Here is a 72,089-nt window from a genome sequence, read left to right as displayed (position 1 = left end):
ATTAGTTTAGTTTCATATTTTTATTTTTAGGAATATAATTTTTATTTTTTGAATTTTAAAAAATTAGATATAGTTGCTATCACTGTTAAAATTCTTCAATTAAATTCTTTGGTGGGAAATGTTTTTAAAAAATATTCACTTGATAGTTATATAACAATAAAAATATTGTTAAAATACTTATTATTTTTCTTAAAAAAACTTATTCAAAATCATTACGATAAAAATATTTTTTTTCTATTAGAATAGTGTTCTTGAGAAAAATTGACGTTGGCATTTTGATTGAAATAGTCAACAATATTAACTATTCAAACTAACTAATGATATTACAAAAATAGATAAACTAAATTATGTAAAAAAATTAAAGTCTATAGATTAAATCTCAAGTTTCAACATAATCTAGAGGCCAAAATTAAAAATTGACCATTGTCTAATAATGTAAAAAAAAAGTGATGCAAACCTAACCGAAATTGGAAGCCACGTGTCAATCTCTGAAACTATTAGAATATTCAAATTATATATAATCACGTAATGTTTTAACCAAAAAGTTAACGATATTAACTATTTGGACTAATTAAAAATATTATAAAAATATAGAGACCAAATTATGTTAAAAATTAAATTTCAAAATTAAATATATTAAAGGGACTAAAATTGATATTTAACTATTTCTATAAAAATGTAAAAAAAAGAAAAAGCATTTACAATTTTTTATTTTATTTTCGAACTTCGAAGAAAAAAAGAAGAAAATAACCTTTTGGTTCACCCACAATTTTTGAGCCAGTATCAAAGGCATTTGATAAGCCTCCCATGATTTCATCGTGTCAAAAAAAGAAAGCAGAGGTCGGCGGATTAAATCTCAAGCAATTAAACCATTATGTTCAATGTTGTATTTAAATGTGTTGGAACCTAAAGTTGATAATTGCCTGAATTGTCTAAGTTGAATGGAAGTACCTGACTGAGGTGGTCACTATCGTTGGCACTACGATAATTGTGTAAACAAAATAAACAAAGAACATCAAGGTTTGTTTATGTAATTTAGTTTCTCTACGTCTGCAAAGCCTAACTCATTGAGTAATTCTATTATCTTTATTCACCAATACAACAAGAGAATCATGCTCTATCATTCCCCAAGTATAGGGAACTCGCATTTGTGCCTAAACACTGAAACACTCACCTCTAAATTCTCCCCCTGAAAATCTAAATTGTAAACAGTAAATGTTTACACTTCAATTGCACTCACACAGTCAATTCCTTACTGAACAAATAAAGTGCTCTCAATATGCTCTCATACATAACCTATACAACCCTCGCAATATATACCATTTTCGGCTTGCTAACATACTAGTGATTGAATACAATGCAATCCTTAAATTTAGCAACTACAAAATAGCAAAAGTTAATAAAGTCCAATAAACATGATCCAATGGAGATTCGAACTTCAATGTAATTATTAACTCAATCCTAAATGGTTCTCTATAATTCAAGGGTTGTAATTAGTCAATCTACTCTAATCCAATCTTTATAAGGCAACAGATTGGTTTCCATAGATAGTCTCCCATATTTTAAAAGTATCAACTCATTTAATAGCCTAAAGATTTTATTTCAATAAATTGTAAACACCGAATATAGCAAATTTTATTGCACTATCGTAAGGCTGGATGGTAGCGGCCATAATTGAATGCCACTCAAAATGTTCCATTACAACTTGACTCAAAAGTCTCCCTCTTTGGCAATTTTTTTAACAAAATTAAACAACATAGGAAACTAATCATCAAAATCAATTGTAGCTCCCCCTAGCACAATCTTACTCTATCATACTTAAATTAGAACGTAACCAAGAAAATCAACAATCAATGCTTTGTCTAGAATTTGCATTAACAATCAGCTTAGCTTTTCCAAACGCCAGAGCTTCCATTCCCCTAGCAGCTAAGCATTACAACCAAAGTCATAAGTTAAGCTCAATATTCCAGTTGAAAAACTCTATTTCCAGAATATGCAGAACCCCCTCAAAGGTTCTGAAAATTCTTAACTCTATTTTCTCAAATTTACGAACACTGAAAGACTTAAAAGCTTTACCAGTCCCCTTGCTTATCTATTATCTTGACTCGATCTTCATGAATATTTCCCCATACAAAACTCTCTTATCTTCTTATTCTTCAGATTAACTGAAGAAGATGACGGAGAGAACAAAATAGGGTTGAGAAAAATTCATCTCATGAATTCATTTCCTTACTATTTATAGCCCTTCACGTCCGGTTATCAACCCTATAAAAATGATCCATTGGTAATCATTTTGTCTCCCACTAAGGAACCAATTGCCCTTAATCCAATCGAACCAGAACTGGAACTCAAAGATGTCCAAATCAACCACTAAATTTTTCCTAATTTTTCAATAAAAGCCTCCAACTTACAGCTTTTTTCAATTTAACCCCCAATTATTCCTAAATTCTAAACTTACAGAAAACTGGGTGTGACAACTCTCCCATCCTAAAAGAAAATTTCCATCCTCAAAATTTTCTTTCACACTCAACCTCAGAGGTAGACTTAAAGAAACTCTTCCCCATCTCTACCATTATATGGTTCACAGAAGTAATCACATTTCATTCTTATCGGAACCTTCAACATGGTTTATCATTTCATACATTTGCTTTATACCCACTCTGTTTGCTTTGTGGATCCATCATAACTTAACGAAATATAGGTATTGGCTCATTTGCAGGTATCAGACCACTCCATTGTTGGATACACTCCAATCCATAGAGTTTCTAGGTGAACATCACTTGAGTGGCATCTTCTTTATTCTAATTCTGGTGGATATTCCCGCAAATCCTAGACTTGTTCATGTATTAACTCTGCCCATCTAGTGGGTCAATTCTTTCTTGTCATAGGGCGACTAAGCTCACCGATGAAATATTTTACTACTACCTAGACGAAGTATTAAAGCTACCACTCTAATTCTGGAGTTCCACTCCAATGGTAACAATGGCTTAATAACCATGCTAGAAAAGGGTTGTTGTTGGACGGGCTAAGAACTTGCTCTACTTACTTTAGGGATGTACGCTAATGGGTAACAGATGGCAGATACGTCCACCTCAAGAATATTAAAAGGATTTTTTCCATCCAAGGTCAATAGGTGTCCTTCATGAATTGGTGGACCTAAACGATTCCTTACCATACTTTAAATTTCCACAACTTCCCATGCACGCTTTTGGTTATAAATAAACCAGAACGCTAAAAGGGAAGTTCATAATTCCACAGACCTTTTGCTTGACCAGCTCACCTATTATCCTTCACTTTTTTCTCCTATCATTTTGTTCATCCTATCTTTCCTCTTTCTTTTTTTCCAATTATGCTACTGGAGTGCAGTTCCCTCAATACTCCCGATTTCGAGGAATCAATAAACCTTTCCACTAGGTTTACCTCGAAACACCTATAAACATGTTTCCACGGTGTTGCCTCGAAAGGCCTATATATTATCGTAACGATGCCGCTCCATACAGTCGATAGACCGTCCTCACGGTATCGCTCTAGCAAGCTAGTCAATAATATTCCACGATTCAACCCAAACTCCCTTATATTCCCAATTTATCCGCCCTCTATTGAAAAACTCAACAGTTTCCTCTCAATCTTTAATGGGGGTGGTGTGGAAATCCTTGGATGGGACCTTCAAAATGGAAGTGAAGCTAAGCAGGTTGAATTTGAGAGGATCAATTATTCTAGTGGACAATGGTGTGTCCGACTTCTAAGACTTCCGGAAAATCTGTTCGCCAGAGTTAAGGGTTTACATTTTCCCTCATCGCATGAAAGTCTAAATTCAAACCTTTAAAGGTTTACGAAAAAAAAAAGGTTAGAATATGGTATTGGCTTTCAGAAGGTTGCCCTAATGAAAAGGCACAGTTGCAATGGGGAGTCTCTAAACCCTTGAAAAATATACGATACATACCCAATATTGATATTTATATTAAAATTGAATTATTAATGACGCCAAAAAATTTTATATTAAAATTTTATATTGGTATCAATTTCACATTTTATCTTTAAAATAATTTTTATTAAAAAATCACATTTTTATATTTAACATATTTTTTTAATTCCAAAATACATAGTGACAAGAATCTGAAGATAATTAAAACAACTAAACAATCAAAGAAGCTAACCCGTATATAAAAGATTAATAAATAAATTATGAGGTGATGAAAGTTAATAAAAAAATAAATTAGTGGACAAATTTTATTACGGTGGGTAATAGTGGTTACAAGGACCCAAATTATTTTTTAAAATTTAACTCGAACAATTATATTCGATTCAATTTGATTCAAATTTCATTTCACTCGACTCGATTCGAGAAAGTTTCAAATCAAATTAGAATGATAAAATATGATTCGTCAACTCGATTAACTCGAAATTTTTTCATTCGATTTGATCGAATGCTCACCCCTAATTGAGGTGGCAAGTCACTTGGCGGATAACAATATTTAACTTTTTTGTATCTTTTCTTTAATGAATTTTTTTCTTTTCATTACTTGTCCTTTTAATCACTTTACTTATCTTTTATTTGTAGGTTTTCCTGAATCGTTTGTTTTTACTTTCGTCTCTGTCCGCCAATTTAGGTGAATATATTTACACACATTACATAATAAGTTAATAAAAATAACGACTCAAGGGACCCAGTCAGATAGAACATCATGCATATAATGGGTATTCTTTCCAATTCTGACATCCAGAGGACCAACTAAATTGTGTTCTGATACCACTAAAATTGTAATGCCATTACTCGCCTCGATCATCAAGTTCGGGTATAGAGTGTCACAATTGAACCAGTTTGGTCTAACATCAAACTTTAATCAGAATATTCACCAAAATACTTTATTACGAATATTTCTTACAACAGGATCTTTAAACCAAACATAATTTGACTACCATGATAATTCAAGTTATAAGTAAACTACTTAGATACAATAAATCTAACCCCGAGGTGAAGCCTTTGAAGGTACCCCTTTTATGTGCATGACATCTTACTCACAATGTTCATTGGTTCTACAAGGTCTGGCTTGGCCTCTCCTCAAGTTCCTTATTCACCCAACGAGTCTTGCAAACATAGGCCAAAATCCCATAAGTTCAAAAGAAATTTGTGAGTTTCTTTGCTAATATATATAACTAAGCCATCATCTTGTTGAGGTATTAACTAAATAAAAAATAAACACGCTAACTCCCTAATTTAAGTAGATATTCGCACTCTATTTAGAGTGGCAAAATCTGATACGACTTCTATATGTCTTTATTGGTGAATAGATAGCTAAACGATCGTTACCTGGTCAAGCTTAAAACCAGTCAGTTGGTTTAACAATTTCTAGATAATTCGTCATATTAACGGATTCTTACGTCTACCTTGCACAATTTTACATTCTTTCCCTTTTCCCATACATTTCTAGTCTTGAAACCATTTACCCTTACCTTGACTCATAAACCCATAATTTCAAAACTTGACGAGTTGTTGCCCACTTCATCATCCTTGAATGTAAGTTTGATGGTACGCTCTATCCTTAATAGAACTCCCATACATGGTAACTTTTAGCTGATTCTCTTATCTCATACTAATTCTATCGTATTTACTGGCATTCCACTCATAAGGCCACTCATAAAAACCCACGCCACATGGGCAAGCTTAACTATATTTCATCTTTTCTACTTCTACCGTACACTCAGGTTGAAATGTTGTTTGGATTACTCTCTTGTAATCCGCCTTATTTGCGATACCTTGCTTTTAAGTTGTAACATGTCCATCTGTAGTAGATCGTTTTGGCCTATAATATTCAACAAACTGTTATCTAAGCGACCATTCGATTTTACGATCTCCCTTTTATGATGGTTTCCTATGGAACTAACTCTATGGAGGGTATACTCGTAATAGATTCTCCTCAAAGAGGAATAGTCTTGACAGACTTAATTGTCAATTGGATAATCCTTATTAGTACCTCTTTCTAGCTAACCCCTCTTAAAAATTACCCTATACGGAGTACATACGATTGAACCTCGCCGTATGAACTACTACTTCAACGAAGCCTTATATTGTGAGTGAATCTCTCGTTACTCTTCCAAGACCTCCCTAACATACAGAGTTTATTTAAGCACTTTCTGATGGTTCTTAACGGTGGATCCTTATCTGCGATCCTCGGATAAATCCTCTTTCGTTTGCCTATATACAAGGTATTACAGTCCCGCCATTCCCATATTTGATACTTTTTAGGTTACCACAATATGCCTTACCCGCTTTCATATTTACCGTTTTGACAGACTTTTCCCATTTCTATTACTGTTTCCTTTTTCAGCAGATTCCTAAAGCCTGATGGCTAGATATTGCCTACCAACACTTGCATTTTTCTTCTAACCATTTTTCTTCATTTGTGTGATTTTTCATGATTATTGTCCTAGAAAACTACCCCATTTTTATTATCTCGGCGGGCTACCCCGCATTTAATGTCCCAACAAAATACCTAGCATTTAATGTCTCGACGAACTACCCAGCGTTTAATGTCATGACAAACTCTCTATGTTGTCATAGCCGAGCCAAGGTCTTACACACATACCCCATGTTTAATTTCCTAGCAGACTCTTCAGGTTGCCATAGCCGAGCTATAGTCTTACACGTTATACCCCATGTTTAATGTCCTGACGGACTCTTTATGTTGCCATAGTTGCACTATGGTCTTACACATTATACCCCATGTTTAATGTCCTGGTGTACTCTCTATGTTTTCATAGTTGAGCTATGGTCTTACACATTATACCACATGCTTAATGTCCTGACGAACTCTCTATGTTGCCATAGTCAAGTTATGGTCTTAAACATTATACCCATGCTTAATGTTTTGGCGGACTCTCTATGTTTCCATAGCCGAGCTATGGTTTTACAAATTATACCCCATTATAGTCCATCCAATAAGCCTTACTTCTAACCTTAATGCTTGAACACCATAGTGTTCCCTCCGTAAGGCCTAGAGCTTCGCATATCACAGTTTGCACCGAGCAAATTTTGGATTATAGTAAATAGAAACTTCATTTCCCAAACCATTCGCCCAATCATCCACATCATCAAACCTTAACTTTATCTAACCCGTCAATAATTTTCCCTCTGTACTCCACCGTTATAAACATGCAATACATGTGTTTCTTAAACATATTATAATGGAGTACGCTTATTTTTAGGCATAGAATCATAACCATTTCATGCATATCGAAATACATTTGCGAATACTCATATACCTACAAAACTGTATACATGTATAACATTCTCAATCAGCAAAAATATACATCACAAAACTCTCTCTGAAATCAACAAAGATACATGCCAACCATACAACATTCCAAGAATGGAGTATAGAAACTCACATGATGCTTCTTTACCTCTTCAGCTAATCTTTTTCGAACGCCAGAGCTTCTATTCTCCTGGCAACTAAGCATTACAACCAAGGTCATAAGTTAAACTCAATATTCCATTTGAAAAACCCTCTCAAAATTTATACAAATTCTTAACTCCATTTTCTCAAATTTATGAACACCAAAAGACTTAGAATTTTGCTAGTACCCTTGCTTATCTATCCTCTTAACTCGATCTATCAATATTGCCCCATGCAGAGCTCTCTTATCTTTTTCTTAATCAGAGTAACTGAAGATGACAAAGAGATCAAAATAAGGTTCAGAAGAATTCATCTCGAGAATTTATTTCTCTGTTATTTATAACCCTTCACGCCCGATTATCAACCATATAAAAACTGTCAATTGGTAATCATCTTGTCTCCCATTAAAAAACTAGATGGTCTTAATCCAATAGAGACGAAATTAGAAGTCAACGATGTCCAAATCAACTACTAATTTATTCATTATTTTTCAATAGAAGTCACCAACTTATGAATTCTTTCAATTTAGCCCTTAATTATTCCTAAATTCTTGACTTAAATAAAACTGGGTGTGACAAAGCATATCTTCTAAATTTTGAATTACTAGCTTAGATTGTCCATCGGATTGGGGATGGAATGCAGTGTTGAAATTTAGTTTCATGCAATTGTTTCCAAAATCTCAAGGTTAAATGGGGATCTCTATCAGGGATGATAGATAAAGGTATGCCGTGAAGCCTGAATATCTCATTAATATAAACTTTAGATAGAATCTGAAGCGACCAATCCATCTTTACTGCCAGAAAATGGACCGACTAGTCAACCAATCAATTATCACCCAAATAATATTCTTTTTACTTAGAGATAACGAAAGACCAAACACAAAATCCATCGTAATCCACTCCCATTTTCATTCGCAAATCAAGATAGGCTATACCAACCCAGTAGGAACCCGATGTCCCACTTTAACTAACTAACAGGTCAAATATCTAACGACATATTCAACAATCTCTCTCTTCATACTAGGCCACCAGAATGTTTCTCATAGATCATGGTACATTTTTGTACCACCAGGAAATGGGTTATCATGATACTCGCGAAGTATCAACTATTTTAAATCAGAATTATTGGAAACACAGATTCGGTTATAAAATCTCAAACATCCGTGATCATCTCAGCTAAAATTCTCAATCGAGCCCCATCGTATCATTCCCTTTTTTCTTAGATAACTTGGTATCAACAAGTTGTGCTTAACTATTTGATCAAATAACACCGATTTGATTCTCAAATCAGCTAAAAAAATTCTGCCTTTACTAATACTGAGCTGAGCAAACATTGCTCGTAGATCAACTGTAACTTTCCTGCTCAACACGTCATCTACTAAGTTAGCTTTTCCAAAGTGATAGTCAATAACACAGTCGTAGTCCTTCAACAACTCGGCCTAGCGACGTTGTCTCAAATTCAAATCCCTTTGGGTCAGGAGGTGTTTGAGACTTTTATGACCGGTATAGATATGACACCTCTCACCATATAAGTAGTGCCCCCAGATTTTTAAACCAAAAATTACAACAGCAAGCTCTAGGTCATGCATAGGATAGTTGCGTTCGTGTGTGTTCAACTGTTGTGACGCATACATAATCACTTTTCAATATTGCATCAAAACACAACCCAAACCATACAACAAGACGTCACTGAAAACCAAAAATTTCTTTCTAGATTCTGGCAATATTGAAATTAGTGCTTCGATCAACATCCTTTTCAGCTTTTTGAAACTCTTCTAACATTATGCATTCAAGATATATTGTATGCCCTTTTTAGTAGTTTCGTCATCGGTACAACTATCCTTGAAAAGTCATTCACAAACCTCTAGTAATATCCATCCAAACCAAGGAAGCTACGAATCTCTAAGACATTTGCTGATAATATCCGGTAATATCAAACCATCTTTCTTTTTAACAAATAAAATCAGAGCTATCCAAGGTGATATACTAGGATGTATAAAGTTGCGGTCCAGCAAATCTTGCAACTACACTTTTAATTCTTTCAGCTTAGATAGCACCATTCAATACGGGGCAGTCGATACCGAAGTCATACCCAAAAAGACTTCAATTGTGAACTCAACTTTCTGATCAGGTGGCAATCCCGACAATTCATTAGGAAATTCACACACAATTCAGATTTTATTTATCTGACCTTCACTTGAGCTCGAGTTAATAACGTAGGCCAGAAAAGTTTCACGACCTTGATGCGGGAGCTTATTAGCCCTGACTAAAACAATAATCTGAGTTGTACTATTTGTTCCGACACCCTTCACGTCCATAATATCGCCATTTTATTTCTGAACAGAAAATTGCTTCTTTCGGTAGTCCAAAATCACTCCATGCTCAGCCAGCCAATCTATACCCAGAATCAAATTGGAGTTACCGAATGATATAATCAAAAAATCCATTGGGAAAAGTACGTTCTGAATTTATAAAGGACACCACTTGCACACTTGATCAACTAATATTGTCTATCCTAATGGACTTGATATTGACATAGCTACTTTTGACATTTCAGGTCACAAACTCTCAGATTTAACCATTTCAGGATTTGTATAGGAATGAGAAGAACCAAGGTCTATTAAAGCATGAACTAATGCAGAGAATAAAATAAGTATACATGCTACAACATCGGTAGCATCGCTCTCCTCATGGGTGAGAACAACACAAGCCCGTGTCGCTGGCCTCTCGTTGATGAACAGATGATTCATGTCTTCTTCTCAATTAAAACCACCACGATTAATCCCTCAACCCCTAACAAATGGAGTAAATCTCTGGGTAGAAGCAGGTGGATGAATATCATTTCTCGGACTATCTCTTGCAAAATAGTTCAGTGACCCACATATAAAGTAAGCCCCGTTTTCTTCCAACGTTCACCTTTTGTCTTTTTCACATAATATGCAAATCGGAACATAATCATCTCTGCTAGGGCCTTTCGCACTACCCATAGAGACTGTCAAATGTCTATCTTGGCTCTTTTCTAGTCTTACATATCTTAAAGCTAGCCTCCAATATTCTCGAGATTCTCTAACCTGTTTAGATAGTGGAAGCGAGCCAGAGTTTCTGACCCTTTTTCTAGAAGTCCAGGGAGTTTTAAATTTCTTATCAAGTCTCATCGCTTGCTTAGTCATCTTTGTTTGATCCGTCAAATCTAAGAATTCTTTTATCATAAATGGAACCAACGAAATCTTGAGCTCGTCACATAGTCCTCGAAGAAACCGTTTACAACTTTCTTCTTCTATCGAAATTAATTTCAAGGCATATTTACTAAGCCTTAAAAACTCTCTTTCGTAATCAACTACATTTAGCTTTTCTTACTTTAATAACATTATTTCTTGTTTCTGATCTTCCAAGTATAGTTCACCTACATACTTTTTCTTAAATTCAAACGCAAAAAAAAAACTCAATCCATAAATAAGTGCATTCAAGTTGTCGTAAGATTCAATTCGTTGCTTCCAACCACATCTCGATTGTTGACGGATCAACTCATTTTACTTCTTTGAACTCAGTGGCACCATATTTCCATAGTTTTTTTATTGGAGCTCATCGAACTACTGTTGTTTGTGTATTTGAGGGAGTAGCCCTAACCAATCGTTGAAAAGCATGTGTAATATTACGCAATAAAATTTCATCTCTTTAATCTTCAAGTCTATTTTTAACAATACTAGGCTGTCAAGTACTAGATGAACCCACATTTCAAGACTCTATTTTGATTCGATTATCATTTTTAGCAGAGTGACTGCTACTATTAGCATCATGCGCAGCATCATTTCTCGATTCACTAAACATGTTTAGCTACAAGCAAAAACGTTAAGTAATTAGCATCCAATTTTCTGACCAAGACTTGACTCAACCTTGGCATGTACCTTCTAGACCCATTTGTGAGCTTAATTTAATCCAAGAATCAACTAAACCTATAGCTCTAAAACCACTAAATGTAACACCCTTCACCCAATCCGATCGCTAGACTTGAGTTAAATGATGCTACAATGGTTAACAGAACAAATCACATGCATTTCTAACTTTAATAATCAATAAATTAATAAAAACCATTCATAATCCATGTTCATCATGATTTACAAACAATCCCAAGTTTTAATCGAGCTTACGAAAGCTCTTATATTGACTCGATTACAAATAAGGACTAAATTGCAAACTTTTAAACAACTAGGTAAAAATCACTAAACAGGGTCCCATGGCCATGTGAAAAAATCAAACCGTGTAAAGCTGGAGTCACATGGTTGTGTATTAAGGCCGTGTATCTCACTGAAGCCGTGTGGACATAAATGCAAAAACTTATAAACATTCTCACGGCCGTGTGGCTGGGCCATGTCAGAGACTAAGATCATTTGGAAAATCCAATGACCAAATCTGTAGTACCACATGGGCATGTGGCCGACCCGTGTGACAAGTTGTAGCCATGTTGACCAAAATTTTCTCAAATAATAGTGATCACATGGCCGTGCCACTTGCCCCTGTGTGTGTGTAAGAAAATGCCTTATTATGCAAGTTGCCAAACCTAGTCTTAAAAAAGAACAATAAAGAAGATAGATGGAAAAGATATAGCATAGAGTGTAAAAGTCCTAAAAAGCCTTGGAAATAAGAAGAATCCACAACTCCCTTCAAGTGGCTCTAATTTCCCCTCCAAGAAAGAAAACTTGGCAAAAAAAAATTTGAAGATGATCCCCACAGTCTAAAAAGATTGTTAAAACTCTTCTAAAAGAAAACTCAAGAACAATTCTTGAAAAAAAAAACTCAAAGAGAATTTAAATAATAATCAGTTGAATGAATTGTGTACAATGCAAAGGCCTATATATAGGCTAGCTAAATAAATCTAAATAAAACTCTTAAGTATACTAGAACCCTAATTAATCTAAACAATAAGTAGTTTTAAACTAAACTTTCTTGTTGACATAAAACTCTTGAATAGCTTAAACTACTTAATAATTATTAAAAAGTCGAAATAATAAAATAATAAGAACTTATAGATACAATATTGGAATCATAAATAATAAAAATTAAGCCCAAAACCCGAACCCAATATGATTTAAACTCAAATTAAAAGCCTGAAACTCGTAATTCCCGTCATAATCCCGTTCAAAAATTCCGCTCACGTAGTCTTCACTAAAACGGTCATAACTTGAGCTCCTGAACTCAAAATCAAGTGATTCAAAGTGAGTTTTGAAGCTAAGAGATAGATCTTCGAACACCATGCAGATATCTCAACCAATGTTAGGATCCTATCCAAAAACTCATCGCAAGACTGCTGATTTCTCAAGCTCGAGTCAAATTGCATGAGTCAAATTGTAATATAGTTTAGTACAACAAAACACTTAAAAGTATTCTGAGAGTCATACCCAAGAGAGGATGGAATAAATCTACAAAAACCTTTTTACAATAATAAGTCTAAATAGTACTAAATAATTCCTATATTATGAAATATCAAAAAATATATAATTGAGAAAAATTAAATAATTAAAATAAATAAATAAATAGGAAAATAAAAAAAGACTAAAATCACAAAACCAATCAGGAAGATTAACTGGCTGCAAGGTTTGTAATTAACTTCAGGTTAGGGTTTTAAGGTGGATTAGGTACCTATTAACCAATTATTACCTCCCAACCTCTAATTAACTAATTGACTGGTTGATACTTGCATATTTTTAGACCTCATTTTCTCAACCAAGATAAATTACGATTTACTCGGTTTGACTTATCTCCTGACCTCGTTTAGCATATGATTACTTCCTTCGGTTGTCAATCCTAGTGATTTAATAACACGTAATCATACCAACTAACCCTTTCGAGAAATCTTAAATCTTCCATTAATCACATCCGCATCCACTCACTAATCTTCCCCAAGGTATTTATCCACTTATGTTATTCATAATCTCGATCTCAATTGAATAAATCATGTGAAGAACACAATTGAATCGAAAAAGAAAAGAAATTTGAATAATCGTGGATTTGATATAGAATGGAGAATAGAGTAGCAAATCAATTGATTGGAATAAAAAAATATATCAAATCAAAAGAGAAATTAAACTAAAATACTTGGCTAATATAAATAAACTCTTGGATTGAAACTGATTCCAAAAGGAAAAAATAAATAGTTATGAAAATCCCAAAGAAAATTAATCTAATCTTACTCCTAAACTATTACGGTTTTTGAGTGCATCTAGGACAACTTAGTTACATCAAACCTCTAATTTCTTATTTATAGAAGTGTTGGCAACTCAAATTAGGTCTTCGGCACATTCAACGTCTTTGTATAAAGTTGATTACGTGGACAAAAATATCCTTGATATTTTGGGCATCACATCGACCTATGTCACGCCATGCAATGTCTATGGCACGACATGACACGTAAAATTTTCCTTTTATCCTTCATTTCATACTTTGACATTACGGGAAGCTTGTGCATCACTCGTCCCTTGCTTCCACGTCAATTGAGCCTATAAATCTTCATCCTACACACCCAATTATATAAATTAGTACTACCTAAGGTTCGTGTCGGTCTATTGGGTCACAACACTTACAAAATGTGCTAAAAACACTTATTTTATTAATATTTAATCCTAAGTCCTAAATATCGAAAACGTAATACTAAATACTAAATTGCATAGAAAACAAGCTCTTTAAGTGCGGAAATAACATGAATTGACTACTACATTTGACGACAGGTCAAATACCCCACACTTAAGTCTTTGTTTTTCCTCAAGCAAACTAAAATAAAATAAAATAAAAACTATAGTCAAACAATGTACTTAAGCCGACTTGATACACAAGATTAGATCGAAGCATCGACACTAGGAAAATTTGCCTAATTATGTAACTCTAGCTAGAAATTTAAACAATTCACAGTTATTTACACCTAAATAGATTAGTTCAATAAATTACAGAGTAAACAAGCTAAAGAAAATTAAATATGTCTCCATCAAAATATATATACGAATATAGTATTTATTTTTGTAGCGTATATACAATTCATATATCTTTTTCCTACTCAATTTATTTTTGTTCATGCTTTAAACTCTAATGCAGTAATATTTCCTTGTATAATCCTTTTATGATTTTTTTTTATTTGTGCCAAATTGAGATTTTTCTCAGGCACTTTTTTTTGTAAAGGTTATATTAGTCATATTGCATTGTTTCAATAATCATGGATTTGACTGAGTTTTGTCTTTTTAATTCGAACATCCTATACTTCTACAAATATAATTACCTATTCTTATCTACATTTATCACTTGGTATATTTCATTTATTTATCCTATTTAAAGTTTAATAAACTGAATTAATTAGTCAATATAAACAATCTAAATTATTTGATTTCAGGTTAAATTTACAATTTAAACAAACAACCTAGGTATATGCTCCTAGTCAATCACTTGTATTTCTACAAGCTCAAGCACAAACAAAACACACAATAAAAAAATTGACAACTAAAAATCTATAAGAAATAAATAAAAATTTTAAAATTTTCCTATGTAACCCCCTATTGTCCCTATTGTGCAATAAAAATATAAAGAAAAGAGGTTACCCGGTTGGCGTGATATGTGTAACTCAATTGTTGGGACTACTACTCCTTTTGGTCTTGGGGTTCCTACTAAGAAAAATGCAATATATATAAAATACCAAAGTTTTTTTAAAAAAAATCAAAATAAACCAATAACCATCATACCCAAAAAAATAAAAACTTAAGTACAATGCCAAATTAAAAATAAATTAAAAATTGTTCAAAATTAGTCAAAATCACGCTTCGACTCATCCTCATTGTCTTCTTCTTCCGGCGGTGGAAATCACACAAACATGTCTGATAGTGGCATTGCCGTCGGCCATCAATTTTTTTGCGCAATGCGAATCAGGATATTTCTCATGTTTTGCATCCAACGCGTTTTCCATTCAAAGATTGGCATGTCTGTTAATTCCATCATTCGTGTTGACTGTGCTTCGGTCTTCCTCTTACTTAGCCTTTGGGGATCCCTCTTGTGTACTGTTTGTTGTTCAGCTTCTTATTTTTGATTCTTTTGGAGTTCAACGAACTGTCCGTACATGTTATCCCCAATTACACTCCTTGTCGATCGCGTGAATGGTTCGACAAGAGACATGGGAACTTTAGCTCTTCTGCATAATGCTATGTTCAAGTGCGAGAAATACATACTTTGTTTGCGACTCCATAAACATTTCATCATCTCTTCGTAGCTCTAATGGCCAATACAAATTTGTACTTTATTTACAATCGCATAAGGCCTAACCGTTTTGTATGCAGTGACGTCAAACGCATTGTGTGTAGGTGTCAGGCAAGTGGAAATAAATTGCATACATATTTTTACCATTGATGGTTGTGTTGAATTTTAAAGGCACCCCGGTGTTGGCATTGCGAGTCCACTTCTCATGATCCTCCATCAAATAATTAATTATTCCCTCCATATATGGGTTCTCAAATGTGCAGAAATTTATATTTTCTAGATAATCATGGGAATAATATGGGGCATCATAAAATTAGCATATTTCTCGTGGCGCAATCAACATTTCTTTTCTCTGAATGGTGACTCGGGTAATCGTCACACCCTATTTTATATGATTTTTTCAATCCTTCAAAGCGGTATAAAACTCATAAACTATTGTGTCGAACGTTGGTTTGGTTGATGTGGCGCAAAAGTTATTCTAGCGGTGACATTGCACCAAATCCTAGATCTCGTCACAGGCAGACATGGTAGGGTTGAATCCACGTTCTTAAATGAACTAACGACCACTCATTTGGAGATAGAATCTCTCCACTCCTGAATTGGTGAATGGATTATCATCAAAGTTGATCGGTGCCTGGATAGTGCGTTGTTGTTTTCTTGATGCCATTGAAAAAATTGTGACAATCCAAGCAGTTAAAATTAATTAAAAATAGAGTTAGAGTACAAAACCTTGGGTTATTGCTAACGAAGATCGATCTTCCACTGGTGTAGATTATATGTTCAGAAAAAATGAAGACAAGTAAAGGACAACTCGAGGAAGAGGAGAATGGAGGATGAATCACTTATAGTGTTTGAGGATTGGGAATACGAAAGAACAAAGCTGCTATGCAAGATGAATGAATGGCTGAAGGATGTCTCGTTTAGGGCATCTGAATGGTGTGTCTTTAGGGTTTAAGGAGGTGGGTATAAATAGAGCTTCGAACAGGCTTTTAGCCAAACGATGGGTCTAACCCTACTGAAAATCGTCAGTGTGTCGTGCCCTAGCATGTGCACGACGCGACACGATGACTAAAATTTTCCATATTAGCTATGAGGATGTCGTGTCACACCATAGAGGTCCTATTTGTGCCACGACGACTGATTTCTAGGGATTTGACTTTGAAAAAATCGTGTTGTGCCATGGCTTCGGTGTGTTGCGACACGAACTTGCCTCCCCCCTTTTCTTGGTGCATTGATGTCCTTCGATCGTTCGTTCTTACCCTCGATTGGCTTTAATTTCTTTCATTCCACTCAGGAACATGTTCACTCCTAATTTTGGCATGTAATATTAATAATAAACTTCTAAAGTCTAACTACTGAATAATAATATAAAATATGTGTAACTTAATCTATATGATGTTTTCAGACTTGTCCAGCGTCAATTTCCAATGCTCTTCAAGTTCCCATATCTCACCCTTCCTCCCTGATATAACGCTACATTCTAAGGCTTTCTTCTTAACCTCAAATTTGAAGGTACCTCCCAAATATCGTTTCAATCTTTGTCCATTCACTAGGAAGTTTCTGCCATCTTTGGTTGTGAATTCCACAGCGCCATAGGGGAAGATGAGACCTACCGTAAATGGGCCTGTTCACCTTGACCATAGTTTTCTTGGTTAAGTTTTAATCTAGATTTGAAAAGTAATATTTGTTGTCTCAGTGAGAAGGATTTCGGTTTGATCATTGCGTCATGTCTCTTTTTATCCTTTTTTTTTGTAAAGTTTGGTGTTTTTATATGCCAAATATCTAAACTCTTCTAATTCATTTAGCTAGAATATCATTGGCTAAGGTTGGATCCAAAATCATTTCTTTGATTGCCCAATATGCCTTCTTTTCTAACTTTATTGGCAAATGATAGTTTTTCCCATAAACAAGCTTGTATGATGACATACCCAATGGTGTTTTGTATACAGATTAGTAAGCCCATAGAGCATCATCTAATTGCATGCTCCAATCCTTACGACTTGGATTTATTGTCTTTTCTAAAATATGTTGAATTCTGTATTCGATGCCTAACACTGGTAATTCTATGCCTTCATCACTAATTAAGGCCCTAGAGGTTCCAAATCGTGCGAATATGTTCTTCCCCAAGAATTTCACTATTGCTTTCATATCATTAGTTGGTAGAGAAATTTTTTCTTCCCACTTTTAGACATAATCCTTTGCGATGAGTATATTGGTTTTCAAAGGAATTGGGAAACAATCCCATAAAATATATGTAACAACTCGTTTTTTAGTGGTGTTAGAAGCAGTGGTTTCAAGGCCACCAAATCTGACAAGTAAGTTTGTAAATATTATATTTAATATTTACAAGTTAATTGTGATTTTAAAAAGGTTTTTGATATTGTGATTTTTGTTTTATTAATGATTTATTAAGTTTAAGTGGTTTTAGAAAATGAGGTATCGAGACCTCATTTCTATAAACCGAGCTGTAAATACTTTTATAAATATTTACGGAGTGTAATTAAGGTGGTATTAAAGTTTTGTTGGAAAATTTTATCGTTTCGATAGTTAATTAAGCAAAAAGGACTAAATCGCGTAAAGTGCAAAAGTTGTGTTCTATAAGCTAAAGGTATTAAATAGCTATAGAAATTTAATGTGAAAGTCCTTATATGGTAAATAGACCATTAAAGGTGATAGTGGATGTGCATGGTTTGAAAATTGTGTTATTTTTAATGAAAGGTAAGGGTAAAATTGTAATTAAGTAATAAAAGATAAAATAAATAAAACAAAAATCCCATTACCTTGTCCATCTTCACCTAGCTAATTGTATAAGGAAGAAAAACACCAGTTTTTAGCTTCAAAATTTGGCCATCTCTCTCTTGTGCATGTAGGTGCGTTTTTTTCCCGTTTTTAATTATTTTATATTTTTGAGATCGTTGCAACTAGGTCCAACTAGCCCATACCTTCGATTTTGAAACTGTTAAATATTTTGAAAGTTTCCATTGATGAATATTGTGATTTTTTATGTTAGATGATAAATTTCGAATGTTGATTTATATTTAAAAGCATTTTGTTATGTGATTTTGATGACTTTTTCGATTAGGGACTAATTTGTTAAATTAATAAAAGTACAAGAATTTAATGTGAAATTGATGCATAAATGGGCTGTTTTGGATACCATGAACATTCGGCTAAGCTCAATTCTGGGTAAAAATGGTTAATTTGCAAGTTTTGGGCTCAGTGACTAAATTGAATAAAAGTAAAACTTTATGGGCAATTTTGTAAAAATGTCAAAAAAGACTAAATTAAATGAAATTAATTATTTTATTTTCTAAATTAATATATTGGATAAAATTATTAATTTAGATCAAGATCGGGTGGAAAATCAAGAAAAATAAAAAATTACCAAAATGCCCCTAAACTTTGGTATTTCTGCAATTTAGCTAGGTAAGTTCGTATGAACTGTATTCTGTATAATTTTGATTAAATTGAATATTAATATGTGATTATATTGTGATTAAAGAAACATATATATGTTAGTATGTAATTTACCGTGTTATGAAACAACGTAAATCCAACGACGTACGACAATTACTGAGTCCCGTTTGAACCTTAGGAATTCGTAGGATGCAAATGACATGTCATTAGGGTTACCGATTTGTTTGAGGTCCTTCATGTGTTGCGGATACACCACATCTCTTATGAGCTTACCAATTCTCAGCTCGTATGAGCTTACCAATTCATAGCTCACGAGAGCATACTGATTCATAGCTTGTATGAGCATACATGTATAGGAATTGACAGATTACAATTTAGCACACTATGTGTGAGCTATCTCGAATATCCAACGATATTCTAAATGATTCAATGGGAAATGTTTAGTTACGAGACAATATGAGTTCGATACGAACTAATACAGGTATATATATATATGAAATACACGAAAATAATGGTACAAAATATATTGATATATTGAAATGGATGATATATATATAAAGAAACGGTAAGAGAATGATATGTATCATCACATGTACATATATGAATATCTTTGATATGTTGATACATGAAAATTATGTAAGTGGAGATGAGTAATAAACTCAGGTGTGGCATGAGAAAATAAGGTTATCAAATGTTGAATTTATATGAAATATGTTCAAGTAAGCTAACATGTGTTGTTGTTTGATGCTTAGGCAAGTGCCAAGCTGTTGGTTGAATGGTATTCTGTTTACTTATAAGTTGCATTGAAATGGTAAGTGCTCAAATGAAAATATGTTTGTGCTCATGAAAAAATGGTAAGGTCTAAATTATGCAATTTCTTATGAAATGGCTTATCATGTGATTAATTCGAAAAGGGATATGTTTAAATGCATTAGCTTGTGGCTATGGTTAAATGATATGCTTATGACTTGTGTGTTATGCATATGGAACGAGTGTGGACAGTAATGAAATGCAAATGAAAATAAAGAAATTTGGAAGAGTTTAAAGTTGTCTAAAATCCTACTATGCTAGGGATAATAAGTATAAGTGATGTTGTGGATTTACTCATTTTGTGAATTGTTGAATTTGGTTTCATGAATCGTGTGGTATCGGTATATGATTATTCTTGATATGTATAAATTTCATATTGGAAATAGATTGATATGATTAAAGTTTATACGAGATTACTAAGCACTCATTGCTTACGTAGTTGTTTTTCTTTATTTTTTAGATTATCGGAAGCTCGATCAAGTTGGAAGCTCGTCGGAGATTTATCACACTATCCAGCGATTATATCGGTAGATGTTGACGTCTTGGTTAAGGTTATAATGGCATGTATAGGTATTTTGGCTAATGTTAGCCTATGTGCTTTTGTTGTGGAATTGACCATTTGGTTAGTTTGCATTTTGGCCTTGTGTTGGTAAAATGATATATATTATAAGGTATATATAAGTAGCCTTGTAATGGTTGATATATGACTTGTTATGGTTGAATGATGGTAGATAGAAAAGTAGTTGAATGTGCATATTAGATATGACATATAACTTGTTATGAATTGGTGTTTTGTCATAGTAAGCATATATGTATTTTGATGCTAATGATTATGTGGTACAATTGGTACCAAATGGTATGTTTTGGTAAGTGATTTACATGTTGTTGAATGATGTAAACTTAGTTAGAAGTTAATCAATTATTTTGGCCAAATTGAGTACATGGTTATACATGTTTTAATGTTGTCATTTGAGGTGCATTTGGGCATATTGGTTGGATGTTATTATACCATATGTGTTTGGCTTGATTATGCAGGATTTTGGTGCCTTTTGAGGGCTTATGTATATGTGCAAAAGAGATTATAGGTACATGTTGAAAAAGGTGAGAAAAACGGCTTGTAAAATAGTCTGTTTTAGTCCACACAAGCAGAGACACAAGCGTGTGTCTCAGTCGTGTGTGACACACGGTCAGGTAGCACGGTTGTGTGTTCCCTATAGTTTTCAAAGGGTTACAAGTCAGGTTTTACACGGCCTGTCACACGGGCGTGTGGTTTGGCCGTATGACCTAAGTCAGTGAGTTACACAGGCTGGGACACAGTCGTGTGTCTCTATTTCGAATGCCTACACGGCCTAAGACATGGGTGTGTCTCTTGGCCGTGTGAGTCACATGGCCTGGACACACGGCCGTGTGATCTCTGCAGTTTATAAATTTTTATCTTTTCCCTAAAATTTTTATATGTTTCTGATTTAGTCCCGATTTGTTTCTAATGTGTTTTTAGGGCCTCGAAGGCTCGTATAAGGGACAATATGTGTGCTATTGATTGGTTTTGCTGTGATTGATGATATGAATTAAATGTTTTAAAATTTTTTATAGTTCTGAAATGTAAACTCCGGTAATGCTCTGTAACCCTATTCGACGACAGATACGGGTTAGGGGTGTTACAATATATGTCATAAACGTCGAAGATCTCTACTTTCAAAGTCCCATTTTGCGACATCTCATCCCTTCTCAAAATGTTCCCTATTCTTTGGCATTTATCACATCTTTGCACAAATTCATACGTGTCTTTGTTTATAGTAGGCCAATAGAATCTGAATTATAGCACCTTTTGTGTCATTCTCTTGCTTTCGAAGTGGCCTATGGATGAAGATGTATGGCATCCCATTAGAATATCTTAAAACATTTTCTTCAACTACACAATATTGGATTAATTAATCGGTATATTACCGAAAAACATATGGTTCCTCCCAAGTATTTTTTTCTGGTATCATACTTAACCTTCTTTTTTTTGTGCCTATGTTGCATCCATTGGGAAAATACCTTGGGCTAAATAATTGGCAATGTCTACATACCAAGGTTTTTTCGAAATTGTTCTGAGTCGGAATAACTGCTCATCAACGAAGTTCTCGTTTATTTCCATTTCTTTTTTTCCTTCAGTTTCTAATTCCAATTGTGACAAATGATCTGCAACTTGATTTTATGTCCCTTTTCTATCCAAAATCCATAAATCAAACTCTTGAAAGAGCAACACCTATCTCATTAGTCTTGCTTTTGATTCTTTTTTCTTCATCACGTACTTCAATGTTGAGTGGTCCGTATAGACATAAATTCGGTTCACCATAAAATATAGTTTGAATTTCTCACAAGCAAATACAACTGCTAACATTTCTTTCTTCGTGGTAGTGTAATTACATTGAGCTATATTAAGTGTCTTACTTGCATAATGAATGCCGTGAAAAACCTTGTCTTTGTTTTGTCCCAATACTACTCCAACTGCATGATCACAACATCACATAATCACAAAAGGCTTTGTCCAATAAAGGCTGACTATAATGGGTGCTGAAACTAATTTTTGCATTAGAACATTGAAAGCATCGATGCATTTTTCATTGAACTTGAAAGAAACATCTTTTCGAAGAAATTAGCTTAATGGTTTCGAGACTTGTGCAAAATCTTTTATGAATCATTCCAATAATTCGTAATTTACTTAATCATGGATTCAGTCCAAAAAAAGTACCATGATTGAAAACTCCTTATTATATACTCTTTATGAAAACAATTCTTCCAGCTACTTTGTTCAATGATCTCATCATGTGTGTTACCCTCATATGATATCCTTGATTCCTTTGAGTTAAATCCATTCATTCAATACAATCTTATTTTATCTCATTGTCACCATTGTGTCTTTTTAATTATTAATATGATCACTATCAACAAATGACTGTGATAAATTTCTCGTTTGAGAACAAGCAACCCATGGCCACGTTCCATATTTATCAATCCACATAATGTCAATGAGAGGATATCGTTAATTTTCTAATCGAGTTATGAATTCCATTGTTGCTAGTAAAGCCGTGCCATACTCAATTCATGTACCCAACATACTGAGTATGGGCTCGATCATCTTTAGAGCATAGGCCTCTACTTATATCAAATCACATGATTTACATATGCATGGTCAATGACTAACTCAGGATTTAGGTAAATCACACCATGAATGTCACAAGTGAATTAATTCACAAATGAATTTAGAAGTAATTCATCTTGTGTCCAGTCTAATGTATCATTTTTTCAATGAATACATCTATTTCTCTACCCATGGAGTCAACTTCTCCGATAGCCAACAATAGCCATCTCCCCAATTGGAATTGTAAATGGCATAATAATCCTTCTAATTATTTGAATTAAATGCTCACTTTGATTCTTTTACGAGATTATAGACTCATTTAGATTATCTACTGAAGTTAGTGGTCTTTCTCGCAATGTAAACATTCTTATAGTGCCACTTATCATCAGTTTGAACTTAGACAATCAATGAGCTAATATTTGCTTGTCACAATTTTGCTATGTATGCGAAACATGAAAGATAGAAACACAAAAGATATAACAGTGAAATGTGAAATTAAATTTATTATTCATCGTTCAAATACATAGAAAACAATTACATATTTACTACAATATGGGTACATTTCCCAACACCTTTAGTCAACAATTCATCAATTAAAAAAATCACCATGCATAGACAAACAGCTTTGAGCTCCACTATACACTCAACTACTAGCTTCCACTCTACTCCCCCTTTTTTGTTCAAAACACTTGCTAATCAAAATGCTAAATATCCTGTAACACCCCTCACCCGACTCAACCACTGAATCCAAGCTGCAGGATGTCACATTCATTGTCGGAGCAACTACAGTACATTATCAGTAAAAATAATCATTAGTACACGTAATTCAATGTCAAATACATTCATTTATGGATAAACAATCAAAATTGGGTTTTAATCAAGCTTATAAAAGCTCTTTTATAAACCCGAACTCAAAATATGACCAAGTTGCAAAGTTTTACAAATTTTAGAGCCGACATCATGACATCATCTCTTCCACATCATAATGTCGCCAAATAGCTTGTCACATCACTGCGTTAGGCCACTCGACGTCGCAACGTCAGATACTGTCAGTCAACGTTGCAACAAGGAAAACTGGTCGTCCGACGAGGACTTTGTTTTTGGTAAAAATGATTCATTTGGTACCTATTTCATAGTTTCCAATCAAACCAACCATTATGCTCACCTAAAAACATTTCAAACTCATACATTTCATACCATAACAAGTCATTTAACTATTTCTAATCAAAATCAATTCAATATAAGCTCAACCTATTACAAAGCTATCCATTTTGATACAAACAATCAAATGTCATCCAAACCAACCAACCAAACACCAATCTTATCAATGCCAATTCAAGTTCAATCATGCCATCTCATTTTCCTTACAAACACTTAAGCATATAAGCACATTTATTCACTCAACTTACCATTTCATCTATATGTAATTCATAGCATATCTACATGACATTTTTAAGTTTAAAATCATGTACTAAACCACATCAAGCATAGCTAATCCATACACCATATGTTACATACCAAACCTTTCATACACTCCACATTTTCCACAACATCAAACATACCATATGAATTAGAAAATGATCATTTCATTAACACTTTAACCCTATATACACACCATAATCTTGACTCAAAATGACCAAAAAGCTATCGATTCGGTGATAGGATAGTGTGAGCTTCAAATCGATTCGGCTTGACATGTTCCGCAAATGTAACGATCTACAAGGAAAAGGGAAAACAACTAGGTAAGAATATAAAATGCTTAGTAAATTCATATGAAAGTTACATTACTTACTTTAACCAATTCAACAAGCTAAAATATTAATCACATTGGCATCAATATGGCTTTCCTTGACATACATTGATGTAACTAATACATATCATCATATACAACCAAATAGGTTAGTCAATTTGCATAATAAGCACATTGGACAAGAATTCACATAACACATCTCAAATTAAATACATATGCAGTACAATTCTAAATCATTCCAAGTTTCCATTTCCATTAGATTAAAATTTCGCCCAAGGGAACTATTGTAAAATGGACTCGAATACACGGGGATATTTTGCTCACACAAGCTGACATATATCATGGTTGCTCACACAAACTAACAATTTAACAGAATTGCTCACACAATATGACATCATATCAAGGCTACCCATCCAGGCTAAACCAACGATACATATAACCTGAGAATCGAAAAAAAATTCTAGATCTCATAACATGTAAATACCTGATCAATTACGTGTATAACCCTAATGACATATCATACGTATCCTAATCTTTTACTAAGTTTACATGGGCATCATTGTCGTATACATATCATTAACAAACACTGTATCGGTTTACATATTTCATTACAAGTCCTGTAATTATGTAACATTCTTATTGGTACTCCATGCATTTTCGGAAATAGCCAATATTTTCATGATTTTCAATTCAATCCATTTTGAGCCAAATAAGTCATTCACCAGATTCACTTCAATCTGAACATATAAATAAATAAAAAACAACATTTAGCATAACATAAAATAAAGTAGCAAGTTCCATATGAACTTACCTAGTCAAAACAACAAACAAATTGAATCTTTAGAGACTAATCGATAATTTTGGCTTTTCCTCGATTATTTTTATTTGGTCCAATTTTTAATCTATACAATTATTATATTCAATTCATCAATACAAAACATTTATACACTATTCCATGACATGTATGAACCTATATAGTTTCATTTTTCGATAAGCCCAAAGATTTATATTTTATTCAATTTAGTCCTTAAAATCGAAATAGTCATAACATTCAAAATTAAGCTTCAATTTGAAAATCTACCTCGATTACATTCATATAAACCCTTCACTCTCTAATTTTACTGAAATTTCACCTCAATTTCACAATTTATTCAGTTTAGTCCTTATGTACAAAACAACAATTAAACATTACAATCTAGTCCTTTTTCATAATCTAAGCTTAAAATCTATCAATTTAACACCAATTTCTTCAAGAAATCAACAATGAGAACTTTCAAAAATATTAACACTTTTGCAAATTGGTACATGGGCTAGCTAAATCAAGCTCACATGACCTCAAAAACATAAAAATTATAAGAAGGGAACTTGGAAATTTTACCTAATGTGCGATCGAATGCTTCAAGCCTTCAACCATGGAGTTTTCTTGTTTCTCTTCTCAACAAACGGTGGGAAAGATGATAACTCTCATCTTTTCCCACTCACTTTACTTATATACATAATTAAAATTTAATTAATCACGTTTTTTCTTAATTAAACATTAGTTTATTATACTTTAAACTTAAACTAATTAAGTATAATGACATGCACATCATCATCCACTATGCACTAATTAAAATTTTCTATTAGTCACTTTAGTCCTTTAAATAATTGTTATTTAAGTCCTTAAGTATTTGGTCAATTAAAAACCTACAGCGATAAAACTTTTACAATTTAGTCCCTATACCTAAATTAACAATTAATTCAAAAAATTTATCGTACCAAACTCTAATATGTTACTATACTAACTTCGTAAATATTTATTTTTTATTATTACAAACCCAATTTACAAAAATAGGGTTCTGAGATCGTCTTTTTGGCACCACTAAAAATCGGGCTATTACAAATCATTATTCTTTGGACTGGACCAAGGCTAAACAAATACTCAATAATATAAGGATTAAAATTTAGTCCATCTAATTAGGAGTACAAGATTACTGGACTGAGCAAACAATTGTGCAAAGATTAGGAGTGATGGAGATAATTACTCAAAGAAATCTCCCTTTCTCGAATCTGCTGGATTACTCTGATTTCAACTTTGAGCCTGAAAATCACTTGATTATGAGATTCAATAGAGGAATTCAGATGATCATTCCTCCTCCTGTTGAATCCAAAATTTTGCTCGAAGTTCCAACGGGAGTGGGAACTTCAGCTTCCATAGCAGTTGTTGTTGCATCAGGTTCTACTTGCTCTTCATTAGGTTGCTCAGATGGATTTGTGCTAACATACAAGCCACTTTAGAGAGAACTTTAACTTAGGAACTTCTCTCACACATTGCTCAATAGCTCTTACCAGCTGCAGATTTTGTGCAATAAGTACTTGATAAATCAAATAAGGAAAAGATAAAATATGTCTAGCATGTAACTTCTCAGCATGACTTACCACCTGATAAAACACAAGCTACCCCAAATCAAATTCCATCATCTTCACCACCTTCTTTATCAAGGTTGTTGCCCTCTATCCCACTTCATCTCTTTGATTATTGGGGACTCAATTTATTATAATAATTCCATACAGGGCTACATATGTAGTGGTCAATGAAGAAGCTCTAATTCTTCCCTTCTCAAGCCAAGTACAATGGACATTATTAGTAATAATAATAATAGTTGTGTTCAATAATTCCTCTATCTCCACTAGGTTTCAAGTAGCAGTTAAGAACCTACCTGATCAGTGAAAGATTGAAATTGTACCACTTTCCACACACATACACTTTCGAAAAGAGCTTGCTCTTGTTATCTATGATACTTTTTATCACGTTGGCATAGAACTTCAGCACCACTTGCCTTACATAAGGCTTGAAAAGTGTGAAAAAAACCAAGAGACAATGGGACATTCACTTTAGACATTAAGGATAATCTTACTTCTGACTTCAAGGAAAAGCTTAGCTTTAGAGACAATCTCGGGCTTGTTTAGTTATACACTCCACTGGTGCAAATTGAAAACATTCTCATAGGAGAACATTTAAAGATATTTATATTAGGAATTGTTATTTGTGATCTGTTAACCTGAGAAGGGTTACACTTTATTTTTACCATAAAAAAATAACTTCTTGGTTTGCTTGATGGTTTAAATCATCTTAGACTTACCACCTTGTCAAGTCAATCATTTTGGCTAAGAATGCTTTGCTCTTAAAGGAGCTCACTAGATTCACATGTTCTTATCATGTAATATGCCATCAGGTCACATCAAGGTCCATTCAAATACCTTTAATCACATCTAATAATGTCACTTAAGACTCTACCACTAACTCAACAAGGGCAAAACCACACCCCATCGCATCACATTTTAGTAAAAAACTCCAAAGCTTTACTGTTGCACTCCATGGCTCTACACAATAAGACTCATGCCTAGAGAGACACCATACCAAGCTCTGCCTTTAAATAAACTCTCATCAATTCCAAGAAGACTCTAAGCGTAACTTACATACAACTAAAACTCTGCCCAAATACCTTTATACCTTTTCAAACCTCCATAACCTTCACTTTCAAACTTTATATCAACAAATCATAAAATGATATATCAATACAATAAGTTGTAATCTATAACTATATATAAGGAAGGTCCTTGACCTTCCCTTTGTTGACACGCGTGTGTGATTTCCTCTTTTTACATTTTTCTAAAATGATTGGTTTTCAGTTTAGTCTCTATGCTATGTTTAACTTTGAGGTTTAATCTTTATACTTCATTTTTAATCGGTCCCTATATTTTTATAATGTTATTAATTAGTCCAAATAACTAATATCATTATCTTTTCAATCAAAATGTTACGTGTTTATATATAATTTGAATGCCTTAAGGATCTTAGAGGTTGATAAGTGGCTTCCCATTTCTTTTGGGTTTGCCTTGCTCTTTTCTTTTCTTTTCTTTTTTTCTTTTTACATTATAAGACAATAGTCAAATTTCAGTTTTGACCCTTATATTTATGTTGAAACTTGATATTTAATCTATATATTTTAATTTTTGACATATTTTAGTCCCTCTACTTTTGTAATGTCATTAATTAGTCTAAATAGCCAATATTGTTAACTATTTCAATCAAAATGTTTATGTCCATTTTTCTTAATAAGCCTATTCCAACAACAAAAAATTATTTTATCATGACAAGTTCGAATAGGTTTTTTTTTAATTCATATTAGTATTTTCAACATTACTTTTATTTTACATGATTACCAAGTGAATATATATTCTTTTAATCTCAAAATGTCACATTAATGGACTTAATAGAAGAATTTTAAAGGGTAACAACTAGATTTAAATTTTTAAATCTAAAAAGTAGAAAGACTAAATTCTTAAAAATAAAAATAAAAATAAAGGGATAAATTTCTAATGCTACAAAGTGAATAGGAATATAAAATATACTTTAACTTTAAAGAATAAAAAATTTACACACATAAATAATCATCCAACATAAAAGGTAATCACTATTATAGATAGAGAAAAAAAATTATCTCTATATTTATTGATTAGACATTGTGAAAATTTATATATATGTTGGAGCAGACAATTTTTTAAGTTCATAAATCTTCGGTCTTCGCGACAAAACATGATCAAAAGTCGAACAAGTGAACCAAATTACCAGAAAGACAGGCAAGGCCACTGGCCACGGCTGATCTGTTTTTTTTTTTTTTTAGGTGTGGTGCTGGCTAGAGATTAGTCATCTAAAATAGCTTTTTTGGTGGTAGGATTTTGCACAACAATAGCATGACATCTGAAAGCGTAAAAAGAAAAGAAAAAGGTTTGTTGCCAATCCTCCACAATTATCTCATCTCTCCATATTATCCCTTGCATCGCGTGGGCCATACTCCATGCCCCACGTGTCGATCCCTGTCACACTTGGGGAACTAGACGTGTCGGTCAACCATTGGGTGGGCCCTCAGTTCACGTCATCATCATCATCATCATCATCATTATAAATATCAAGAATATATATCAATTTCATTTTTCACTTGGTAACCGCTGCATGTCAATTATCAACCAGTTTGTGCGTGGATTCAGCTAACCAATACCTAGTATAAAGGATGAAAATACCCTTTTAATTTCTCGTTGCGTGTCGTATCGAGATTGGATATGGTGGATTAAACAGTAAACAGATGCCAAGTTTGGTGTATTAAAGCCTTTTTATTACAAGAATAATAATGTTCATGCCAACACTATGCAACCATTTCTTCAGCAGCCTCTCTCTCAAGAAAAAAAACCACAAGCTGTATGATGTTCTTCCCTGGTAAACTTTCAGAATCCAAACCAAAAATATTCTCGGTTTCATCAGTGAATTAATCGTGATAAGTAGCAGCAATGGAAAGCACCGACTCCTCCACCGTCTCGCGGCAGCCGAACCTCCCACCAGGGTTCAGGTTCCACCCCACGGATGAAGAGCTAGTCGTCCACTATCTCAAGAAAAAGGCTACCTCAGCCCCTCTACCGGTTGCAATAATTGCAGAAGTTGATTTGTATAAGTTTGATCCATGGGAATTACCAGGTAAAACATTTTATCAAATATCTTTAGCGATACCACCGAAAATTAACAATTTTGTATATTAAAATAGTACTGGGTGAATTTGTTTGAGGTTTGCAGCTAAGGCTACGTTTGGCGAGCGTGAATGGTACTTCTTTAGTCCTAGAGAAAGAAAGTATCCGAACGGAGCGAGGCCTAACAGGGCGGCAACTTCGGGTTATTGGAAGGCTACCGGAACCGATAAGCCGGTATTAAACTCGAAAGGGACACAAAAGGTTGGTGTGAAGAAGGCACTGGTTTTCTATGGAGGGAAGCCTCCTAAAGGGATCAAAACAAATTGGATCATGCATGAATATAGGCTTCCTGATAATAAGAATAACAACAAACCCCCTGGATGTGACTTGGGATACAAGAAGAACTCACTAAGGGTAATCTTTTTGTTTTTTCATCAGTTTTAAATGAAGTTAGTGGTTTTATTCTATTGATCTGAATTTGATTGTTTGGAACCTGATTTTCTTGCGTTCTAGCTTGATGATTGGGTGCTATGTAGAATCTACAAGAAAAACAACACAAATAGACCCTTGGGATATGAAAAAGATGAGGCCATAGATGATATGGGTGGGCCAGTACCAACTTCAATGTCAATTGGCAGTCTTCAGTTCCAGACAAAGGGCACAAGTTGTGGAACATTTCTTGAAAATCATGAACATAACCTGTTTGATGGAATGCTGGGGAGTGATGGGATAAATAACAATGGTTCGATGTCTCACTTAGGATGTTGTTCAAGCTCAAAGCCAGACCTGTCTATGGTTAACCCTCTCAAAAGAAGAACCGTCCCATCGCTTTACTGGACCGATGAGGATACAGCCAGTCCTTCAACAAGCAAGACGTTTCATGGGGATCATAGCAATGATGGAAGCCTGGAAAAACCAGACACAAATGGCTCAATTTCAATTGCAACCCTGCTTAGCCAGCTTCCTCAAACCCCTCACCTGCAACAACAAACAATGGTAGGGTCAATGGAGGATGGGATTTTTCGACCTTCATATCAACTTCCAGGCCTCAACTGGTACACTCTAAATTGAATTTTCAGGTACTGGGGTATTCTGTAGGTTTACCATTTTTATGCCCTTGAAGAAAATATTCCAAATTTTAAACTAGCTTAGGGAACTTTCATCAGTGGTATGTTTTACCTACTTCTTGTTAGGGAAAGAGATCGATGAACCAAAGTTTCAACTCTTGAGCCATAGATATAGCTAAATTTTTATTAATATCTAGTGTTAAACATATACATATACATATAGCTTGATGTAGAAAAAGAAAAAAGAATAAAACTGATAGATAATATATACATATGTATATATACTATATTATATTTAATTTGCTGTAGGAATAACAGTGAAATATTGTATAGAAATCCTTCTTGTTGTAGAATCTTATTATTAATGATGATGCGCAGTTTTAGGAATATAATGGATATGGTTGGTTTACATCAAATATAGTGTACCATTATTGAATTTCCTTGTTCATTAATCAATAATCATGCTTTCTATGTGGTTGCTCACTTCCTCTCCTTGAACCCTAGCCTAAATGCTTTGATTTTTTTTTTGTTTGTTTTTTTGCTCTTTAAATGTAAAATTTTACAAAATATAAGCACGAGCAAACATTTGATAACTTTTCTTTCTAGTCCATATTAAAATATTTGTATCTAATGTATATATAAAAATATGAATATAAAAAAAAAAAAACAAATGAAAGCAGAATATTCAAATGTGGATGTCATTTTCATTTCATTGAGAAGATATAGGTAAATGCTGGTGACTTTTCTTCGCTTTATCACAAAACGGAATCATTTATCTTAAAACCACACAAATTAAAGTCCCTTTAATTAAATTCCCTTTCCATGGAAACCCCAAAATAACTTTATATAATTTCTTATAAAGTAGTGTTTAAATTTGGAAAATAATCTTTTTTTTATACCTTCTTTAATTTTTTTATTAAAAAAATTATTTTGTATTTTTTAAATAAGTGTCATTGTCTACTTGCTTCATCAGTCATGTCATTACTTAATAATAGAAGTGGATATGTAATTTTTGACGAAAAGATGATTTAATGTACAAAAATTAATTTATCTATTTTTTTTATTAACTATAATTTGATTCTTCGTACTTTTATTTATTCACTGATTCAAAAATTTATGTTATGGGGACATAGATACTTGATATTAAACAAAATAATCCAAGTAAACTTGAAATCCTGGTGAAAAAAGGGTCGGCCATTAGCTTGCTCTATTTTAGAATTGGTCATATAAATTTTTAAGGAGATCCATTGTACAAGTTGGAATAATCCTTCACCAATTTGAATATATTTTTACATAAAATCAGATTGAATTTTTAGGCCAAATTCAAGATTAATATGTAACACGCTCAACTATTAATTTTTTTAACTTAATTATTTAATTATTTGAAATAAAATATTTTAATTACATTCCTATTAATTTTTCTTTGTTACCTTTATTATAGATTTTAAAAGGTATTTTTTAAAGGTAAAAGGAAATTTAAAACAATGAAGTTTAAAATATAGAGTAAGAACTATTCAGTTGATTGTATCTAGGTTATTAATTATTGTTTTTTTAGTTATTTAAAATTTTGAAATTAAATATTTTAATCGTAATTTTATTAATTGTCTAAGAGAAGTCTAACATGGGTCTTATTGTCAATGTTTACAAGATTTGTTATTTTAGTCCTAATTATAAAAATTATAAAAAATATTTTTATATTTAAAATTCTTAAAAAGTAAAGATAAAATTATTTTTTAGATTTTTGTAACCAAAATGGCTTTCAACGATACATTCCACTTTGTCCTTTCTTTCATTCAATTGACGAAGTTAGAAATAGCAAAGGGCATGGTCTTAACCTGTAATCTCTCTCCAATGTCTGAATTAGAAATGATAAAATACAAAAACACTAGAGCCTAAAACAAGTACCATCTATGTAACCAAGAGTAAGGCCATTGAAGTTGGTGTTGTCAACCCAATGATTTTTCTAAATTTATAAATTTGTTAATTTTGAGATTTTTTCTGGTTTTAATTAAACATTTGGGATGAATAATGTAACCAAAAAGGGAGAGTAAATCAAAAGAGATTGAATCAAAAATAGCTTTAATTTTTGAGCTTTTCACATGTTTGGTTGATGAGAAAATGAGAATGGTTAACAAGAAAACTAAATATAAATTATAAAAAGTAAAAAGAAACGTAAATACAAAAATATTTTTAAGATTTTTAAATATATACTATAATTTTTAGAATTAGAAATAAAATGATAAATTTTGAAAACATTGAAAGTTAAATTTGTTAAAGTTTTTAGATTAAGATCAAATTGATAGAATGTACAAACATTGGAGGACTAAATTTATTATTAGGCCAATAAAAAAGTCAACCTTAGACTTCCATTACTAAGTTGACGGCAATTGTGACTAAACTATTTAATTTCAAATAGTCTTTTATTTTTATAATTGAGGGCGGGGATGAGATTATTTGGGATTGAACAAATATGTTTAATTTCGAATAGCCTTGATTGCTAATAAAAAAACAAATATATGAATCTATATGTTAAAAGAAAATCTAAAACAAATTAATATATAAGTTAAAAATATGTTGTTAGTCCATATATTTCTATAAAATTTGAGATTTAATCTCTATACTTTAAAAGTTAAAAACCAATCCTATTACTTTTTCAATTTAAAAACCCTAGTCCAATTATTATCTCATTAATAGATTCCGTCAAAACTTGTCAACTTAATATGTTTATTTTCCGTCAATGATAAATCACATCGTATAAGAACCACCTTATTGTTATATTAAGTTGGCAACTTCTAACTTAAACTATTAATTATGATAATGATTAGACTTGAATTTTTAAATAAAAAGTAAGATTTATATTTTAACTTTTTAAATACAATGATTAAATCTCAAATTTTATCAAAGTACTAGAACTAACAACATATTCTTACCATGTGTTGAATACAATTATTGTGTTCAATAATTAATTCTTATTAAACTAATTTTGACTAAAAAACCATTTTTAATTTACAACTAATATAATTTCAAAATTAAAACATAATAATCCATACATTAAATTAAAAAAATAACTGCTGCTAAAATATTTTTTTAATTATAGTATTTGATCAATAAAATATCTTTAAAATAATAAGTAATGTTACTCTGAGAAATCAAAGTTTACATTTTTTTTTAAAAAAGAATACAAATTTTATAAAATTAAGGGTTAGTTTAGCATTGCTTTTAAGAAGTGTTTTTAAAAAGTACCGTAGAAAAGTAATTTTGAGAAAGCTTTTAAAAAGTTTAGTTTAAGATTTAAGTATTTAGTATTGCCGTCAAAAAGTACTTTTGAGAAAAAAAAAATTCATTTTAGACATGGTGTTATAAAGTAACAAATATGCATTTAAATAATGTTCAAATTAGTTAATATTACGATATTTTAGTAAGAATATAAAAAATAATTTATTATAATTTGTTGTTAATATTTTAATATATGAAATATAAATTTTAAATATTTTTAAGCAATTAATATAAAATATTTTTAAAATTTAATTTGAATATATAAACTATATTTTAAATATTAAAATATAACTAATATATAATATTATATATTTAAAATAAATTTCAATAAGAAAGTAATTACATACCTAATATAAATATTACATAAAATACTTTGTAAGGGTTAAAATTATCCTTTGTTCCTAAAAACGCTTTTGCCAAAAGCAGAAGCTAGAAAAAATTGTTTTTGCTTTTAGATTTAAAAGCACTTCTGACTTCAAAAATTGTCTATTTATTATGTTAACTCCAAAAACATTTTTGAGAAGTAAAACTAAACTAAACCTAAATTGGAAAATGATAGAAATACATATTTAAAATGTTAAGATACGCTTGAAATACATTTTCTTTAAACAAAATGTACTTGATTTATTCCAAAAATAAATCAAGATATATTATTATATAAAAATCACTATAAATATTAATAAAAAAGTTTAGTTATTATTTAAATATTAATGAAGATTGAAGCAATGAGAGTGCCTACTTACTGTAATTTTAAACTTTCACATAAATTTGTTTTCTTTGATTTGCTTTGCACACCAGCTCTCCAACTTGACTTGAGAAATACTCAACCTTTGAGAACCAAAGAAGAGCTGGTGCATATGATTGTTTTCCAAAATGCTTCTATACCTTACTTTATATATATATTATATATATGATAAAATCATTTTTCACAACACATTCGGATCCATGTTTGGAAAATAATGCAAGGGTCTGTCCGGCTTAACAAATATGGCAGTCAAACCAAAATAAAATGCACATATACATGCATGTGAATATATACATATATATATAGCCTCAGAATACAAGGATTAAAGGGTATTCCTAGCTCAAAACCTCTGGTTCAAGGATTGCATTCCGCATACTAACGTGCCAAGCATGTCAACTTATTGATTAAACAAAATTCAACTGTTTGTTATTAGGGAAGCGTGTGTATCAGTTTCAAGCTACAGGTTCAGAACCTAAAACATCTCTCTCAACTGCATTTAGCTTTATATGCTTCCCATCCTTGAAGGCGGTATTCGCGAGCTGCCTCTGCAGGGTTTGCTGCCTTTATGATTCCGCGCCCCACAATTATTATGTCACTACCCCTATCAAAGATGACCTGGAATATCGTTTATTTTGGTTACTAAAGCCGATAAGAGTAAGCAAAACGCCACTAGAATCGACAAAAACCAGCATCACACTAATATATAGTGCGTTTTGGGAAAAAATACAGGGTTTTGACACAACAGGACAAGAGAGACATTTTCTTTCACCTTAGTCATTTTCTAGACAGCACATTTAAAAGAATTTTCAAGGAAAATTCATATATACAAAATAGCCTTACAGAGGAAGAGTTAAACTCTAGAACGAGCAATGATAGGACCAAATACTTACAGAATATGGAGTGTTATACTGCTGGCCAAGATCATCACCACCCTTTACCATTTGGACTCCAGGGGTTGCCTGAATGAATGCTGGATTTACCGGTGCCCTAGACCATGATGCCGGATTGACAGAGATAAAACCAATGACAAAATCAGAATGCTCTTCTGCAATTTTTACTGCAGCAGCCGTGTAGTCTCCCTTAGCAAGGTTACCAGCAGAGCTCATTTCTGCCAGTAGCAACAGTCCCCTACCACGAGGCAAACCCTAAAAAATTTCCCCAAGAAAAGATTAGTTCTAACTCTGTATGTTAATTCTAGCTAAAAAGTACTGTTGGGCAATCATAACCAACCTTCAACTTCAGACCATCAACAATTCCAGGACCCGAGATTATGTGTGCATTAACAATATCAGCCCAATCCAATATACGGAAGATACCACTGCAAAAGCATACGTGCCAGAAGCAGTAAGACAAAAGCAAAGGCATCTACAAGAAAAGGGAAACTTAGGCTGCAAAAACTGAATATTACCCTTCATACTGCATTGTCACTGTGTTACCAATATCGGCAAATTTACGGTCTTCGAAGATCATAAAGTTATGTCTTTCTGCAATCTTCAGTTGAAATGTCAAAAACAGCACTGTTAGTTTAACTTAGCAGTAACATCTCTATTAATAACAACCGGTTCACACAATCTGACATAATCTATAATGAAAATCAATAACTTTCTTCATCACTAGGTTTAACCTGAATACTGAAAATAGACGCAAGGATGATAAAGTTATACTTCCATAGAAAATCAAAATGATTTCTCAAGAATGGCCATAGTTCGGAAAATATAGGCACAAGACATTCAATAAGCAGATGAGACTTACCGCACGAAGTTTAGAACCAAAATCTGGAGTGAAATCGGAGAATATGTCAACATGAGTCTTCAATAAACAGATTTCTGGTCCAACCTGCATAGAAATTCAAATATGGAGCAAACGACTTTCTAACAAGTTAATACAAACTAAAATCCACTTAACAGACATCTTTTTAAGACTCAAGTCTAAGTTTAAACATTAACACCGAACTTAACATTGTTTTTAACCCCGATATATCAAAGCTTAGTCACAACTCAAAATCCCATGATTATTATATCAACAGAAAAGAATTTGATGTACAAAGACATTGTTAAGATATAAAAATACGGCTAAATATGATGCTGTAAGTAACACTGCCTAAGTTTCCAAAGTATAAATTCTATAAAAGAAAACCTACTTTCCATCACTTTCCCTAAAAAACTGAAGAAGTTGTACTTTCACACACACACAAAAATTTCTCATCCTAGAATACTTCAAAACTTCGCTGATAAACTAAAACCAATTTACCTTCTCAGCAATATCAAGCAACTCAGCAGCAGTCCCAACATCAGCAGCCAAACAAAGATTACTATGTTTCTTAACCATAACCTCAAAGAGCTTTTTCCCAGTTGGATTCTTAGCTAACTTTGCCCTTTCTTCAAACCCCAAACTCTTAACCCTCGCTTTCTCAACCTTAGGCACCGCCACTTCCTTGTTCTCTTCCAAAAACTTCATAACCAAAATCTCCATCTCCGCCTTCAACTTCCCTTTCGCTCTCAAAACCTTAACCATATGTGTTAAAGTAAACAGAGCATGAAGCTTAATCCCATTCTCCTCCAACGTCTGCCTTCCGCCTTGTTCTCTATCTATAACCACCACGGCGTCCGTCACCTTGATTCCCAACGCCCGTAACGGCGCAGCGGTTTCAAGAACCGATGCTCCAGATGTTACGAGGTCTTCAACTATCAAACAAACTTGACCCTTTTCGTAAACGCCTTCGATGGACTTTGCGGTACCGTAATCCTTCACTTCTTTGCGGCGCATGAGCATGGAGATGGAGGTGTCGAGGGAGATGGAGGTGGCGATCGAGAGGGCGGTGTAAGGAACGCCGCAGATGAGGTTGAAGGGTATTTGGGGAGGGAGAGAAGAGAGGAGGGATTGGGAGATTTGGCAGAGGAGGGAAGGGTAGGAGACGATTAGGCGGAGGTCTATGTAGATAGGGGAAGAGATGCCGGATTTTAGCTTGAAGTTGCCGAATTTAACGGCGGAGATTTCGTGGAGTTGGAGGATGAGAGACTCTACTGATGACATTGTTGTTGCGGCGGCGAATGGTAGTGCTGGTGGTGCAGGTGAGTGGAAAAGTGTTAATGGAAAGGGGGAGTGCTCTGATGCTTAATAAAAAAGTAAAGCCAGTTGACGTACGTCTTCGTGTGGGTCGGGGCAAGTCGGATGATTACGTAAAAAATTTTCATAATTTTTGTTAAAATTTATAATCCAATTCAAATTACTCCAATGATTTTATTATTATTAGTATCCAAAAAGGTAAACTATTAAAATAGTCACATTTGTTTACCTTAACTTATATTTTAGTCACTTATATTTGAAATGTTATGTTTTAGTCACTTACGTTATCACGTTCTAACATTTTAGTCATTGAGCCGTTAATTTCCGTTAACAGTGTAACGGTAAGTTGATGTAGCATGTTAAATAATCATTTCAAACAAAAAATTTAGATTAATTTATACAATTGATCCCCATACTTTTTCGTTTTGAACCATTTAATATTTTTCTTTTATATTCTTTTAACTTTCTTTTTTTTTTTACTTTATTTTCCATTCTCTTCTGCTTCTCCATCTGTTTTCCTCCCTACTCCATTTCTTTTAACGTAGTTTTTCTATAATTTCCATTTGTTTTCCCCACTTATGCTTGTGGACTAGTTATAATAAATGGAAAATATAAAAAAAACTACGTTAAAAGAAATGAAGAAGGGAGGAAAACAGAGGGAGAAGCAAAAGAGAATGGAAAAAAAGAAGAAAAGTTAAAAGAATATAAAAGAAAAAAATAAATTGCTCAAAATGAAAAAAATATAGGGACCAATTGTAGAATTTAACCTAAAATTTAATTTTGAAATAATGATTTAACGTGCCACATCAGCTTATTGTTACACTGTTAACGGCAATTAATGGCTCAGTGACTAAAATATTACAACACGATAACGTAAGTGACTAAAACATAACATTTCAAACATAAGTGACTAAAATGTAACTTGAGACAAATAAAAGTGACTATTTTAGTAGTTTACCCGTATCCAAAAAGTAAGTGGAATGTTTTTTAAAAAAAAATTCATATTGGTCTCCATTTTGAAAACCCAAATTCTTTTTCCATCATTTTAGCCACTTCTGGTACTATCTGTTTTGATCACTCTATTATATTTCTGTTAATAGAAGTTCAAGCTGGTATTTTTATAATTAACAAATAATTTTTAAAATTATACTACATGGAAATTTCACCTTTAAAAAAAGGGTTTTTCTTTTCGTCAAACAGAAATGGCATTTTAACTTGTTATCGTCATCATTAGGGATGAAATCAGATGATATTTTAGTAAGGATCAAAATTAAATTGTAATTTTTATAATAATAAAAATGTAATTTTATCAGTTTAATAGCTTATATCTTTATAATTTTAAAGAATAAAATCAAATTTTTATATTTTTAGGGGACTAAAGCGTAATTTTACCTTTACTAATTTAAAATTTTAAAATTTTTAAAGAGCTTAAATGAAAAATTTTCTATTTTAGGAGGGTCAGTGCCCCTATCAACCCCTAGTTTCGCCCCTAGTCGCCACCACCTGTCCCGGTGGTCTTATCCTGCAACTAGGTACACAAAAACTCTCATCTCTTCCTTCTCGTCTCAAATCTCATATTAGTTTTGCATGAATCGACCACAAACTCTTCAAATCTCGCCTTGAAACTAGGAGGTAATGTCTTCCTATCTCATTCTCCGACCGTCCAGTTGCCTCAATTCTAAGGTATGTTGTTATTCTCAGTCTAAGCGTAAAACCCACCATCTGGATTTGGAAGGAGATTCTATTAGATGGGTCTCCTTTTTATTTTTCCTTTGCCCTTTATAATTTTTCTCCTTTGAGTTTTTTTTTAATTCTTTCTTTTCTCTTTTCTGACTTTTTTTTTAAGTGTTGATTTGGAACTTGTTTAATTTTTAAAAGGATTTGGATTGTAAAGGCTTTGGGTATGATGGTTAAATGATGGATAGTGGTGTTGATGGGGCTATGTTTAGGTTGGCTTACGATGGTTGTCATGGTTCATGAGGTATTGACGGTGGGTTTGAGAGTGGAGGAGAGGTGGTAATGATGTGATGGTATGGTGAGGAATGGTGGTGATATTTGAGGCAAATAGTGGTTCCACTTAAAACTACTTATGGGTTAGGTCGTTCACTCAAGTTCAAATGTCTGCTCAAAAATGAGAAGGTTTTGACAAAATGCGATACTCAAAAAATAGGTTTGGGTAAAATTTAAAACTCATTTTCTATATGGGCTGAGCCTTAGACAAGATTTTTTGCTCGAGCCTAACCCGGCCTAAATATATTATGTTCTAAAAAATATTATATTAATTATATATGTTAAATAATAATTATATATTTATATTAAATCACTAACCCAATAACAATTAAACCATTACCCAAAATCTAAAAAAAAATTACTCAACTAAATAACCCAACCCAAAATATAAATTTTAAAAAATTATATTTAATACAATAAATATTATTATATTTATTTGTGTTTTTTAATATAATAAAACATTTCTTATATTTATGGTAATATTTTTTAATATAACTACTTTTTAATGTATTTTTAATGTGTTAGAAAAGTTTCATTTTAGCATTTTTAATGTATTATATTTTTTAAAAATATTTTAAATAAAAATAATCTAAAAAAATAAATATAGGTGGGCCAAGTCGGGCCCGGATTTACCTTTCTTAAATTGGACTAGACTTGGGCAAAAAAGTAAGTCCATTTTTTGGGTTGGATCAATCCCGAACTCGAAAAATTGGTCTAAATTCTTTACATGAGCTCAACCTGAACCCGATTAATCCTGGCCCATGAGCACCTCCAATTTAGCTAGTGATGAGTTATGTGAGTATGGTGACGGAGTGGTGGTTGAAATGATAAAGATGAAGAATATGGGAGATATTTTTAAACCCTTAATGATATGGAATTTAAAATATTATGTAGAAATTTTATAATTTATTTATTAATTATAAAAATGCCAACTTAGACTTTTGTTAATAGAAATATTAAGTGATTAAAATAAAAAAAATAGGAGTGCCTAAAATGATAAGAAATTTAAGTGCTTAAAATAAAAATTTATAAAAATTGAGTGACTATTTATATAGTTTACCTTAAAATTTTTATATTGATTTTTGTATTTTTATTAAAATTAAATAAAATAGTAATTTTAATAAGAAATATTAGTTGCTTGTTTTTTTACTTAGAAAGGTTCAAAACGTAGACACGTGAATCATATGTTTGGCTCTACTCTCATATTTTTGTATTCATTATTATTTAATGTATATTTAATTACCATTGCTTTTAATTAGCAGTGATGAATGTATTAAAATTTAATGGATAGAAAAATAATGGACCAAGTCGTAACTTAGTAACAAAGACATGTAAGTATCATTTTTTAAATTTTGTATGTAGGGTTAATGTATTAGACTTACTTAGTGTAAGTAATAACTCTTTTTTTGGTAAATAATAAAATGAGATAACTATATTAAATTAAAATGAACAAAAGCACCATAAGCCTTGTCTTTTTTAAGAGTGTCAATTAACTCCCTAGGCTTATCTTCAACCACTTGTATACCCTCTTTCCCATCAAAAGACATCTTAGCTATAAGACTGGCAACTTGATTACTCTTCATAGGCACATGCCTTATCACCTAATGATTTCTACTCTGTAGCACCTATTGAATTCGCCAAAGCAAAGCCGAATTCGACAACACAAAGTAACCTTCTTAGATAGTTTTGACCACCTCTAAGCAATTAGTTTGAACCAAAGCCCTATCATGCCCTTTCTCTTATAACAAGAGTAAACCATCCCAGATGCCCCATAACTTAGCATCAAAAATTGAGCAATCACCCAAAGCATGATTAAAACTAACAATTCAATCCCCAAATTGGTCTTGCAACACATCGCCAGTAAAGGCGGACTCTGTACTTACATTCACCGCACCATCAGTATGTAAATAAAAAAAGTTACCTAAAAATGATTGACCTTGAATACCAATACGCTTACCAGGTGGGCTATTCTTATGTGCAAACAAAAATTTTCGAGCCCAGCTTAACGAAACTTTAAAAATCTTAGAAGCATTCCAAGACAAGCCTTGGAATATGAATAAATTTTTATTCTTCCAAAGACGCCACGCAATTAAGCCAAAAAGGCAAGGCCGATCAACATCCGCAGAAAGCAAACCCAATCTAAAAGAAATATTAGAAACTAGCCATTTAACAAGATTGCTAGAAAAAAAACAGTTACTTTGACTTACGGGCACCACTTGCAACCAAACCTCTTTCGCTGCAGTGCAATCTCTAAGAACATGAAGAATGTCTTTTGAGTCATGACCGCAAATTGGGCAAGAAGGATCTTGTCCAATTCCACACCTAACTCGTTCCATGTTTGTGTGTAGTCGTTGCTTAAAGGCAAGCCACATAAAGAGACAAACTCTTTGCGGTCCCTGAAGTTTCCATATAGTTTTCCAAGACCCATATCTCTAGGATTTCAAGAATTATCTCGAATCATGTGATATGCACTCTTAACCGAAAAAGATCTGGTAGGGGTACGACTCCAAGCAATCCTATCCTGACCCACTGAAAGATGAGGAGGTAGGATACTCACTATGTGCTTAACAATAACTTCTGACACCCACACATGAAACAAATTGAGATTCCAAACACCTTTTTTCATTTCCATCTCATTAAGCCTGCAATCAAATTCCATGTGAACATACGAAGGAATTTGTCTTATCAGAGGGCCTACACTCACAACCTAAGGGTCCTTCCAACATCGAGTTGATCTACCATCCCCCACAGACCATACTAGATTGTCTCAAAGTAAGGGCCAAACTTTAGAGAGAACCCTCCAAAGAAATGAACCCTTACCCCTCGAAACACTATCCGGCATAATGCATGACCATCGAAATCAAATTAAACCTCAATTTCATAAGAAAATATTTGTTCTGATCCTCCAAATAGTGAAGCCCAAGACCTCCACAAAAACGACACTAACAAACTGAATCCCAGTTAACTAACATTAATTTATTCCTTCCATCGAAGATCCCCAGAAAAATTTTCTAGCCAAACACTCGATCTCCTTACAAATACCTTTAGATATCATTATAAACTGCATAAAGTAGTTTGGAATGGATAAAAGCATAGATTGTGCTAAGGTGGCTCTGTTGAAAAAATCCGATCTGAAAATGGTTTTCTTGCATAGCGAAAAATTAAAATTTTGAAAATCGACCCGATTTGTGATATTTATAGCAATAAATCTTAAACCGAAATCATACATGTGTTTTGGATAGCGGATCCTTGACATTTTTCGACTTTCAACCAAACAATCATCTTCATTATTCTCGTACCACGAATTGCTTCGAGTGTGGGCTCAAACCAATTGAATCAAAACACAGGATTAGAAAATGTTTTCTTTTATCTTTGGGGTGAAAACGAAAATTCTCTCTTTTTTAATAGAAACCAGTAAAATTGTTATTTTGGAAAAATATATTCAATAGTTGAGAATAAATTCTCTCTATTTTTCGATAGAGTAACAATCTCTCCAAGTTATGTAAATAGTTCTATCGGTGCCATCTATTTATAGGGAGAGAATGGAGAACTGTTGTTGAATTGTAGAGGTTTATTTCAAATAGAAAAACAACTTCCTAGTCCAACTAGGAGAAGATGAGAGGCTAATAAGGTGTGTTTCCCCTCATATGTATTGGGCCCAATTATATATGCTTTATGGACTTTTAACCTAGCACTTTATAATTTAATCTAACCTAATACATATTTTTCTATTTTTCAAAATAAACATTAATTTTCCAATTAAATAATTTTCTAATCCTAATTTTACCCCTGATAAAATTATGATAATTTTACCCTTAATAAAAATTCCAAGAAAATATATTCAATATTTCACAACTCAACTTTTCACTATGATTGAATGATTTATCTTCATTTTTAGGCTTTAAAATTGCTCAAAAATATAAACTCATTCTTCCGATCATTTTTGAGTAATCCATATATATATATATTTGTAAATGGATCATTTCTCATTTCCATTTTCATTTCTATTTTTTTGAAAAACTCACATTCATTTTCAAATGATTACATTTCTCCATTTGGGAGAAAACCATAGTCATTTTTTAATGTTTTCCATTTCTCTGTTTCTATTCATTCTGTTTATTTTGATTCAAACATGCAATTTATTTCTAGTTTCATCGAATTGGCAAAGAACCGATTGGACATATGTAATTAGGGCTCAAATGATTTATAATTAAGTTTCGGCTTTTCGCCTATTAATTATAAACTTATTTAGTTACAAAGTCATTCCACTATAGTATCGTAACTAAGCTCTCTCTAACGACATACCATTACGAAAGCAACTATTCAGTGCTTGTCTAATGACCTTTTCATAAGTGTGTTACCCTCATAGTATATCCTTAATCTCTTTGGGATAATGTTCGTTCTCCCAATATGATCCTATTTTATCTTATGGTAACTATTACATCTTTCTTCATGAAAAGTCAATCACCATCAAATAGTGATCAAGTCATCCATCACAAAGATGAACGACTCGTGACCACATTTACTTTTCATCAACCATGAAATGCCTATGAGAGGATATCATTTACCCATGTATCGGGCTATGAATTCTACTATTGTGAATGGTGCTACATATTGCAGAAGTTGTACATCCAATGCACCATTTTTCAGTTCATTATCTATTAGAACTTAGACTTTTACTTGCATCAAAGTGTACGAGTCACGCATACATAGTCTGCCATCCACTCAGGATTTTGGTGTGTCACACTATTAACGTCACAAGTTAATAGATCCATAAACGAATTTAGGATCTATTCTACTTGGGTCTAGTCTGATGTATTGTCAGTCCAGTTAGTCATATCTATATCTTCATCTTCTGGGAGTCATCCGCTTCAATGTCCAAGACAAAGTATCTCCCTAATTGGACTTGATAGATGGTATATTAGTCTTTCAATTGGTTTGCTTATTTTTGATTAAACTAAGGACATGTCTAGGTTTGTATAGTAATACAAATTGTCTTTTTATATTACGATTCAACCACGTAATATCGTTGAATATTAGTTAAACAATAGACTACCAATGAGCAACATTTGCTTCCATTTTGCTTTGTGTGCAAAAAACATGTGAGGAAAATATATAAAGTATTGATGTAATTCATGCATAGTTTTATTAACCAATCTATTCGAAAAATTATAAGTGTACTTAGACGAAAATACTACACTTAAAGCACCAGATCCAACAGACTCCCACAGCTAGAGACAACTGTCTGGCATCCTAACTATTGACACCATTTTTGAAATAAAACGGGGTCGACTTGGATTTTGAAAATGAAAACGAACATGGGAGTCGCCACCAATCTTTTTGATGAGGTGTGATCAAGTCATCTCGGAAAGTGGTTGTTTTTAATAAACGATTTGATTTTATTAAAACAATGATTTTGGTCGACGAAATTTAGATAAAAAACGAGTTTGGGAGTCGGTTACGTACGAGGAAGGATTAGCACCCTCGTAACGCCCAAAATTGGTACCTAGTTGATTAATTAGTGTCTTAGTGTCAGAAATTTGAGAACTTTGAAGAGGTTTTGAAGATACGATCCTTTGTCGAAATGCAGAAAATATTTGAAAAGAAATAGGGCATACTTCACGTTAATCGAGAAAAAGAATCGCATCCCGTAAGTTAGGATACAATATTTTGAAATCCCGATTCGAGAATAAATACAGAAAAATTCACTTATTCGAAAGAATATTCGATTATCTCGGGTTTAGAAAAAGGAATCATGTCCCGTAAGTTAGAACACGATCTTTTCTTAATTCTCGAGATCGTTTAAAACTTGAGTTTGAAAAGATTTGTGGATTTAGATTTATTGTGAAAATCAAAACTCCAGTAAGTTAGGGTACGACCTTCTCGAATCTAAACACGAGATTTTGCTTATTCAAAAGTCATAATTTATGCATTGAATAAAATTAATCTAACACGAAATAGAAGAAATGAAACACGGTGCCAACATGTGTAACGAAACAGAAATGAATGCGATGATGTAAAATAATACGAGTAATAGCAACAAAGATAAGATAAATAAAAGGACAAATTAATAACATACGACATAGCAGTGTATACAAGCAAATAAAATTAAAGCATTCTTTCAAAACAATAATGAAAATGAAATAAACAAATAAATAAAATGAATAAAAAAATGTAACAAGGTATATACGTGTGTGTGCATAAAATTATGAAAATATGAAAACTCTATGTACGTAAAAATATATGTAAGTATGTATGTATACATATATATGTGTATAAAGTTATGAAATATAAAAAAATATAAAGGCAGGTATATATATGTGTATTTATAAAAATTAAAACGTATATAGATATATATATTATGCACATGTATGTATATTGTAAAATATATAAAAATATATGTACACACGAATTATAAACTATAGAAAATGCATAAGAAAAAATATAGATTTTAAAATACAAAGAATATGTATAAGTATATGTATATATATTTATAAAAAAGGATACATGTAAGTATGCATATATAAAAAAATTTAAAATGTGCATATAAATACATACATATATATAAATTATAAAATATATAAAAAATATAAGCGTATATATGTATGTAAATATTAAATATGTATATATGTGTATATATAGAGAGAGAGAGACAATTATATAATAATAACATAATAAGACACATATATTTAAAATTTACATAATAAGTTATGATGATAATAACAATAATATTAATAATAATATTAATACTAATAATAATAATTTTAGTAATAATAATAACCTAATTAGTTTAATAATAATAAAATAACAATAGAAAAGGATTAAATTAAAAACAAACAGAAATTTAGGGACGAAATTGAAAATGGAAACAAAGCAAAGGATTAAATTGTAACGCACGTAAAAGGAGGGGAACCAAATGAGAAATTATTCCAAATTTCAAAACGACACCTTTCCAAGTGTTTTTCTTTTAAAACAGTCTAAGGACCAAATTAAAAAAAATAAAAATTTTGGGCAAAAAATTAAAAAAGAAAATAGGACCCAATTGTAACCAGCCTCAAAAGCGGAAGGACTAAGGACGCAAATAGCCCCTTTTTTCCAAAAACACGCAGATCCTAGGCGGTTCGGGTCGGGTCGGATGGCTCAAAACGACATCGTTTTGGGGCTTAAGGACGCCGACCAAAATAGCGTCGTTTTGTTCGGCTATTTAAGCCAAAAAATTTCCAAAAAAATCGTTTCTTTCCTTCCTCCAGAAAAAAACAATAAAAAACCTCTCAAGCCCTCTCTCTCCCTCCGGGCACTGGCCCAAAATTCGGCCATCGGCCGTCGCGCCGGCGATCGCACCGTTATATGTGGCAGCCGAGAAGCTGAAAAGCTTCCCTTTTTTCACCGTGTCGCCCTCTAACTACTCCGAGTATCCCGGCGTCGTCAAATAGGTAAAAAAAACTCTTTTTTACTCGTTTATACACGTACGAAAAAAATCAAAAAGATAAAAGAAAATAGATCTATATTCGAAAAGAAACGAAGAAATCACATTGAGTCTTTTTTTTTTTGCCTTATTATTTCTGAAAATGTTCGTACAAAAACCAGGGGAAGAATAAAAAATTACAGAAGGGTTCGGCTTTTATAGCCAATTCCCCTTTTTCTTTCTGTTGTTGTCTCTTTTATTGTTTTACAGGCACTCGATGGCGCATGTGGGCAAGTGGCGGTGGTGGGTCGGTGACAGAGGTGATAAAAGAAAGACGGTGGCAGTAGACAGAAGACCTAGGTGCAGCGCACATGGGGTTTTTTTTGCTAAGTGGTCTTTGGGTTAGTTTAGGTCGTTGGGCCAGGGTGTTTGGGCTTGTAATTGGGTCTGTTGGGTATTGGGTTTTGGGTAGGTTTTAAGTGGGTTTTGTTTGGGCTAGTCTGTTTATTATTTTTGGTTTCTTTTCTTGTCTGTTTTGAGTGCGCTGCGCCTGGCCCCTCTTTACTCGTTGTCGTGTAGCGGGAACAAAGTAAAGACTAAGGAAGACCAATTTTGTCCGGTCTCGTCAATTTTTGACTTGTTCTGGTGCCTTTCTTCTTCAAGTAGCCTCTTTCCAGTCCACTGTGTCTTATTGCTTCAATCCATTCTACTGCGCTTCAGGGAGATACAGCTTCTAGCTTCAATCCACTCTGCTGCAACTTCAGAAGGACGAAGTACATGGTTTTAGTCTGCTCCATTGCAACTTCAGGGAGATTAGACTTGTTATGATCTGCTTTACTACAACTTCAGAGAGATAAGATCGGTAATTTATAGCTTTAATCCGTTCCACTGCAACTTCAAGGAAATAAGATTTGCTATCTTCAGTCTGCTCCATTGCAACTTTAGGGAGATTAGATCCATCATTTTAATCCGCTCCACTGCGACTTCAGGGAGATAGGATTGGTTTAGTCAGTTTACTACACTGCAACTTCAGGGAGATAAGACTCGTTGGCTTTAATCTGCTCCGTTACAACTTCAGGGAGATGAGATTTGTCATCTTCAGTCTGCCCCATTACTACTTAGGGAGACAGGATCTGCAATTTTCAACCTACTCCACTGCTGCTCAGGGAGATAAGATCGATGGCTTAAATCTGTTTCCCTACTACCTTGGGAAGTTAAGATTCACCGTCTTTTATCTGCTCCACTACTGTTTAAGGAGACAGGATCCATAACACTACCAACTCCACTGCTGCTCAGGGAGATAAGGCCGGTGCTTTCAATCTACTTCACTGCCAGTACAGGAAGACAAGATCTACAATCTTCTTTAACCCATTCCACTACAACTTCAGTGGTATAGGGTTTGTGGTTTCACCGATCTATTTTAGGGAACATAACCTGTAGAATCCATTTCATGGGCCTATTTATGCCTAGTGATTAGGATGTTATGATCAGAATGAATCAAAATCTCCTCACTAAATGTATGTGCATGCATGCAAAATGCCATAAGAATTATCCTTTAATGACATTATTCAATGTTCATTGAAAATTCATCAGTGATGTATCATAGAGTCTTGCTTGAGTGGTATCTTTGACAAAAACCAAAGAAACATTTAGTCAGTAGCCTCGAGGTTCAACTATTCTTCTGAGACCTGAGTTTTGGGTTATCTTTTCTTTATTCGTATTGGCAGTTTACACCACTATTTGGGTGTCGCGACCACATGCTCATGCAAAAGTATGGAAAGTTTTCCAAGAAACCTCTTCTTATTTCCTGGCAAGCGAAGCTTTATCACTAGCATGATAATCAATGTTTCTGGCTACAAAATCCAAAGATATAATCTTAATCTTTTAGACCATTTTCACTTAAATGTTTCAACCATTAAACTTAGTGCATTCTAAATAATAGTCCAGTTTTAGGTTCCTGTATTATTTAGAAACTTCCAGAGTAATATACAAAACTTCTTTTGCTTGAATATTATTAGTCCATTAATCATTATTTTAGTGGAAGATGCTTGAAAAAGATTAGTACAATTAGCAAGATGAAACTTTATTGAGATCAAAGCTCAAAATGAATAAATTGATCAAGATAGCAAATTTTGCTAAGATACAAAATGAATAAGATGAAAACAGGTGCCTCAGATATCGCAATATGAGCTTCTCTGTACAAACTTTTTGAAGACTATTCTGAATTTGATATGTTTAGGGGATCTACAATACTTTGTCAATGCCTCAAGACGTCATCTACCCTTTCTTGTTAATTCAAGTACAACAAGATCAACACATGGCCCAGTTTGATCAACATTTGAGCTATTCTGATTACCTCGTGCCCTATTCTGATATGCATTTGAGCCGCCCTTTTCAGGTTTTCAACTCAAATCTCTTTTAGTCTCAAAGAGCCTTTTGCGATTTTTCACCTTAGCCTCTCCTCTTTTTTTTTGATTCAAAGCGCCTTTTGTGGGATTTCACTTTTGTCCATTTCTTTCTTCAGGTGAAGTATTTCTTATCTACGTTTGAGTTTACAGGATTTGGTAGGCTTTTACCATCCATCTCACTCAAGATTAAAGCTCCTCTAAAAAGATATTTTTTTACAACATAAGGTCCTTCCCAATTCGACATCCACCTATCTCTAAAGTCCTTTTGTAGAGGAAGGATCTTTTTCAATACCAGGTCCCCTTCATGAAATTCTCTAGGACGAACATTCTTGTTATAGGCTTGCATCATTCATTTATGATACATCTGACCGTGACGAATAGCTTTTAGCCTCTTTTCTTCTATCAGGCTCAACTGATCATATCGAGATTGAATCCATTCACCCTCATCTAACTTTAGTTCGGCTAAAACTCGAAGAGAAGGAATTTCAACTTTAATGGGTAAAACTGCCTATATCCCATAAACCAGAGAAAAAGGTGTTGCCCCAGTAGAAGTCCTAATAGATGTTCGATATACGATGAGAGCAAAAGGTAATTTCTCATTCCAGTCATTGTAGGTTTCAGTCATTTTTCATACAATTTTCTTGATATTTCTGTTAGCTGCTTCCACGGAACCATTCATTTTTGGGCGATATGGTGACAAATTATGGTGTCTAATCTTGAACTGACTACAAACTTCCGCTATTAAGCCGTTGTTTAAATTCAGTGCATTGTCAGATATAATTCTTTCAGGCGTCCCATATCGACATATAATTTTCTTTTTCAAAAACTTACTGCTGACTTTGTGACGTTAGCATATGAAGCGGCTTACGCCCACTTAGTGAAATAGTTAATAACCACAAAGATAAAACGGTGCCCATTAGAAGCCTTCGGTAATATTGGCCCGATGACATCCATCCCCCACATGGAGAAATGCCATTGAGAAGTCATAACGTGAAGAGGTGAAGGAGGTGCGTTTATTTTGTCGCCATAAATTTGGCATTTATGGCATTTCTTGGCATAATTAATGTAATATTTTTCCATGGTGGACCAATAATACCCGAATCTTATAATCTGTCTGGCCATTGTGAAGTCGTTGGCATGTGTTCCACAAATACCTTCATGGATTTCTTCCAAGATTTTCTCGGCTTCCACAGCATCCACGTATCTCAACAATACTTGATCCTTTCCTCTCTTATACAAAATCTCTCCATCTAGGACATAATCAATGGCCAGTCTCCTCAACGTCCTCTTATCATTCTCCGTCGCATGGCTAGGGTACTCACGATTCTTGATATATCACAGTATGTCTTGATACCATGGATGGTCATCGTTTTCCTCTTCCTCAATATTGTAGCAAGGAGCCGGAGTCTCATAAATACTGATTTGAATAGGTTTCATGTCTTCTGATTTGTTCACTTGGATTATAGAGGCTAAAGCGGCTAAAGTATCAGCCATCTGATTTTCGTCTCGTAGGAGATAGCGAAAAGTGATACTGTCAAACTCCTCGATCAATTCCAGAACCAATTTTTGATAGCGGATTAACTTTGGGTCTCTAGTTTCCTATTCCCCTTGGAGCTGGTATATTACGAATACAGAGTCTCCGTATACTTCTAGTATCTTAATTTTTCGTTCTGTGGCTGCTCGAATACCCATAATACAAGCTTCATATTCAGCCATATTATTGGTGCAATCAAAATCCAATTTACTGGTAAAAGGATAATGATCTCCATTAGGGGACATAAGGACTGCCCCAATTCCATTACCTACAGCATTCGAAGCTCCGTCAAAGTTTAGCTTCCAAGGATGATTTTCCTGAGAATCCTCTTCAGCAGTTGCCACATACATCCAATCTTTATTCGAGAAATCAAAATTTAGAGGTTCATAGTCTTTTAAAGCTCTGCTGGCTAAAAATTCTGCTATTGCGCTCCCTTTGACAGCCTTCTGATTTACATAGACTATATCAAACTCGAAGAGCAGGATCTACCACCTAGCCATTCTCCCATTCAATGCAGTTGACTCCATCATATACTTTAGAGGGTCCAAGTTTGAAATTAACCAAGTCGTATGATAGAGCATGTATTGCCCCAATCTCCGTGTCATCCAGACCAAGGCACAATATAATTTTTCAATGGACGAGTATTTAATTTCACAGTCAGTAAATTTCTTACTGGGATAGTATATCACTTTTTCCTTCCTCCCGGTTTCGTCATGCTGACGTAGCACACATCCCATGGAGTGGTCAAACACTATTAAATATAGGATTAGTGGTTTATCTAGACTAAGTGGTGCCAAAACTGGAGCATTGGGTCTATATTCGCCTTTTTTCGCCGAATCACCCTCCAACTACTCCAAGTATCCCAGAGTCGTCAAATAGGTAAAAAAACTCTCCTTTTTACTTATTTATACACAAACAAAAAAAATCAAAAAGATAAAATAAAATAGATCTATATTCATAAAGAAACGAAGAAATCACATTGAGTCTATTTTTTTGCCTTATTATTTCTGAAAATGTTCGTATAAAAACTAGGGGAAGAAGAAAAAATTACAGAAGGGTTCGAATTTTATAGTCGATTCCCCTTTTTCTTTCTGCTATTGTCTCTTTTATTATTTTGCAGGCATTCGATGGCGCATGTGGGCAAGTGGCGGTGGTGGGCCGGTGGCAGAGGTGATGCGACAAGGGCGATGGCAGTAGTTAGAAGACCTAGGTGCAACGTATCTAGGGTTTTTATTGCTGATTGGTCTTTGGGTTAGTTTAGGCCGTTGGGCCAGGGTGTTTGGGCTTGTAATTGGGCCTTTTGGGTATTTGGTTTTGGGTAGGTTTTAGGTGGGTTTTGTTTGGGCTGGTCAGTTTATTATTTTTGGTTTCTTTTCTTGTCTGTTTTGAGTGCGCTGAGCCCTGGCTAAATTGGGCTTGTACACTAACTATGTAGCTTTCCATGAACCGTATCCACCACAAATCTAAGGGTGCTATTGGTGACTAGTGAAAAGAGGAACACCTAGGTACGAACCGATATTTTCCACTCTTTAGAAACCAAACAGACTACTCATTCCATCCCTAGAGCTTCATCAACTTCTTTCGAGAAAAAAAATATTTGTCTTCCTTGCATTAATATGATGACTAAAAAATGCTCACAAAAAAAATCCAAAATCTCTTTAAGAAGTTGGGCATGCTTCAAATTCGTTCTACTAAAAATAACCAAATCGTCAGTAAAGAAAACATGCGAGAACTCCAGCCCTACTCTAGACAATCTGATAGGATGCCACTGGCCATTCAAAATTGTCGAGTGGAAACTATGTCCAAGCTGTTCCATACACAAAATAAATAAATACGAGGATAAAGGAAATCCCTAACAGATCCCCCTAGTCGGCCTGAACTTTTGTGTTGGAACCACATTTTGTAGAACCTATATGGTGGAGGTCAATATTGCAGACATAATAACCTTCCTCAGAAAGTCCGAAATGCCAACAACTCTAAGCAAGGCACCGGTAAAGTCCCAACGCACTGAATCATAAGCTTTCTCCAAATCGATTTTAATGGTCATCCAAGATTTATTATTATTATTGCCTCTCATAGAGTGAATGGATTCCTATGTAATGAGGATGTTATCCGTTATTATTGAAAATTAGTCTACACTAATACTAACCTTTTTGAAAATTATTATTGTAGTCAATGTAATGAGTAGTTAGTTCATAGTAATTTATTTGGCTCTTCAATTTTATAAAAAAGTTATTTTAGATTTTCGTTAATTTTTTTGTCTTTTTTAGCCATTGAACTTGTATTTTTTGTCAAATCACATCAAAATGGATGAAAATGTTATTGTTTGTTAACTTTGTTGATGTGACATACATGTGGATTGCACATAGATAACACATTAACATTTAATTAATTTTTTAAATTTAAAAAAATTATAATTTTTAAATATTTTTAATGATTTTAAAATTTTAAAAATAATTTTTATTTTTTGAATTTTTAAATTTTAAAAAATAGTCTCGCCATTAGGGAAGTAGGATTCGCCATCAGTCTCTAACCTTACTTTGCTAACAATGCAATGTTAGATTTTGATAAATCTCGAAAACCTATACCGTCTTCATTCTTTGAAATACATAAGGATTTCCAAGAGCACCAATGCAACCCAATCTTTCTAGCTTTTTTCTATCACTAGAATCATGCAATCACTGCTTTTAGTTCCCTACACAATGAACTAAGTAAAAGAAAACATGACATCGCACACATTGGGATTGCTTCCAACATTGGTTGGAAGAAATAAAAAAGAAGTTTTCTCTCATCTCTGTGACAGGATAAGCCAAAATACCAAATGAAAGTAGATCGATTTTTTTTCATTCCCGAGGAAGTGCATATTTTATCTAAATCTTCTTCCATAATGGTACGGAACAATAGTATCATTGGAGTCGATACCCAAATCACTTTAAATACAAGAAGCCAAGTGGGCGGATTGGTCCGAGTGGAAAGAAAAAAAAAGAATTGAATTGAAAATTTTTTCGGGTAATATCTATTTTCCTGGAGAAAGAGATAAGATATCTCGACACAGTGGCATCTTGATACCACCAGGAACGGGCAAAATAAACTCTAAGGATGCCTATTAAAGTTTATATTTGAGCTAATCGTTATCTCTCCCAAGGAGGGAAAGAGGTCTATATTAAGTCAATATTACAGGCTTTGCCTATCTATTCTATGTCCTGCTTTTAACTTCCCAAAACTCTTTGTCACAAATTAGAAAGAATTATGAATACGTTTTGGTGGCAGAAAAGCGTTGCTCGTAAGGGTATGCATTGGTGTAGTTGGTCTGAATTAAGTAAACCTAAAGATCAAGAGGGAATGGGTTTTCGTGACCTCTATAAGTTTAATATCACCATTTTGGTGAAGCAGGGTTGCCGATTTATAGTTAAACCAGATTCTTTAGTTGCCTGTATCTTTAAAGCTAAATATTTCTCGCATATAAGCTTCTGCTCTGCTCATTTGGGAACAAACCCATCATATGTATGGCTGGTATTTTTGCAACTAGAAAGGTTTTAGAAGATGGTGTGGGCTGAAGAGTGGGCTTGGGTATAAATATCTCGATATGGAGAGATAGTTGGCTTCTTATATAGGCGTGGGGAATTCGTAACACAATGGTTAATAATATAGTTTCTATGGTAGCAGACTTAATAGATCACAACTCAAAAAGCTGGAAAGAGGAAGTCATTACCACTGTGTTTACTTTGGAGGACTCTGAGGCCATCAAGTGTATCCCTCTCTCCCGCTCAGTTGACGAAGCCATGATTGTTTGGAGGGGTGATAGATTCAGCGACTATTTTATCCGTAGTGGTTGAGGAAAGCTCCCAAGATTACAGTGCAGTTTACAAAAAAATTATGGCTCCTAGACATCCCTTCTAAAATTAAAATCACTATTTGGAGACTATTACACAATATGATTCCTACTGCCTATATCCTATACAATAGGCAAATTGTGCCTTCTCCTTTATGTCTAAGGTATGGCTCGTTTCCAAAATCAGCAATGCATGCCATTTTGAAGTATGGACTTGCAAATGAAGTATAGAGTCAATTAGGTTTACACTAGGTAACAGATCCTTATTGTGATGGTTTGTGGGATTAGATAGCTTATATTTTTGAGACGAATGATGTTATTGGCTGTAGTAAAATTCTGACTACGATGTAGCTGTTGTGGCATGCTTGCAATCAATTTGTGATGGAGGGTAAACAACAATCAGTTCAGGAGATAAGAACAAAAATTGAGAGCTTTATAATGGAGAGTTCAGTGATTAAAGGGAGATTACCTAAAAAGCAGAGATCCATGTCGTCCAAGTGGTTACCCCCTGAAAGAGCGGTTGTAAAGATTTCGATGCAACATTTAAACAAAATCTACATCAGTCTTGCTCAAGTTTCGTCATCAGAAATGATTTAGGGCTGGTTATGGGAAGTGGGTCGATTCTGAATAGTAACGTTGTAGATTCTTTTTCGTCTGAGGCTTTGGCATGTCTTCAAGCCTTAACCTTTGCTAAGGAAATGGGATTCTCATAGGTGGTGATTGAGAGGGACTCTAGAATAACTATAATGAAGGCTCGTAGAAAGATCACGGATAGATCTGTGATTGGAATTTTTATTGAAAATATTAGAGTGATGGCCCTTAATTTTATTTATGTTTTATTTCAACATGCAAATCGAGATTCAAATACTATTGCTCATACAATTGCTAAAAATGGTTTTAAGCTGGGCAACTCTCATTTCTAGTTTGAAGATGTACCTCATAAAACTGTTGAGATGGTTGACAAAGATCGACGGTCATTACAGCTTCCTGAAGGGACTTGATTTGACTGGAATACGATCAAAGTTCTAGGTTTGGATTATTTCTATTTGGAGGAGAAGATGGAAGGTCTCCTTCTGCTGATGAATCGTTTTCCTCTGCTCCGAGGGAGTTTTGATTCTTTTCTTTGGTTTCTGTTTTTATCCTTGCTATTTCTTGTTTGTTTCTTTATAGTTGTTTGTTTGTTCCCCATATGACTGAAAAGACAGACTTATATTTATTCTTTTGATATAATTTCTGCCTCGGTGTTTTACTTCAAAAAAATTTTAAGTATGCTTTTATTTTAAAATTTTAAATATGGTTGCATTTATAACTTAATACACACAAACAGTCCGTGCATCACACAAGTATACAAATTAGTTTTTCTATTATTTTTCTTCGGCTTTTTTTTTTCTTTTTTCTCTCACAAAGTAAGGTTTTATTTGGATGTATAGTAGGTTTGGTTATGATGAGATTGAAAATAGTGGTGCTAATAATATTAAATACTTTAACAGTAAAATTAAAATTAATAGTGAAAAGTGTATTTAGATTCAACTGAACTAGTGCCGTTAACTCAATGTAGAAAAATAATTCAAAATCTTTATTAAAGGTGAAGACAATAATGCTTTACTTTCTAAGTCAATAGACTTTAACTTTGTACGTAGATATTGAGTAAAAGTTTTACAAAAGAAAAGAAAAAAAAATAGATCATCAACATTGAGATAGATAAGAGGTCAGAGTTGAGAATTTAATTAGAAAAAAAAGAAGACTTTTCAGATTGGTAGTGGGAGAAGGGACTAATTAAGGAAGATATAATTCCTCAAAGGAAAGAAAATAAAATAAGGTATTTTTTAATTAAGGGATTAAATTGTTTAGAAAAAGTATAGGGATTAAATGTATAAATATAAGTTTTTTGTCTCAAATGTTAGTTTATTGCTACACCATCAATGACTATAAGATAATTAACCAATAATGTTAATAATTATATAATAAATTTTTAAAATTCAATGATCAAAGCATAATTTTAAATAAATAAACATAAATGATTAAATTTGTACGTTGAGTATGACTCCTATTTTAATCAAATTTGAGAAATAATCTTTTAGTCAAACTTTGTTTATTTGTTTCAATCAAACTCTGATTAGTCTAGATTATTTTTTTATTATTTGACCTATGAATTTAGCCTATAAATGGGTTCTTTTATAACCTTAGAAAATACACTCATTAGATATTAGAACTCATAACACTTTTGGAGATTTTTTTTATTTACGTTTTGAGTATTCTTTGTTTTTCGGGTTTTGGAGTTTAGTTTTTATCTCCATCTTTGTACTCTTCATTCTTTTGCCATTATAATAAAATTATCTTTACCCGTGATTTTTTATCCTCTTTGGATGAGTTTTTCCACGTTAAATTTGTGTGTTCAATTTCTCAATTTCTTTCGCTATTTTTACTTGTTTGTTACTTAATCTGGTAGATCCCCAACAAGTGGTATCAGAGCTAGTTCAAATTTCGTAAATCAGCCCATTCAGAGATGACAACAACAAGATTTGACATTGAGAAGTTCGATAGTGTCACGGATTTCAATCTGTGGCAAGTCCGAATGATGGTAATTTTAGTTCAGACGGCCTGGAAAAGGTCGTTACTGGGAAAAAGCCCAAAAATCTAAATCAGTTAGAACGGGAAGAGCTTGATGAAAAGGAATTGTCTGCAATCCAATTGTGCCTCGCGAAAAGGGTATTGCAAGAGGTATTGATGGAAAAGACCTCATCTGCCTTGTGAAAAAGGTTAGAAACTCTTTATGCGACTAAGTCTCTGGCTAACCATTTAGTGTTGAAACAACGTCTATTTATGTTTTGCAAGAACGAATGTGAGCTTCTTAGAGATTACGTCAGTCAGTTCATTACCCTTTTCAATGATTTAAATAATGTTGAGGTTTAGATTGATGATGAAGATCAGACTATGTTATTATTCTGTTCTTTACCCCCTTCATACAAGTCTTTCAAGGAGACCTTGATTTATGGCAAAGACAAACTCCCTTTCAAGGATGTGAAGGGTCATTTGTTGAGTAAAGACACTCGAAAATTAGTTTGGTTCAAATAGCAAGGCAGATAGGCAAGCTTCCGTTTTGGTAGCATCAAAGAAGTAAGACAAAAGGTGTCGCTATTGTAAGAAGTTAGGTCACATCAAAGCATATTGTTGTAAACTATAAAATAAAAGGGTTGTTGAGAGTAATGAGGAAGATGTAGCTGGTGCTAATTTGGCCGATGAAAACGATGATGATTTCTTGTTAGTGTCAATGAGCGAAAGCTCCGAGCTTACGTCCAAGTGAATCCTAGATTCGGGATGTTATTTCCACATGTGTTGCAATAAAGAATGATTCTTCGCATACAGTTCGGTTGAAGGTGGAGTTGTGCATATGGGAAACGATTCATCAAGTAAGGTAATTGATATTGATACTGTTAAAATTAGGATGCACGATGGGACGATTAGAACACTCTCAGCTGTCAGGTATGTACCTGATTTACGAAAGAATCTCATCTCATTGAGTATTTTAGACTCAAAAGGTTACAGAATCAACATCGAGTTGAGTGACATTAAGGTGTCTCTTAGAGCTCTCATTTTGTTAAAAGGTAAAAAAATCGGTAGTCTTTATATTCTGTAAGGTTCTACAATGATCGATGAAATCAGACGTCCTTCGTCTGTTACGGAGTCGAAGTTAATTCGTTTGGAGCGGAGGTAACTTGGTCATAGGAGGGAAAAAGGTATGACCGTTTCGTTAAAGAGAGGTTCTCTTTTGGATGCATATTTTGAAAAGTTAGGGCACTATGTTCGTAAAAATCAAACCCGGGTTAGTTTTGATTTGGCAGTGTACAAGTTGAAGGCTAAAAGTCTTCCAGTTTCTAAGCAAAGATTCGACTCAGTTAATTCCCTGTATAGTTCAAGATAGGCCCGTGGCGCGCTATGGTAAAGATGACATTGTGGAAATATGAGTCAAGGTGGAGATTTGTTGAATATGACACATATTTCAGTCAAATTTGAGAAATAATCTTCTAGTTAAACTTTGTTTATTTGTTTAAATCAAACTCTAATTAGTCTAGATTATTTTATTATTATTTGACCTATAAATTTAGCCTATAAATATGTTCTTTTACAACCTTATAAAATACATCCATTAGAGATTAGAACTCATAACACTTTTGGAGAATTTTTGTGTTTACGTTTTAAGGGTTATTTGTTTTTTTGAATTTCGGGGTTTAGTTTTTATCTCCATCTTTGTACTCTTTGTTCTTTTACTATTATAGTAAAATTATCTTTACCGGTGGTTTTTTATCCTCTTTGGAGGAATTTTTATACGTTAAATTTGTGTGTTCAATTCTCAATTTCTTCTACTATTATTACTTATTCATTAGTTAATCGGATCTATCCCTAAATTGTAGATTATATTTTTATGTTCACAAAATTTTAAAATTTTATAAAATTCATCAGTGTTACAATCTTTTACACATTATAAGCAAGGATATATTTTTGATAATATGAATAACATCATAACTTTATGTATTGATAAAATATTATATTTGTTGATGTGAGTGGAGTGTTTGGGAGAGTATTTTTCTTTTACATTTTCAATTGATTTACACAAGTAGATGACTGTCAACTTATATAACTGTTTCGTGATAAATTTTTTTGGATGGTTGAATTACACCTGTTAATGGTTGAAGCCACTTGTTTAGGTCTAAATATTTATTTAAAAAATAAGAGGGTTTAGATAAAAATACGAGGTTTGAAATGATTTGGGTAAATTTTAAGGCCTGCATTTTATATGAATTGAGTCTTGGGCAAAATTTTTTGTCCCGAATCCAGCCCAACCCAAATATATTATGTCATAAAAATATTATATCAATTATATATATTAAATTACTAACCCAATAACAATTAAATTTATTATCCAAACTTAAAAAAAAACTTACCCAATTCAAAATATAAAATTTTAAAAATTATATTTAATACAATACAATATTTATTATATTTATTTGTATTTTTTAATATAATAAAATATGTATTATATTTATGGTAATGTTTTTTAATATAATACTTTTTAATGTATTAGAAAATTTTTATTTTAGTGTTTTTTAGTACATTTAGTGTATTATATTTTTAAAAAAATTATTTTAAATAAAAACTAATCTAAAAAAATTAAATATGAGTGGGTCGGTCGAGCTCGGGTTTACCTTTCTTAAATTGGGCTAGGCTTGGGTAAAAAAGTTAGTCATTTTTCGGGTTGGACCCAAGCTTAGAAAATTGGTCTAAATACCTTGCACGGGTCTGATCCAAACTCGGCCTTGCTTGACTCATGAGCACCTTTAGGTTGACCTTAAGTTATATATTTTTATAAGAGCTAAAGTTTAAGTTCACTTATATCTTTATAATTTTTTTAAATAATTAAATTAAAATTTTATGATTTTTAAGGAGTTAAAGTTCGATTTTTCTGGCTTTTTTACACTAATAATGCAAAAAAAAATTAATTACCAAAATAGGCACACGACAAATTGTTTACAAAAATAGGCCAAATGAACAGTGCACAACCGATGCCACTGACGTGTCAAGCAACACCCCCAAATTCCCCCCAATCATTACAAGTTATATAAAAAAATACTTTTTTGTACCGCCACTGTGTCAGGCGGCATCGATATATATTTTTAAAAAATACTTACAAGAAATACGAGTATTTTGAGTTAAAAAAAGAAAAAAATATATTTTTTAATGGTGCTACTGATCTGTCAGGCGACACCAAAAGTTAATTTCCTAGCTAAAGTTTAATATGACTTTACTAAATGTTCATAAATATTAAATTAATATTATTTATCGGTGGTCCCAAAACCATCGTTTTGAAAACCACTGAAATCAGACTATTACATGCGTAAATAATTGGTTTTTGGATCTAGGTTTTGGGTGAAAGCAAAGGAGAAACAATGAAAATGGGAAGGGAAATGGTGGATTCGACAAATGGGTTTAAGAAAATATTGGTGCTATAGTGAAAGATTTGGGATTTGAATTGAATGTTATCCTCCATTGTTCTTGAAAATGGATTGGTAAAACAAAAAATAAAATGGAACTTATAACTTAATATTTTATATTAATTTTTTTTATTTTTATTTCAGATGAAAGGAGGGACTGTTTGATTTCAATCACAATCTCTTTAGGGTCCTTTCCTTTTGTTGCTATAGCTGCAGATTATACTAATGCAAGATTTGGTTTCACAATCATCACAGAGAGCTTTCTCCACCGCAACCTCTACTGAATACCCTAATGCAATTAATGGACTTTGTCAATGCAGAAGGGACCTATCGACAAGCCAGTGTTACAGCTGTGTGAGCATTATCTCGAAAATAAGTGAAAGTTTGTGGGAAAGCAGTAGCAGTCAGGGTCCTTCTGAGTGGATGTTACTTAAGGTATAAGATAGTTGGGTTCTAATAGGTTCCAGAAATAGAGTTTTTGTACTATGTATATGGGTCGTCATCAAGTGGAAGAATGGAGTTTGAGAACAGAAGAGAGACTAGTTTCAACATGGTAGAAGAAAGGGTGAAAAGTGGTAACAACTTGGTTCTTAAAAAGCCAAGAAAAAAAACCCAAGAATTTGGCGCCGTTCTTCGTTGCAAACAAAAACAAAAAGGAAGATGTATGAACATTAGGAAAATTTGAGGGGGGGTGACAAAATAAAGAAAAAAGAAAATGAAGAAATGTAGACGCATAATAAGAAAAAAAAAAGAAACGAAACTAAAAAGGAAAGAGGAGGGGAAATAAAAAAGAAAATATAAGTATAATAGGATGCCACGTGGCAATGCGCGATTGACCAGCGCTACCACGTCAGTAAAAAATTAATAGTGTTAGTGTCAAGTCCCAATATAGTGGACGAAAAAAGAGTTTAAGTACTAATTTGAGACAAAAAAAAATATAAGTACCAATATAGAAGAAGTGAATAATAATTTTATATTTAACCCTTATTGAAAAGAAAATTAATTGCAAAAATATTTTTTTAAAAGAGCTCAAGAAAAGAGAGAGTTAGTAGTCCCAATTAATGTGGTGTAGCCAAATTTTTTTAAAAAAAATACAATTTTAATTTTAAAAGAATTTTGCCTTACAAAAAGAAAAAATTGCTACAGTTATCAACTCTTTAAATAAAAATAAATAAATTGCAGACAAGCTTTATGAAAAATGTAAAATAATTAATTATTTCTCTCAGGCAACCCTTAAAATATAAAATTAACTGTAGAAAACGTAAAATAATTAATTCTTTCTTTCTCCTTTAATTGTGCTACAGGGCAACCTTTAGAACGTAAAATTAATTATGGCAAGCTTCATGGGAAAGGAACTTTTTTTAAAAAAATCTGAAAATATTTTTTAAAAATTTATCAGACAAAAAAGGAAAAATAACTACTCCAGTTGTCATATCTTTTAAATAAAAAAAAAATTTTGATTGCACCACTTTAATTGTAACGCTAGCTCTTTCTCTTTTCTTGAGCTCTTTAAGAAAAACTATTTACAATTAATTTCCTTTCCCACAAAACTTGACATTGTCATTATAGTCTTTTATAATTTTCTTTCCATATCACTGTTTTTCAAATAGAAAATTATATTTCTTGTACCACTATCACCCTCCCTTCTTTTCTTTAAACCAAAAAACAAAGCCCCCAAAAAATATTTCATTCTCATCTTCATTGGTAAAACATGGTCTAGGAATTGAAAAACTCTGACGATGTAAAGTCGAATTAGCGTACCTCCCACCACCATTGGTCAAATAATCCAAAATATGGTCTTGGAACTGAAAATCATCGACAAATTCACCATTGTTGTACAGCCCAAATTTTCCCGGGCCCCATATCAGCAGACCCAAAATTAAACAGACCCAACCCACTAACCCAATCAATACCCAAATGACATTACAGGCCCAAACGGCCCAAACCCAAACCAACCATGGCCCAAACCTTAAAACAATTTCAGTAAAAATCAAAAAAACCTAACCCTAGGGCGCCGCATGCTGGGACCTGCTACCACTGCCCTTGTCCCATCGCCGTACGTCCCATCTGCACCGGCGCCGTGCACCTGCTCCATCTGCAAAAGGAGAGAACACGCAAGCAGAAACGAATAAGAAAAAGAAGAAAGAAAACTATGTAATATGGCTATAAAGAGCCGAAAACAGAGGGGTAAAAGGGGGAGAACAAAATGTAAAAAACAAAAACTATTGAGGAATCAATACAAAAAAAAATCTCAAAAATTAAGAAAAGTTGTTCTTCTTTTCTTTTCTTCTTGTTTCCTGGTTCGTCTTTTTTTTCTTTCTTTCGTTTTTTCAATCATATATATATAAGAACATATGCAAAAACAAAAAGAAAAAGACAAGGAGAATCCTTACCTGCGCCGCGCCGGAGGAGAAGCCGAAAGGTTTCCCTCCGATTCTGGGGCTCGCAACCACCTTTCACGAGGTTCAGCCTTGAATCTGTGTTCTAGAGGCTACTGGCTTCAAAAAGGGACCGGAAAGGCTTGATTTTGTACCTCCGGCCGCCGCTCGGGTGGCTATACGACGGAGGTGCGTCGGAGCCGAGGCCGGACTGAGGAGAGGGGTTGAGAGAGAATGAAGGTTTTTTTTTGGAAAAAGAAGGGGAAATGAAAACTTTTCTGAAAATTTTAGTTTTTATACGGTTTCAAAACGGCGCCGGTTTCCCCTTCTAACCCGCGCGTCGACCCGACCCGCAACCCAGGGTCCGCGTGTTTTTGTGCGAGTGGGCTATTTGCGCTGCGGATCCTTACGCATTTCGCCCATTTTGTGATTTAGTCCTTTTTAGCAAATTTCTCCTATTTCTAATTTCACCCTGAAGTTTTGTTCCGATTGCATCGGAGTCCCTCGAAGTGCAGCGTTTTGTGGATCGGGATATTTCCCGCTTTGATCCCCATGTTATTCGCGCGCTCCTCTTTTAGTCCTAATTCTGTTTTATTTTCATGCTTTTAATTAAATACGATTTAATCCATGCCTATTTAATTTAGTGCACTTGATTTTTTATTTATTCTCTTTAAAATTCATTTTCTGTTGTTTTTAGATATATATTTTAATCTAACTTTTAATATATTTTTAGTTTGTTATTAATACTATTCCAATATTATAATATATTATTATTTTAAATCTATCATTAATATTGTATAAATTTACCATGTATTATTATTATTCAAAATTTATTATGGGTCATCCTTTAAATTTGTCACTTTTTCATAATATACATACGCACATGTATTTTATATTTTATAATAATCTTAAAATATGTATATGTACATAAGATTTTTCATATTTCATAATTTTATACATATACACATATATTTTTTTTATTCATATCTATGTATATATACATACTTACATATTTTTCACATATTTTACACATATACATATATATATCTTTTACCTTTTTAAATCTTGTTCATTTCTTTATTTATTTCTTTATTTACATTTTCATCAACATTTTATTTTTATGGGATGTTTTAATTTTATATGCATTGTTATTTTGTATGCTATTAATTTGCCCCTTTATTTTTCTAATTTTCGTTATTATCGCTCATATTATTACACCATTGTATTTATTATTATTTTGTTATGCGTATCCAATATAATTTATTTTCGCATTTTTCGCAATATCATATTTTACTTTATTCAATATATCAAAACTCATTTTCTTTTTTCTCGTATTTCAATATTTGAAAAATCATACCTTAACTTACGGGATTTTGATATTCTCGACAAATTTAAATATGCGAATCATTTCAAACAAAAGTTTTAAATGATCTCGGGAATTAAGAAAAGATCGTGTCCTAACTTACTGGGCATGATCCCTTTTCTAAACCCGAGATAATTAAATATCTTTTAAATAAGTAAAATTTTGACATTCATTCGCGTATCGGGAATCTGAGACATTGTGTCCTAACTTACTGGGTATGATGCTTTTTTCTCTATTAACATGAAACATACCCATTTTCTCAAAAATTTTCAACATTTCAATACAAGGATCGTATTTTTTAAAATTCTTTAAAGTTTTCAATTTTCGACATTAAGACATTAACTAATCAACTAGGTACCAATTTTGGGCGTATCGAGGGTGCTAATTCTTCCTCGTGCGTAACCGACTCCCGAACTCGTTTTTCTGAATTTCGTGGACCAAACTTGTTGTTTTAATAAAATCAAATCGTTTATTAAAAACAACCACTTTCAAGGCGATCCAATCACACCTATTAAAAAGGATTGGTGGCGACTCCCTTTTTTTCTTTTTTATTTCCAAACCCAAGTCGACCCCGTTTTCATCCAAAAAATGGTGTCAACAGCTTGACGACTCCACTAGGGAACAAATACGAGAGTCAAGCCACGTGTTGATTATTTCTTGTCTTTTTGTCGAAAGTTCAAAATGCGATTTAAATTTACAATCCTCTCATTGCATTTTTTTGTTGTGAGTTATATTTTTCATCATGTTTTGTATTTTATATCTCCGCACATTGCATTGCATGACCTTTGGTCACACCCTTTTAGGTGGGAGTGAGAAACTACGCCTTCGTGAGGTTTTCACCTCCGCATGGGATAGTGAATCGCTTTCGGAATACATCCGTACCTATGTTTTCGTGAGATTTTCATCTCCGCATGGCCATAGGGAAATGTATTCCCCTGAATTGAACTCAGTCCGTATAAGCCTATAATGGGTGAGGATTGAGGAATCTGTTGGTTCAGGTACCCTTACTTTAGATCCGAACCACATATAATGAGCCTTAGGAGCCTACCATAGGTAGAATCACATCGAATGCCTAGAGGACACCCAAAAACTTGGTTTAAATTTACGATCATTTTGTTGTATGTTTGTCCGTTTTTGTTACGATTATCATTACTTCGGTTTGTAATTACTTTATTGTTTTGAATTTTGATATATTTCTGCATATTGCATTACATAACCACTCGATTATTCTCTTTTAAGTGGGAGTGAGAAGCTACTCCTTTGTGAGGTTTTCACCTCCTTGTAGGATAGTGGATCACTTTCGGAGTACATCCGTACTTATGTCTTCGTGAGATTTTCGTCTCCGTGCAGTCATAGGGAAATGTATTCCCCTGAACTGAACTCGGTCTGTATGAGCCTATAATGGGTGAGGATTGAGGAATTTGCTGGTTCAGGTACCTTATCTCTAGAGCCAAACCTCATATAGTGGATTTAGGAACTTAACCTAGGTAGAGCCACTCCAAATCCCTAGTATTTACTTGATTAGGTACTTTTTGTTTTCCGTGCTTACTTATGTTTTGTTCTAACCCTTCTTGTTGTGTTTTGATTATGATTGCATTACATTGCATTCGCATCTTAGGAAAGAGATATTGATTCAAGTTCGATTACTAAATTAGAAAGCTTGTCATGGAATACGGATTCCTTGATAAAGTGGAAAACAATACGACTTCCCGAATATATTCTGAGAAACACAAGAATGGCGATGGAAGAGTTCATGACCTTACTTCGTGGCCTGAGGATTCAAGGCAATTGTCTAAGAGCCTTCAACATTCCACCCCCTTAAAGAAGTGGACGAGCCTTATGAGGACGGGCAGGTGATGGATTGCAACCAAGATCAAGAGTGGAGCTAGCAATGGCATCTATTAGCAAGATTACCTCAAACATGTGGATGAAGAAAAAGACGATGTTGTTTCTTGGAATATGAGGGTGAGGCCGTACATGTATCCATTTTATGTAAGGGAATTTACTTTCTAGAAAAGTTTCCTAAATGTAATTGAGTCAGAATCAACGTCTCTTTAGGCATTCATTTCATGCATTTGCATTACATTGCATTACATGCATTAAAATCCATTGAAAGAGTCTAAACGAGTAAATTTATTTCAGCTAACTTGAAAAACCAGCCAACCAAACACCCTTACGATATCCAAGCAAAGACTAGAGAAATGGAACGAAGGTTGGAAAAATTAGAGCGAATGCAGATTCAGATGCAGGAGCAATTGACTGAATTTCAACAGGAGATGAGAAATCAGATGCTAGAATTATGGAGAACTATGATAAACCAGTTCAACTGATTGCTAGCTGGAAAGTCAAAAGAAGTGAAAGACTTGGTGGTTTATTTTGGGGTTGATAATGAGGATCTTGTCTATTCCTTAGATTGTACTCCGACAAATGTCTAGGTTCAGCCAGATGGGCGTCCATAAGGAGCACTTTTTACTATCGGATCCCAATATTATCAGACTGGTACATCGACACCAGTGAATTGCCTGACAGGCTTAGGATCCAATTTGAGGAATGATTTAGCTAATCCTGTTGCTAATCTAGCCGAAATAAAGAAGATGAGGGTAGAGTACCCAGAGACTATAAAGACCCAAGGAAAAAGGGGAATAAAAGGGATAATGTAGGCGGATATAACAAGGGTCACTCAAAACCAATCATTGTGGGTAGGCCAAAGACGGAGACCACCAGCCATCAGAGCCCTTTAAAGCAAGAATCGAGAGTGAAACCAGGTACTGAGAAGCTCCAGTTCACACCAATTCCGATGTCATATAAGGAGTTGTATCAAAGCTTGTTCGATGCGCATGTTGTTGCTCCTCGTTACTTGACCCCTTTACAACCTCCTTATCCCAAATGAAAATACACTGCCCAATCGTATTAATGACGAGGCGAATGAGGTGTACGAAGAAGTGTTGGGAAATGTTCACATCAAAGACGTGTCTGAAGACACAATTGGGAAGGGATCTTGTTAGATGTCAGCCCTTATGAATTCTGGAGTGTTCTAAACAATTAGACTGCGGAAGAAATCCCTATAGTTATCAGGGCTTATTTAGAGTAATGTTCAGAACATTTTTGTTGTTTTTAGCCTAAAGCGATAGAAATTCTTTTGTGAAATAGGCTAATGTCTGAACGTCATTATTCTAATAAAATACATCTTTGCATTCCTTTTTTAGCCAATATTTTTTCATTCTTTTGAATAATTATTTTTGATTATTTCATTCTTTTTGATTTTCTTCCACATCATTCATTCATAATTATATTGTATAAATAATTATTCATAAATTTATACTTTCTTTTGTATATTCTTTGGTTCTTATTATGAGTTCCTGGATATCAATGACGTGAATGACTCTGCTACAGACCCAAATTTTCCTTTTGAACGAGGCATGTGTTCAGAGGGATCTCAGGGCTTTGAAAAGGACAAAGATTGTAGTTTATCTCCTGACTTGTTAAGGATGGTTGAATAAGAGGATAAAAAGATCCTACCTCACAAAGAATCATTAGAAATTGTGAGCGTGGTAAATATTAGAATTGACTTGACCGCAGAGACGAAGCAACACCTTATTAAGTAACCTCTAGGGTTCAAAGATGTCTTCGTATGATCATACCAGGATATGCCCCGGGTTAAACGCCAATAATGAAATCTGCACAACAGCACGATGTTAGAAATTTACAGTATGAACGATATAATTCTTTGCCGGGGCAATGCCTTTCTCGTGGAGTCAGCATAGCTTTGCCCATTTGAAGTCGAATTTCTACCTCTTCAAGTTGTTGTTGGGTCCATCCTGATTAAAGAGGAAGATCTAAAGTTTTCTGTCGTAGTTGCGCCCCAAAAGGCTCAGATCAAAAAGGGAAGAAAAAGAAAAATCAAAATCAAAGTCAAAATGAAAATGAAAATGAAAAAAAATCAAAAATCAAAATAAAAAAAAAGAAAGAAGAAAAAAATCAAAATCAAAATGAAAATGAGAAAAAGAAAGAAGAATGAAAAAAGAGAAATCTAGATGAAAAAATGAGAATGAAAAAGAAACGAAAAAGAAAAGGAGAGGCCAAAACGAAAACCCGCAAAGGGCGCTTTGTGACCTAATGAGGTTTTGAGTTGAAAACCCGAAAAAGGCGACTCAAATTTTGAGTACAATGAGGCATGGACATCACCATTATCGAAGACTTCTAATGGGCATTGCTTCATTTTGAGAGGCTACTTCATGAGCCAAAGTCATCGTATACCGATACAGAATTTCAGAGAAGAGGGTATTAGAGAATGCATTGAGCTTAAACAATAGCACGATCGCTGAGGTCTCAAATTAACTCAGAAGTGGACACCACGATTCGTCACTGAATTGCCTAGAGTTGAACATCGAAAATTGAAGGAAAATGACTGAGACTTACAAGGATTGGCATGAGAAATTACTATTTGCCTTCCTTGCTTGTCGAACATCTGTACCGGGGCAATACCTTTCTCTTTGGTTTGCGGGGTTTAGGTAGTTTTACCTATTGAAATCCTTTCTCTCCGGGTATTAGTTGAGCTAGAATTGGATAAAGCAGAATGGATCCAATCGCGATACGATCAGTTGAACCTAGGAAAAAGGTTAAAAGCTATTCTTCAGGGTCGGATGTACCAGAAACAAATGATACGAGCCCATAATGAACAGTGTCATCTTAGAAAATTCCACGAGAGGGTTGGATGTCGAAAAAGATCATTCCTCTCCAAAAGGATTCCAGAGGGAAATAAATGCCAAACCAGGAATGTCCCTACGTTGTAAAGAAGACATTCTTCAGAAGAGCACTGATCCTGAGTGAGATTGCTAGTCCTATAAACTCGGATCCAGTCAAGAAATACTTCGTTTAAAGAAGGAGAAAGGACCAAGGTGAAAACCCGCAAAGGGCACTCTAAGTCAAAAAAATGAATGAAAAATGGAGAGGCTAAGGGGAAAACCCGGAAAGGGCGCCTTAGGCCAAAGGGGATTTGAGTTGAAAACCCAAAAAGGGCGGCTCAAATATTTGTTCAGAATGGGGCATGAGGCGATCATAGCGATTCGTATTTTGATCATATTGGGGCATGTGGTGATCTTGCTATACCTGAATCAACAGGAAGGGATAAGCGACATCTTGGGGCATCGACAAAGCACTGTAGATCTCCTAAACACATGTCAAACTCAAAATGGTCTTCAGAAAGTTTGTACAGAGAAGTTCAAGCTGCGATATCTGAGGCACCCAATTTCATATTATTTGCTGTTCTTGGAATGCCTTTTTTCTTTTCCAAGATATACATTCCCAATCAATTTCTTTGTCATCCTTCTTTACTATTTTTGGATAACTTGTTCTTTCGAGCTATGCTCAGAACCAACTTTATTCTTATCCATTGTTATGACCCTTTTTGCAAGCATGTTGCATTGGAATAATGATTAATGGACTAATAAAACTTTCACAAAGGAAGTTTTACATATTACTCTGAAAAGTTTCTAAATAATATAGGAGCCGGAAACAGGACTATTGTTTAGAACACATCAATTTTAAAGTTGGAAATCTGAGAAGGAAGTGTTTGGATTTAGACTTTCTCTTTGGATTTATGTTGTCAAGTGCATTGATTGAACAAAATAACAAGATGTCGTGTCAATGACAAAGCTTAAATGAACAAGCAAGCAATGATCATCAGGCAATAGGAAGAGGTTACCTCAGAGAAGAGAGCCTTCATTTACGCATAAGACTTTGGTACGACACCCTGAGAATGGTGTAGGAAACCAGAACGGTTCAGATCCTATATCCCCGAATTGTGATAAAAGAGGACGGAAGAAAAGCCACATATTTATACCCTTGTATTATAGCGGGAGAATGATGGTACAAATTTTGGTGTCCCAGTGGATATAACTTTGAGGTTTACAGTGGGGCAGCCTGGCTAAAAGTTTCTTCAAAAAACGCCAGTCGAGAAGGAAGGTGTTATAGCACTTCGATGACAAAGCCTTAATAAACTTCGAGTAATGATAACCTAAGCGAGATCACTCACGAAAAATAAAATTCTACATTCATGCAAACACCATTCACACATGTCTAGTTAGGAGCATTTGATTCATTTTGATCATGCCATCCTAATCATTAGGCATAATTAGGTTCATTATACAGGTCGTGTTCCCCAGGGAATAGACCGAAGAATTTCAGATCTTATCTCCCTGAGATTACAGCGGAGCAGATTGAAGATAGTAATCCTATCTCCCTAAGATTACAGTGGAGCGGATTAAAATAAAGGATCTTACAGTAGAGTAGATCACATCAGATTGAAGCCGATATTCCTATCTCCCTGAAGTTATAGTGGAGTGGATTAAAATCACAGATCTTATCTCTCTGAAGTTACAGTAGAATAGATCGTATCCGGTCTTATCTCCCTGAGATTACAGCGGAGCAGATTGAAGCGATAATCCTATCTCCCTGAAGTTACAGTGGAGTGGATTAAAATCACAGATCTTATCTCTCAGAAGTTACAGTAGAGTAGATCATATCAGGTCTTATCTCCCTGAGATTACAGCGGAGTAGATTGAAGCGATAATCTTATCTCCCTGAGATTACAGTGGAGCAGATTAAAATAAAGGATCTTATCTCTCTGAAGTTACAGCAGAGTAGATCGCATTAGGTCTTATCTCCCTAAGATTACAGACCGAAGAATTTCAGATCTTATCTCCCTGAGATTACAGTGGAACAGATTGAAGATAGTAATCCTATCTTTCTGAGATTACAGTGGAATAGACCGAAGAATTTCAGA

General features: G+C 33.6%; 2 protein-coding genes and 1 long non-coding RNA gene across 3 annotated transcripts; 1 reads left to right on the top strand and 2 right to left on the bottom strand.

Moving 5' to 3' along the window:
* The first annotated feature begins 30,048 nt into the window (after positions 1-30,048).
* LOC107918659 (NAC transcription factor 56-like) lies at positions 30,049-31,354 on the top strand. The gene is given in 3 exon segments (NM_001327149.1): positions 30,049-30,241; positions 30,338-30,645; positions 30,745-31,354. Coding segments are annotated over 3 exon segments (1,050 nt in total). The 5' UTR covers positions 30,049-30,057; the 3' UTR covers positions 31,303-31,354.
* Positions 31,355-35,596: 4,242 nt separating this feature from the next.
* Positions 35,597-38,458, bottom strand: LOC107920502 (uridine 5'-monophosphate synthase). The gene is made up of 6 exons (XM_016850244.2): positions 37,570-38,458; positions 37,072-37,155; positions 36,728-36,810; positions 36,550-36,637; positions 36,210-36,464; positions 35,597-35,934 (listed from the first exon to the last, which is right to left on the bottom strand). The coding sequence occupies exons 1-6, from the start codon at positions 38,350-38,352 to the stop codon at positions 35,806-35,808; spliced, it is 1,422 nt and encodes a 473-aa protein (XP_016705733.1). The 5' UTR covers positions 38,353-38,458; the 3' UTR covers positions 35,597-35,805.
* A 16,027-nt stretch (positions 38,459-54,485) lies between these two features.
* On the bottom strand, positions 54,486-56,777 carry LOC121225118 (uncharacterized). The gene is made up of 2 exons (XR_005922982.1): positions 56,511-56,777; positions 54,486-56,351 (listed from the first exon to the last, which is right to left on the bottom strand). It is a non-coding gene; the product is annotated as an uncharacterized lncRNA (long non-coding RNA).
* Between the last annotated feature and the right edge of the window lie 15,312 nt (positions 56,778-72,089).

Source organism: Gossypium hirsutum, chromosome D13 (genome assembly GCF_007990345.1).
Source record: "Gossypium hirsutum isolate 1008001.06 chromosome D13, Gossypium_hirsutum_v2.1, whole genome shotgun sequence".
NCBI lineage: Eukaryota > Viridiplantae > Streptophyta > Magnoliopsida > Malvales > Malvaceae > Gossypium > Gossypium hirsutum.
This window is presented reverse-complemented; position numbering and strand designations above follow the sequence as displayed.

Coding starts and splice junctions, on each gene's coding strand:
- LOC107920502 (XM_016850244.2), bottom strand. CDS start 38,352: ATGTCATCAGTAGAGTCTCTCATCCTCCAACTCCACGAAATCTCCGCC. Junction 36,811..37,071: donor TTGGTTCTAAACTTCGTGCG/GTAAGTCTCATC, acceptor TTTCAACTGAAG/ATTGCAGAAAGACATAACTT. Junction 35,935..36,209: donor AGTATAACACTCCATATTCT/GTAAGTATTTGG, acceptor ACGATATTCCAG/GTCATCTTTGATAGGGGTAG.